Genomic DNA, 70283 nt, shown 5'->3' with positions numbered 1-70283 from the left:
CCATCACTAATAATTTTACTACAACTTACGTTTGTTCCTCGGCTAATCATTGATTTCTGAATTGAGACTATTTAGTACTTCGAATTTTCTGAGGAAGCGACTCTTGTTGGGAGTAGGAAAGTCATCAAAAAGTAGAAATAGAACTATTTTATGACTGAAAGTGAGAGCAGAAGCGGGCACTCATTGTACAAGAGTATGGCTACTCTGCTTCAAATTTCAAAGATTTTTATTAACATGGTCTGCAAACAACTCCATAAAGAATATGTCTGCTAAAATGTTTGAAAAGATCACCCTTCATTCTCTTGGGAGTGTTTGGTAACTTGGCTTGAGAGATGATTGAAGAAAAAATAAAACTGAAAGTACACCACAACCCATAACTTATATTTCGAGCGATATCATCAAAAAACAATCAAATTGATGGATAACATAAGCTTTTTAATTAAATTCAAAATTAACTTTTACATCGAAGTCTATGTATTAGGGGTTCCACACTCTCCTTCAACACTTGTTTCGTCAACACTTGGTCCTAGTAGGGAAATAATCTTCTTGTCACATTTTCACCATCTTTGAGCATAGCTTTCCAGTTAGTAACCCATGATTGACGCCAAATTGAAGAAGCAAAAATCAACAATTTGCTTTGGGGGGGTCACTAAATAACCCAAAATTCCTACTTGTTATTTTCATTTAGTTTCCATTATGGGTCCACTCGTTTGCATTCCAGAACCAGAAGTCAAAGGATGCCCCCTAATTTTTGGGTAATAACTTAAGAATTCAATTCATAACTTTTTTTAAAAGACCTGAACCCTTAATTTATGAAAAAATGTAAACCATCCAAAGTACCCTTTTTATTAAGCATCCCCAATTAATTTCGCTGTTTCCTCAAAAACACGAAAATGTTATTAATTTGTTACAAAGAAGCAATGTTTTCGTTGCTTCCATCATTACAAAGCGACAAATTCGTTGTTTTTATTAATTGTTTCAAAAAGGAAAAAATCATGTTTCGAAGCACCTAATTCACTACTTTTTCCGAAATGACAAATTTTCTTCTTATTTTCTGTAATGCTAGGGGCATTCAGTTGGAAAAAAAAAATTAGTGACTAAATTATTAAATTTTCAACCAAAATATTGGGGTATGGAGTACAAGTAGTCTATGTTGGTGGGTTTGTTAAGTAATTTTTCTTTACATAATCATTTTTTGGTTGAAAAATACCATTGAAAAAAAAAATTGTATTTCTTATGATTTATTTGATTGTAAGTGTGGGTACAAGAAACAGAGCTAGAACAGAGCAGAAAAAGATTAGATTTAGAAGTATATATTCATATACTTGAGCATGGAACAACTATAATTCACATAAATGTGTGGAGTCTATATGGCCAACCACGTCGCACTCGAGCTCATAGAGACATATCGAACTCAATCTTACACCTACCCATTGTTTAAGATATTCAAACTAATAGTTCTAATTTAAGAACGGAATCAAATTTTCGAGTTCTTTGCAAATCCCAGTGAGATATGTGACAGAGGTAATGTCTTTTGATGAGGAGTTAGTAGTGTTAGGACCTAGAAACCTTGCAGAGTGATCTTTTAGTGAAGCTGTTTGAGCTTTCAAATCTAATTCTTTAATGGGATAAACTTGAGAAGTAAGAAATCAAATAATTTTGATTTTGAGGACACTATACATCGAAAAATCTGCGGTAACATTAATACACTAAACCATTTTACAGAACACATATTTTAGTTTCTTACCCAACCTATACAAGTACTAAGTAACAGATTGATCAAAGATGATATACAAATTAACCAAAATTAGAATTCAAATTGTCGACGAGATGTATTAATGTGCCGAAATTAAGGTAAAGCTTTCTGAATTTGTGTCAACTCCTCTAGATTTTACATCTTTGTGGAAGACTCATATCTACAACTGCAATTTTTATCAGGAAATCTGCTAAATTTAGTGAGGAAAATTTATAATAGATATATGAAGAAACATAAGTTTAGAACAAATCCTCTATGAACAAATGAAACAAAATCTGAAATGGAACAAAAAAATCAGAACACTTCGCTTACAGAATGGAAGTATTTGTGGCTACTCTGAGATCTCGACTCAACTTGATCTTCTTAATTACTCGACCGTCTTAAATCCACAGAAAATTATCTGGGATTGAATTCGATTGGGTTCTTGAAGAAGTCAAGAATTCCTGGAAATCCCATATCGCAAGAATACGAAATTCACCTGAATATTTCCTCAAAAATTAAAGAATTTCATCTAAGTTATAAATTCTAACACTCAACCATGAAACTTAATTTCTTCATTGGGATCTCTTCCTCGCGTGGTGTGAAACTGTGTGCCCTTCGAAGAAATCCAAGACAGCGATCTCAAGATCCTCAACCGAATACTTGATGTACATCTCTGGGTGCTTCCCACTCTCTATATGTCCCCTAAATCGGCCGAGAAAAGATCGATAAGCAGGAATCAACTTCTCCGACATAGATATCCGAAGTTCCTCTCGAAGTTGAGGATCGGGTACTAACCATGTCGCTTGAATCCGATGAACTTCTTCAAACATCGAATTAAAGGTCTTAAACCTATCCTTTAACGCCGATTTCGAGACCCCAGATGAGAAATTCCCTCTGACATGTAGTCCTTCATCTCTTAAGCAGTATAGAATCCTAATCAAAGTCGATCTTTCATAACTCTGCGCTTCTTGCCTGAATTTCCATGTTAGCTTCCTCAAGTAATCATCTCCAATCATCTCAAGAAGCTCAGGAGATCCTTTAACTTTTTGAACAATATAGTGTATATTGTTCATGAGGAAGATATGAGACAGAGAAGCATCTTTGTAGCAAGATTTTCCCTCCAAATTGAATTGTAAGATTGCAATTATCCAAATTAGATGAAGTGCTAAAGGGGATCGATTCCCGGGTTCTGGAAAATCGATTTCGGGGGCTGTTTGATCACCAGAGATTCGTGAACCCGTCGATGGGTTCGACACAATCAACTCCATCATGGTTTGCTTGTAATCAGAAATCAAATTTAGGTAATTCATCACATACCTTGTCAAGGGATGAAGTGTCCCTCCAGGTACCGGAATCCTCGAAGGCTCGCGTTGTACCGCGTTCTCGAATTCCGATAGTATCCCTCTTGCAGCCTCGGCAAGCCTCGAGAGGATCTCGGCAGCTTGAACTCGAACTGATTCAGATGATTTCGATCCGAATATTACATCGATATCGGGGAGAAGACACGATAGCGCGTCATGGAGATCTAGTATCTTGAAGAGTTTCTCGGGTGATCGCCGACTAATACTAATCGCTTCGGCAAAATTGAAGAGCTGTATTGCCGGACCTTTAACAGTTTCCATAAAACAAGCATCATCGGCATCGGCGGAGGCGCCAAGACCTTCAAATATTTGCTGACAAAGCCGCTTCTCACTTGCAAATAGAATTCGAAAGCAAACTTTTGCCGCTCGTATCCATCTTCTGATCTTCACTTCTAATCTATCCCATTCTAGTCTTTGAACATCACCTATGCTAAGCTTCTCGATCCCAAGTTGTCGAAAGCTAGAATCGATGATAGATTTACGAACACTCCCGTAAACTTGTATACATTCACGTAGATATCCACATGTGATCATTCTCTCAGCGATACTACGAAGATCGTAAATCGCTTCCGATGGAATTAGATCAATCTCATGAATACTATTCGTCGATCGATAACAAGTACTACTACTCCCTTCTACGTCTCGTTCTTCGACTTCTTCTCTTCTACTACGTGAAACTTCGTCTTCGAAGTAGCCTTCTTCGTTGAACTCTCCTGTAGTTTCGGTTACAGAAGATGAGTGATGATGATGGTGATGATGATGATGATGATGAGTAGTCGAAGAATTTGGATCGATAAGAGCTTCGGTTTCGATTGGATTTGTGTGATTGATTAGTATATTACGGAATTCATCTTCGAGACGAGCCATGGCGATCTGTAACGTACCATTTATCTTACTAGAATCATCGTTGGATAAAGTAACGGTATCCATGGATCGTTGGATCTCGTCGACAGCTAGTAAGAATTGATCGGCTTCTTGTGGATGATCGCCATCGAATATCATATGTTCTCTTGCTTCTTCTGATGATGTTGAGTCCCATCTTAAGATTAGCTTCTCTGCTTCTTCAAAATCCATGATGGATGTATGGCTAGAAATCTTTTGGAGAAGCTGTATTTGTTGATGTGGTGGTTTTGGTGGTGTTGGTGGTGGTGGTAGTAGTGGTGGTGGTGGTGGAGGAAAGTGAGATTCTGTGATTGCTTGTTAGAAATTTAGAATACAAATAACACAGATTATTATTTTTATTTGTATTAATTAAATATATTATTTATAATAATGAACACTAATTCTATTATTATTTATTTATTTATTAGAAATTGTGGTCTTGGAAGGCAACTGTGATCATTTGTTTTGTCTGAATTAGAATTGTGGGAGTCTTATTGGAACACTTTTTGCAAGAAGAGATTATTGACTTTTGACCTTTTCTTAGTTCTAGATATTTAAGAGTTGGAAGTATGGTTGGTTTTGGTTTTGGTTTTGGTTTCGGTATCCATTTTCTAATAACTATAGTAGGGGTGCCAATGGTAACCATTTAACCGAATCGAACCAAATCAAAATTAGAATCGAAAAGATGATTATGTATCCATTTTATTGGAATCGATTAGCGTCAGGTCTCTCAAAACAAAATTGATTAATAACAGAAATCGTGAATAGAGATTTTTTTTATTTTTATTATTATTATTTTTTTTTTTGACAATACCGATTATGATTCCATTTATTTGAGAATCAAAACCGATAGTAATTGAAACCAAGAAAAATTAACAGTTCTTATAGGAATTGGATCCGACCCATTGATACCCCTAGCTTATAGTCCATGGTTTTTGAGTTGACTCTAAATTGGACCAAGTCAAGTATATCATTCAAGGTACATCGAACCCAATTGATTCTCCGATTCATCTCAAGATATCAGTGAGTCAATTCATTAAATTGGTTGTGACACATAAAACTATGCAATGAATCAGGTCAACAACTCAACTGAATTTTGCTGCTCTATTTCATATTTTAGTGATAAAGAATAAATATTAATATATAATTCAAATTATTAAAATTAAATTTTAAATGTAATATATTTTTATTTGACTCATCTGAATCAATTTGTGAGTTATCGACTTGACTCAACTCGGTCAGCAGTCTAGCCTAGTCAGTTTTGAAACTATGGTTTATACTTTATGCGTCAAATTTGGGTCGTATCTCTTGTTCTAGTGTGAAAACAAGTGGGCCCATATGGGAAAATGATAACAGGTATTTTGGGTTATTTAGAGATACCCCTCTACGTTTTAATAAATATGTTGAGATACCCATCCTTTCAAATTGATGACATAGACCCTTACGTTTCCTATGAAAGTCTAATGAAAATGACTTAAATGCCATCATCTTCCATCTTTTGAAATATAAAAAATAAAAACCTTTGTTTTTATTTTCAAAACCAGTCTTCCTCGATCTCTTCAACTTCTATAGCATATTATATTTAATACTTGTGATAATATGAAAACCCCCTCCCCCTATGCCCCTATCATAGAATCGTAAATTATTTGTCTCGAGATACATAAAAAAAGATTTATGATTATACGTATCCTGAGGCAAATGATCTATGGTTCTGTGATAGGGGTGTCAGGGTGTCAAAAATTATTAGTCTATATTTAGTCTATTCGACTTTATCTTCAATTCATCATCTTAAGTAGTATTAACCTTTTGCAAACAATTCTAATTTTATACTGAAAATTCAATAGTTTTTTAGTTTCCTCACAGTCTTCATTGATTTTTTTTTCCCACCAAATGTCCAAATCAATCTTCTTCAAGATCTTGACCTTTATTACAATTTATATTTAATTTGTTCAGTCTTATATTTAATCCATTATTTTTAATCTTACGCTAACTATTTGTATAAAAAAATCATATATTTTCTTTTACCCAAAATTCTCATTTTCTATTTTCTCAAAATTTCTACTTTGCCTTAAAGTCTAGAGGTCGACTTAGACAGAATCTTGGTTAGAGGTTGACGAGTGATTTTTTGCTCACAGTCCAGCACTCATTTAACATATGACACAGATGATGTAAGTAATAGGAGATAAAGTTTCTCTCTTGCCCATGGTGAAAATGAAATTTTCTTTTTAGATCATTTTGTAATATTCAAAAGCATGATCCAATACCATAATGTTGTAGACGATGAAATTTCATGAATTTCAAAACGAAACAAAACAAAAAGATTATTTTTCACCGTTGATTTTTTATTTTTAAATTTGAATGTTCTGTAGTCATCCATTCTCAACATCTTAGATCAAAGCTTGAACGATTTTTTTTTTTTGAATTTTTTTTTGTTTTTACCATGAATTTTTTAATGAAATCTAGAAGGTTGTGGTGTTCGATTGCCCATATGATAATCCATGTGAGTCTCATGATCATTTTTTAAATATAAAATCTTAAAATTAAAATTTGAACTGAGAATGCGTGGGTAGGAGAGAGAAATTTTCTCTCTTTTTCTTACATCATCTATGTCATATGTCAATCAATTGTTGGCTTGTGGGCAAAAGATACCCAAGATTGACAATATGGGCATTTGGGTCATTTTCATTAATCTATTATAGAAAAGTGAGGTCAAGGGGGCATGTTATCAGTTTAGAAACACACAAGGGTATCTCAAATATTCACCAAAATATGGAGGGGATGTCTAAATCACCCAACAATAAATATAAGACGTCCACGTGATTCTCTTTTTTCTGCCCTTTTTTTTGGCTTCAAGCCGTAGACAGCTTAGAGAAATGTGTAAAAAATTTCTTGGACACTGTTTTTGAACAGCTTGCTTTTGCAGTGGAATCAGGGAATCCAAGACTGGAATTTTGTACTTATGATAGATTCCATTGTCACACCAACTTTTTACTAAGAGCATCCCAAGATGTATGTTTAATTCATTGGTGGTGTCATACGAATTGGGATGTTCTTAGTAAAAATATGGTGTGGTAATAGAATCTCTCATATTTGTTTGCTTGACTCAATGAGTCATGACGCGGCTTATGTACACTTCAAGCTATTGACTTATATCGCAACCTGATGATCAGGTACATTGACACTATATGAGTCACTGATTGTGGGACCAGACAAAGAGTTTGATTGGATCGTGAGCTTAAGACACGGTATTAAGTTACTACTGGGTGGTAGATGGATCGGATTGCAAGCATAAGATAGGGTATTTAGTAATTATTGGGTGATAGATGGTGATTGATCAATTATGTGGCCCGCACTTCTTTTTTTTTTTCTTTTAACTTTGGAAAGGGACCGGCTATTTGTACACATTGAAATGACTCATTTCACTCACTTTCTTAGGATACCCACCTTAAACTCACCGAATCATTCGTCTTCTTCTTCTTCCTCTTCTTGTCTTTTTCCTCTTTCTCTCTCACTTATTCTTCTTCCTCATAGCATCTAGAAAGATTTCAATGAGAGTTTTTAATTTTGATTTTACTTTTTTTTTTTATTATCTATAACACTTCCAATTGAATCGAAGTAATTCATATGAGAAAGTTCTGTTTGATATATACTTATTGAATTGATTTTGCAATATTCGATAGGTATCTATCAAATTTGTCTAGTAATATTCGGTACCTACTTACCAAATTTGTTAAAACAAGTTCGGTCCAAATCTATCGAATAAAACTATCAAAAAATCTTCGTGTTGTTCAATTCAAAATCGTTGCAAATTTTAATAGTGGTTTTGCATCTTCCTTAATGATTAAAAGCAAAAAAAGTAAAAGAAATGAGAAATTAAAAAAAAAAAAAAAAAAACGTAAAAACTAATCTCAATTTATTCAACATCTCATAAAACTCAAAAGGAAGTGAATATGAAGAAGAAGAAATAAGGAGGAAGGAAGAAAAAGAAGAAGAAAGTAGATTTTGGATTTTCGTTCGGTAGGTGGTACTGGGTACAATAAATCAAAAAGAAATGGTGAAATGATAATTTGATTTTTTTTTATAACAAAAGTCACTTAAGTAAGTGCATTGAGCCATTGCGATGTGTGCAAATAGCTGCCCCCTTTCGGAAAACCAAATGTTCGTGATTATTTAAAACTAACCCAAATAATTAAGCAAATTATATAGCAATAATTCTCACAATTAATTAAGGAGTGAGAATACTAGCACCCACTTTTTGATCTTCTATAGTCAGGTTGAGTTCGGGTTATCCTGAGTTAGGTAATTTTCGACGGTTTGGGTTTATTGAAAAACCCTAATTTCCTTTTTTATTCATAAATAAATTTTATATTTAAAAAAATAAAATTACTAATAAATAAAATTGCATACAACCTTTAAATCCATCATTGAGAGAATATTTAGAAAAATCATAGTCAACAAAAGTTCACATTAACATTAACTAATTCTCCACAAGTCATAAAAATGAGATGTAATAAGAAAGTTAAATAAAAAATCTATAATTAATATAAAAATATTTATATATTAGTATATATCATCAGGTTGAGGTTGAGTTGGGTTGCTTGGGTTGAGATTTTATAAGTTAAGCTCAACTCATCTTCTACATGATTCTGCCCATGTTCGCCCATCAATTGAGTTGAGTTCAAGCCAATCTACCTAGTTTGTAGTCCTATATAGCAACAATTCTCAATTAATTAAAGAGTGAGAATATTGTACTTTCTGACACATCTACACCCAATTAGTAGTTGCACCCCCGACACCCCTTCATTCGCACATAAAAATAAATAAATAAATAAAAGACACGTATTAAATTAATTTGAAAATCATATATATGATAAATAAAATAAGCAAAAGAATTCATTATATTTAGCATAACCTTTTTAAAAGGAGTTGAATAATATTTAAATTTTTCGTATTTTCATGTATTCAAACTTAAGATTTGCCCTTTTAGACATAATTCCAATCGATATTTAAAATTTTCATGAAATTATTTATTCGAACTTAAGAATTGTCCTTTTGCACATAATAACAAATTCAAATTTCAGTAATTATTTGGTGGGTTTTAATTCAAGGAGGTTTTGAAAAAAAAAATAAATAAATAAAATTCAAAGAATATATAAATGATGTTTTTTTTTTTGTTTCTTATAAAAATCCTATTTTTGGTAAAAAAATATATATAAAAGATATGAACTTTATATTAAATTTATGCAATTAGATATGATTCTAAAATATTTACAAATGCTTAAAATTTATCCAATTTTTATAAATTTTTTTTTTTTTTTGTTTGTTGTATAAATGATTTTTCTTATAAAGGTACAATGGTAATATTATTTTGTAGTCAAATAAAATTTCTAGGGATTCACAAAAATAATTTATCAAAATCGTATTTGATTACATAAGTTTTGAGATTTTTATTATTATCTTTCGTGTCTATGGAGTTGTGGGGGTCTTATTTGTCATCATTTAGCCGAACTTTTTGACCATAAATAATTCTATATTACAATCATGCCATTGGATTTATTTACGGCCGATATGGTTGACTTCTTAAGCCATGGAGAGACAATTCCATTGCCCGTGCACCCCATGTGAGCTCTCTGTCGAAGACAAAAATGTATCAAAAGTTTGATACAAAACATCTTACATAATGCCACGTGGCATATTATTTTATTTTTCTTTTTTAAAAAGCTCATGTTCTTCTTGGTGGACCCCGTACATAGAAGAAGTATGTCTTTCTAGTAATTTCTATCCATTAACTTGATCATTTTTTTTCATCACGTTTATGAAGGCTATGATGGAAATGCTCAAATCAAATGGATCATAGTTAATATATATCAAACTTTTGATATGTAGTTAGTAACAAAATAATTCTGAATTTCCCTCTAAATTTAAATTTTTTTTTTTTTTATTGGATCAAGAATGGGAATTATATAATTTATTGGTAACCAAAACAGCTGGTTGATGTGCTGGCTTTGTTTTTTTGCTCCTTTAAATTACTGATTGGTGATTAATTAGCTTATAATTTTGTTTGTTTTGGCCGCCTCGGCTACCTAAAACAAATTAAACAAATCAAAGATGAAATGAGGTCAACTGATCAACGATCCAAAGAGACTGCCATTCACGTGTCTGTTCACTTTCTTTCCTGTTTAATATTAATTTAAAAAATAGTAATTTTAAAAAAAATGCGAATAGTTTCTTAAATTAAAATAAGGAAAGTAAAAATAGATCTTTAGGAAGTCTAAGTGTTGTCATGAAAAAATAATATCTAAATGTTCTTTTGAAGCCCCCTCCAACATAAACCTCCTCTTGCAATATGTGTAGTTGTGCATCCCAAGAAAAAAAAATCTAAGATTCTATCACATGCCACGTCTGGGAGCATATATGTCAGGGGAGACGTTAGAAAATCATTATTATGAAAAATAAGTCAAATTGATGAGAACATTTGGAGAAAAAAAAATGAGTGCACGTCACTACTATCATAATGAGAGAAATGACAAGATTATTGACCAAAATTTACATAATATAAAATTTAAATTATAAAAATACTTTTAAAACAATTTTTTTTACATATTATCATAACATAATTGATTAAGACCTCATTCGATAAGACAAGATAATAGATTGGGTCCTTATCGAATCACAAACCCTTGGTCCAGACCCCATAAAATCATATCGAAACAAAATTTTAACTGTAATCCTGTCCATTAACGATCATAGAAAATTGCACCGAAGTCTATTTTCTCATATAAGGTATAAAAAAAAAAAAAACTTTTGTGTGATGTATAAGACTTGTAGTCTTGCACAAGAACGCAAGTTAATAAAAAATAAATTATAAGGAATTAAAAATAAAATAAATATATAAGTAAATTTAAATAAGGAGGTGCACGAGTGGAGCATAGCGGGTTAAAAGAGGGAACAAGTGAGGATGTCCGCTTGGTTTGAGTGATGGAAATATTTGAATTTTAATATATATATATATATATATATATATTATAAATGCTTTAAATGTAAATAATTGGAGTTGTTAGGTTAGGGTTTGGAGTTTTATAGGAATTTGAGAGTAGTGGGTGTCTGTTGTGCGCCAGGTTAGTCTCTCTTTAATGTGGTCCTTTTCTATTCACTTACAGCTGTCAAGGCCCGGTGACAGAGACAAAGGTTGACAAAGAAATGATGAACTCTCAGTTGAGGACACGTGTTTATTTTTATTTTTATTTTTTAAAATTTAATTGTTTAATGGACTTAAAGGCGTAGAGCAATTCAATCGTAAATAGGCATATCTGGTAGGTATTTTATTATAAAGAGTGATTTTGTTTATTCAAAAGATATTTACTCAAAATGTATTAGTCAAAATGATTTTTCACAAATTTAGTCACGGTAGCATGTTTCACAACTATCATCATTTTTTTTCATCAACAGGTAGAGAGGGAGAGAAATTCTCTCTCTCTCTCTCTTTTTTTTTTTTTTTTTTTTTCTTTTCTCACTTTCTTTCTCTCTCCAAAATATTTCAAATTAGAAAATCAGAGGGACGTTGGAGTTTTTTCGGAGGTCTTTAGCTTTGTAAAATGATATTTAGGAGAAGATATAAAGCTCGAGCTCTAACACGTTGGAGTTGCACTTAGAGGTGGTAATTCTTAATACAACCCAAAAATATGACAGGAAGTTAGTAGGTTTGGATTGGATTTAAATGTGTTCGGATTGTAATCTTGTCGACCCATCTAATATGGTAATTATGTAGGTTGTGTTGTGTCTGGGTTAGGACCATTAATCAATTTAACTCATTTTGACATGTTTAACTATCATGTCATTGACATGTGCTGACTCATACAATCTCATCAGTGTTTTAAAATACTTAAGGCGTACTTGAGATATTTTGGGTTCTTGAGACAAGGCATAAGCATCAATTAATATTTTTAAAATTTTTTTTCTAAAAAATGATAATAAATTTAGAAAAAATATAAAAACAAGTAAACATCCTTTAAGGATCAAATAAAAATTAAACATTAAAAATATAGGGAAGTAGCAACATGATATAGTAGCAAAATAGTAATGTATCATTACTAATAGAGTATCAAACATCAAATAACGATCACTCTAAGCCTAGGAATGAAGTTTTAGACCCTACAATAAAAATAAAAAATAAAAAAATTATTAAACTAAACCTTATGATTCGAAGTATAAATCAAACAAGAACACAAGAATCTCACACGACACAAGATATATGTGGTTTGGTCAAAGTATCGACTTACGTTCACGGGCGAAAAACGACGATTTCACTATATTAACCAAAAAAGAACAATGTTACAATTTCTCTTTGTCTTTCGTATATCTCTCACACCCCTTTAAGATTTCATCTCTTACCTTTTATATACTTAGGGTTATAAAGAGGTTAAACGGATCGGATTCAAAATCAAACCAAATTGGCTTAATATTTTGCCTGGGGAAACCCCACACATTACCAATTAAACGGGTCATGCGGGTCATTAACGGATCATCAAAAGATCTGAGTTAAATTCATGACAACTCTCCATATACAAGAATAGAAGACATAACCCAACAATAATCAAACACAAAAATAAGAGAAAAATATGAGTTATTGAAAAAAAAAGATAAAAAGTTCAAGAATGTAAATAGAAAAATCATATACTTCAAAACCTTAGAAATTTTTTAATTTCTTGGTTCTATTTGATCATAATCTTTGTAAGAAAGTTATATGAATCAACGAATTCAAATTCAGATGAGTATTAGATCCTCTAGGAAGAAATCTTGATGGAGGAAGATTTTAAGGTTTTAAAGAGAGATTTTGAGACATCTCTTGATAATCTAAGTTTAGAAGACAAAAAACACTTTTATTTACTAGAGTTAAGTAAATAAGAGACATGGGAGGAGAGGGTATTTATGTAAAATAAAGCATGAATAAAAAATCAATTTTTTTAACCCACGAAATTGGGTAATGCCAAACCAATTGGAACGTAAGTCTTAGTGTATATTGAGGCGTAAGGCAAACATAAGGCGTATGCCTCACCTCTCTTAGGTATACACCTTACACCTCCGAGGCGTAAGTCTCCCTAAATTTTGCTGAGACTTAAGCCTCAAGGCATGAAGCATATGGCTCACCTTGAGGCGTACGATTTTTAATACACAGATCCCAGTAAGATATAAAAAATTTAATTCACGAAAACTTATGAAGTATCTCAGGTATTAATAATAATTTAGGAATTTTTTAAACTCATTGTGTTGATGGGTTATACATGTCAATCTAAACAAGAGACGACCTGTGTAACCTATTTAACATTCTTAGCACCCAATCTAACCTATTTAACATTCTTAGTACCCGATCAACCAAAATCGAACTGGATTTAGATCAAGAAATGGATCAAGAATATCCCAATTCTAGATCTCTTTTCCGATAACAAATGAAAACCAAACTAATAAGAATTAGTATCAATTTAGTTTCCAACGAGTGTCTAGAATTGATGTATTTTGTCATTTCTTTTTATATTGCAGATGATCAAGTCTTCTGTTTCTTTTTGAAGTTGTAATAGGTATTACATAAAATGTAATGATTTTCTGACAACCCCATCACAGAATCGTATACATAAATCTTTTTCTTGTGTATCCCAAGGCAAATAATCTATGATTTTATGAGGGTGTGTCTCAGAGGGGGAGCGTCATATTATCACGACTCATTACATGAATTTCTTCAAGTTTCCATATAAATTATATATCCAAACATAAAGTGAGACATCTTTTCTAGAAGCATATTACTGCAAAAAAAATTAATTTGTATCTTTAGTAGAATGAATTGTAATTATGTAGTTTATCTTTTTGTAGATAAAGTATTGTGTTTTCAGAAAAGAAAAAAAACTTGGGAATGATTCTTTACATGGTTTACTCATATCTATCATATTGTGGGCCAAGACTACCATGAGGTTTAATCTTTTTATTTTATTTTATTGAACAAATCAAAGTTTTTACCTTAAAATTGACTAACAATTTCAACCAACACAAAGCCAGATACCTGACCTTCAATGCTGACCAAATCAACGGATCACAATTCATTCGTCGTCAAAGCCTTGCCCCCAAAGACAACAACTTGGCCTAAATTTTCAACTCATCATCATCATCAAAGACGTAATCAAAATCGATGACGATTTGGGATCGACTAAACCAAACCCGTTCCTCCATAAAAATAGCAGCTTTATCTACAACAATCAAATAAAGCATTTCTATGGTCTAATCTAAACCTTTATTAGAAGTAAAAGAAGGAACAAACACAGTTAAAGATAAGCTACTTCACGAGCCATTTTGTCTCAGATGAGGAACAGGAGCGATGCCTAAGCGCTAAGCATCTGGAACACATCAACGCACTTTCTCATCATCGAGATACTCCCCTCAGGATTCCCTGTAATGTGCTCCCTATGCCTGAACCAACAGCTTCTGCCAGATGCTTCACCTACACACACACACACATATATATATATATATATATATATATTCGGCTCACGTATTGGTATTGAAAATTAAAAAATACTACAAAATTCATAACAGCAATAAAGGCAGAATGATAAATATGATTGAAGGTATGTCATCAAGTTCATGTGAGATTACCTCTTGAACAGTCTTCTCGAAATCAAATGCATCTTTGACTCGATGATCCAAGAACTTCCATGTATCACGAAAATCTGTCAATGAATTTCAACATGTCAATCTTGGGTAGTAGATAATGTGAGACTATGCAGAATCAGAGGTTGTGCCCAACAATTGGCTCTATAGGTTCAAGGTTGGGGCCAGGATTTTGTCAATGTGGGAGCAATAGCGGCAAATCCTTTTTTCTGTTGCTGTTCCAAGTCACAATAAGTGCTCCCACTGTATAGGTTGAAACACCCCTTGAGCCAAAAAATTTGCACCAACCTGACAATCCTAACCAATCTAAACGTTTCTTTTGGATGGAAAATGTCTAAATCTTCGCAGTATAGACCAATAACCAGATGGTTTAATCATTAAATACCAGGATCTAGTTTACTTTAAGAAACCTGATTCATGTTAAGAGGCAGTGCCCCACCATCCATGGTCCGGTGTCACCCTGATTGTGTTCCCTCCATTCCCCAAAACAAACATAATAACAATAAGAGCCGTTCTAGAGTGACTTCCTACAACACTACACTCTAACACTGTGCTGATGTGGCAGTGTGCAGATAACCATATATTTTTTTTGAGTGATGCTAAGTGGACCCTGTTTTTTGCCAATGCCCCAGACACCCCTCTCTCCTGCCCATAGTTTAAAAAAAAAAAAAAAAAAAAAGAAAAACACAAACTTTCTGATTTGATCACCTTGTGACATTCAAAAACATGATCCGATGCAATGGAGTTGTAATGGACAAAATTATATGAACTTAAAAAACAAAGAACAAAAATTTTAAATAGTTATTTTTACCGTTGAATTCTCTTTTTAAATTTGGGTGCTTGCTGTCCATTTTTGACACTTTGGATCAAGCTCGAAAAACAATATTTTTTTGATTTTTTTTTTTTTTTAATATGAATATTTTCATGAAATCTAAAAGGCTGTGTTGTTGGATTGTCAATGTGATAATCAATGTGGGCCCAACGATCCTTTCTAAGATTTGAAATCTAAAAAAATAAATATGAGGGCAGCGGGCAAGAGAGAGAAGCTCTCTCTATTGCTGATGTCATTGCACCACTTGTCAAACGTTTGTTGGGCTGTGAACCAACACGTCATACAGTGCTGGACAAAAACGGCATCCATTTAGCATTTCTCATTTTTTTTCCTCAAGAGACCAGGAAAAAATCTATGATTATGTGCACAATGCCACATCAGCACAGTGTAGTAGGAAGTCACTTCAGAATTTTCCTAACAAAAATCATAAATGTCTTTTTGCATGTTAACCAACACATGCATCCAAGAAAAAAAAAGTATAATGATAAACTGACTCAAAAAAAGACACTCGAATTTCACTCACTGAGTTGGATGTGTGTATGGAACCATAGATCTTTTCCTTGTGTATCCCGAGAAAAAAGATCTATGGTTCTGTGCACATGCCACGTCAGTGAGTGCTATTTTCAAGTCAGTTTATGATGACTCAAAAAAAAAAAAAAAAACCAATCACATGGAAAGTGAACATAAGAATGAACCTGGTGAATTATCAGTCAGCATGTAAACCTCGGTTGCAGAATATATTCCTCCGAGGATGGTCCGCTTCACATACCAGTCGATATCAGACGCCTGATCACCCGAAGCATGCCAGATTTCGTCAATCAGCATTGCCCGCTGTTTAAAGCTCACTGGAATGTTCATGGGTAGGGACTGTTAACAAGCAAGCACACACAAAGAAGCTATTATAGGAGATGGTCAGTTGTTTCAGCTTATCCCTAAAAGAAAACAAGAGTGGATAGGAGTGTCACACCTGGATACTAAGTGCTTGAGGCCACTTTGATATATAGGGTGCCTGCATTTCTAGGCGAATCCGGACGAGCTTTACAATACGATCACTATGAATTAGGTTTCTCAAATCCTTTCCTGAGTCGATTATATCCACCAGTCTTTGTAGGCAATCATCCATGAAAAACTGAATACAAGGAAATAAAAGACCCGTCATCGAACTTGGTTACTTTAGGACAGACACACCAAAGAAAACAGACTGCAGAACTAAACTTTTAACAACCAGTCACAAAAATCTTCTTTATTAATTTTTATTTTTATTTTTTATGATTAAAGATCATTTCATTAAAAGCGATTGAGGTGACCAACCAAAAAGAAATAATACAGACACAACTGACACTAAGAAGACAAAATACAACAAATCTGATCCCAGCTAACCAAGAAAATTTCAAAGATCCCTTTGAACTCCCTAAAAACCTTACACCAAAAGAATATGACCAACCCCACAAATCACATCCTTGATTGACTCAATCCTTCATTCAAACAATTCGACGATTACGCTCCTTCCATATACCCCGACAAACGGCAAGGGGCTTAACACTCCACAACAATCTCTTGGAGTGCATAAACAAGTTGCTGCACACAGACCATGCTTGAAAAACACTTTGCACAGACCACGGCAAGCACCCCACCAAACCAAATAAGCCAATGAAATGCTCCCAAATCCGGCTTGCAAAGGGACAATGAGTCAACAGATGGTTTGCCAATTCCTCACTCCGCATACACATAAGACAGCAATTAGGCCCCACAATTCCCCGTCCCATAATAAGATCCATCATAAGAATCCTTCCCTAGGCTGGACACCAAAAAAATGAAGCAACCCTCGAAAGAACATTTGATCCCCACACTGACACAGCTGGGAAAGTCATGTTGCTCCACCAAAGACAAATAGAAAGAGTTCACCGAGAACACCCCATCTGTACCCCCCCAACATAAGCACAAAAAAATCATTTTTTATAAAGTCTCATTTACGATGCATTATGTAACTCAACAATTGAAATAATAAAAAGAAACATGATTAAAATAACGTGTTTTTACGTTTTAAACATGTTTTTTGGAAACACATTTTTTTATAATAATAATCCATTTGTGTAGGCCTAGGATTAGGCCCAGCAATGATCCGCTTTTTTTACTCGGTATCCTATCTGAAAAAGTCAGATTTGGATATACAATTTGAGCTTTCAGATCGAAATATAAAAAACCAATAAAATCTCGAATTGATTTTAGATTAACCTCAATCTGAACTGAGTTCGGATAAGAATTACTACAATTTAATTTCGCTAGTGGCAATTTCCAGTCGAGGAAAATTAATGGGGACATCAAATCTTCAAGATTAGATTTTAGTTTTTATTTAGATTTATGGTTTAGGACTTTAATTTTATGGTTTTTGGGCTTATTTTGATGTTTTATTGGCCCATGATCTTAGTATAATATTTAGGGGCAGCTTAGTAACTTTAGTTTGTCTTTTATTTAAATTTATTAGAGGGTTGAAAAAATAGGAGAAAGAAAGTTACAAAAATTAGGTTTATTTATTTGGTATTTTAGTTTGACTAGGATTCTTGATTTATTTTCTTTATATAGATTGTATTAGAATTTTTTTTAATAATGAAGAACGAAGATAATGATGAATAAAATTGAGATTGAAGCTTTAATATTCTCATTAACAGTGTGGTGTGGGGTCCTTTTGGAGTGAGTCCAAGGTAACATTTGTTTTTTATATCGATTTCTCAATCGAAGTGGGAATTTTTTTTTCTTAACATCTTCTTTCTCACTTTCTCTATTAAATTTTTGTTTTGAACCTCTAAAACATCCATAAACCCTACCCAGTCCATTATATAAATCAAAACCCCATCGACATGCTCTTCTCCATTAAAACCTAACTCTAACCCTTCCCTATCTAAACCACATCATTCCTTACGACTCAAAACACTAATCACCTTCCGCTTTTTTTAGCTTACAATTTTTCCAAACATTGTTGACTTGCTGCCCCCATAAATCAGCACCACTTATTTAACTATTTTTGCATTAAAATTAAACCTAGAAATCTATTTTAAACATCTAACCAAAACCCAAGGCTAGAGGAAGACTTGTCTTCTATTGGAACCTATTGTTAGTACTTGAATAGTTATTACTGTGGGATTGTGACAAACCTTAGAGCTATTTTGATTATTGCTTTGATTTCTTACATATTAATGATTGTATGAGTTAATGGTTTATAATTACAATGCTTATGTTAATTCAGTCAGATCTCAGATTTATCATCCTAAGGTAACATTCAAGGTCCTGTGCCAACTTTGGTATCACAGCCTACATTCAAGCAATACAAATTAGCAGATCACATTGGTGGGAGATGGACTCAACAAGGATGTTCTCAGAGGAGTTGAAATATATGTTGTCAGAATTACGTCAAACATGCTACTCTCAAGTATATTTTCGGATTGTTCGTGATCGTATTATAAAGGAAAATAAAGAGCACAGGCAATTACGTGATACATAGTATGAAGAATTCAGACAACAAAACTTGTGCTTCAAGTGCAATCATTTTGTATACTTTAAATCAAAATGCTCAAATAGGGATAATGAAGCAAATGTGACGAAAATCCATCCTTCTAAACTCAAGGCACATAATAAAGAAATCTATGAGCTTGATCTAAGCGATAGTGAGATTGAGGAGTGTAAGGGATCATTATTGGATCTTGAAAAAGATCATTAAGTAGAAATTACGTCAAAAGAGCCTAAAAAGATCTTTTAGAGACAACACCTACACTTTTTATTCATAATGCAATCGTTCCATCACTACCTCAAACCGACTTAATTATCTAAAACAGGTACAATGAAAACTTTGCCAAGATAGAAGATCGTAATTTGAAGTTAATAGTTCAACATAGGATAAAGACACGAGGACGAATCTTCGCAAAAAGAGATGAACCACAAAATGTCATGATCATTCTCAAGCACTTTAAAACTCGATGACGAGTTTTCTCCAACCAGAGAATAATAATGTGAAATGCAACCGATGATGAGAATTACTACAATTTTATTTCGCCAGTGGCGAAATCTTCCCAACCGAGGAGAATTGATGGAGACATCAAATCTTAAAGAGTACATTTTAGTTTTTATTTATATTTATGTTTTAAGGCCTTAATTTTATGTTTCTTGAACTTATTTTGATGTTTTACTAGCCCATAGTCTTAGTATAATATTTAGAGGCAGTTTAGTAACTTTAGTTTGTCTTTTATTTATGTTGATTAGGATTGAAAAATTAGGAGAGAAAGTTATGAAAATTATGTTTATTTATTTGGTATTTTAGTTTGACTAGGATTCTTGATTTATTTTCTTTATATAGATTGTACTAGGAATTTTATTAACAATGAAGAACGAAGATTTTGATGTATAAAGAATGAATTTCTTTCATGGAGTGAAGTGAGTTCTCCACCATTCTTGGTGTGATTCCAAAGTTCTATCTTTCTACCCCTTCTTTTTTTTCTTCTAATATTTATTTATTTTTTCTATTATTTTGTTTTTCTTGATTTTCTTGATTCTTGATTCTTGATTCTTGAAATCCCTTTCTTGATTTTTGATTATTGAAACCTACAAACTTCAATCCATAATCTTTTATCCTTACTCTTAACTTTTAACCATTCTTTAATCCTTTTCATCTATCCTACTAAAATTGTCGTAATGGGAAGAAAAAAAAATATATTTTACTTTTGAATTTACCTATCCTAACCCAAATCTCAAATCATTAATACCCAAAATCCTAAACCAAATTCTCTAAAACCCCCATATTTTCTTATCTCCCCTCACCATCCTGCATCAAAACAGTCATTGACTTAATTTAAGCAAAATTCACACCCAGAGCCAACTCACTCGCCCTAAGCTTGAGTCCCCATGCCTTGTTTTCAAGACCTTACCCACCACATATATCAACTAAAAAAATATGGGATTATAATATGTAATATAATCCTGCTATGTTGAAGAATTATAGCATTGACAACATCTTAATTCAATCAAATTTCTAATTCAAAACACATTATAATACAAATTCATGGATCAAACATAATAGTGGCATTAAAGACAAAGAAAATTTTCATACCTCAACGAGTGCTGCTTCCTTCCTAGGGAAAGATCCAATAATAGATGGAGACACCCCAACCTCTTTCGCACCTGAAATCATGGCCGCTTCACTCCATCCCAACCTTATCTGCAACACAACTCAATTCACAAATCCCAAATCAATAACATAATAACTAAATCCTTAAACCTGATTAATCGAACAAATACGCACCAAATTGAACTATTTCACATTAAATTCCACCAAAATATATAATGATTCTCAAACCAACCATCAAAAATAAAATCAAAAGAATTGAAACTAACCACGTGACGAAGCGCCGCTTGAAGAACACGGACTTGCTCCTCTTGATACTCAATTCTTTCTCGACGATGTTCTCCTTTCGAGCTTTGATTATCATGGCGAGAAGATTCTTTTTCTTCTGCTGTTGTTGCAGAATCTAGGGTTTCTGGTTGTGGTTGTGGAGATGGTATTGGTGTTGGTGGTGGCGGTTGTAAAGGAGAAGGGTTTTGGTGAGATAATGGTGGTGGTGAGGACTCTGTGGAGAAGAAACGAGAAGAAATGGTGGTGGTGGTGATTGTTGGGAGAAACAACTGCCGATGTACGTTATTACCGTACGACGAGTGGAGAATCAGACGCTTAATAGCCGTTCGATACATTTTTTGATGTTCTGCAACAAAACAACTGAGAAAGAAGGGAGAGAGGTTCTGTGAAGAAGAAGAGATCTCGTGTAATGGCAAGTAGTTTAGCTTCCACGTTTCCTCTTTTAAATTCTTCCAAGTGTCACCTGTATTTGTCCAGTAGAGAAATATTTTCCTCACTAACTTAGTAAAGATTTAAGCCTCACCATGGGTCGTTTTACTCAAATGAATTACAACCTCAGCAATCCAACACACAGCCCTCAAAGTTGCTTGGAAAAACTCAGATAAAAAAAAAATCGAATTTTTTTTAAATATTATCCAAGATTTTGAAAATGGACGACTATTGAATTTTCACATGACTTCCAAACTTAAAATTAAAATTCGACCGTTAAAAATATTTGGTATTTATTTTTTTAAATAAATACATAAAATTTTATCCTTTGCAACCCTCAAGGTTAGTAAGGGGGGAAATCGTTGCTAAGTTAGTAAGGCTAGTGAGACTCTTGCACTACGACCTGGTGCGGGGCGCGACGATTTTGATGCGAGTTTCTCTCGGAGAAAAATAAGTTATTTTACCAAAGAGAGTTACTATTGCCCACCAACTTTTGTTAATACCACACCAATACCTATGTAATTCACAAAAAATTGCACGGTTGGTGTAGCGTTAACAAAAGTTAGTGTGGTAATAGCAACTCTCTTCACCAAAATGTCCGAATCTTTTGCTGAAATTACTAGGCTGTCAATGGGTAGGTTTAACCCGGCCCTAAAGAGGTGGGATCTACCTAAACCAACCCTATAGCCCTATCGGGCCACAGTCGACTAAGCCCTAGCCTGGACCAAATGGACTCGGACTTGATTTGGGCCAAATAAAATGTTTAAAATTCAAATTTTTAATGAAACAAATGTATTTTTTATAATAATTTTTTTGTGTGTTTGAAGATTATATTATCTAATTTTCAATTGATGTTTTATTAACTTGTACTTTTTTTTTTAAATGAGAATTAAATTCTAATTATACAACATATTTTATTTTTATTAGAAAAATATTTATCTAATAAATATTTTAAGAATGTTTCTAAAATATATAATAGCAGACTTGGGTCAAGCTGAGCTAGGCACTAGTAGGCTCTAGCCCAACCCAGATTTGATGGTCTGAAATAATTGAGCTCGATCCTACCCTTGCGGGTTCAATATGAAAGCCCTAACCGTTGTTTTATCTAGCAGGATGGGGTGGGATAGCAAACCAACGAACTCAATTGGCACTCCTAGAAATTATTGGGCGAGCCATGTGTTTCGGATAAGTTATCAAAAGAGTTATATATCCGTTGTGATAATTGTTTATTTTACATACACCTAAATGTCTTATTATACCCACTTACTCATTATATTCAGTAGGGGTGTAACTTGGTTCGGTTCAAACTGAGAACCAAATCAAATCGATTGCTTTGGAGTGGTTTGGTTCGATTTTAAACAAGTTGCAGTTTGATTCCAAGTTAAGAAAGTGGAGAATCAATCAAGCTTGCATGGAACCGAATGCAAGAAATAAATAAATATATGTGTATATTAATGTATTATGCATTATTTTAGGAGTTACGAAATGGATTAAAGAATTTATTATGGATAAACTTGTAGACACCTAAATTTGAGTGAGCCCTCAACACAAAGTGCCCAAAAATATGTGAAAATTGGAATGGACCCAAGACCCAAATCTTGAGCCAAAAAACTTGTCTATTTTTCAAATAAATGGCCTATAGGCCCTTGCTTGGCCTATGGGCTAAGAACTCCTCCCCTTTTTGTGCCATCACCACATCACATCTTAACCCAACCCAATCATACATACCTTAACCTAACCAAATACAACCTAACTCTTAAGTCCATTAACCTTAAACCATCTCACCTTTAAACTCAACCCAAAACCTAAGTCCAAATCTCAATACAAGCCCAATGATCACAACCAATCACCAATGATCATCACAATGAGACACATGTCATCACCTTAACCCACATCTTTAATTCATCTACCAACATCATCACTTTTCTCTAAAAAAAACCAACCTACCCACATCTCAACCCACACCCATGTCATAACCTACCCCCATCATTCTCTCTAAACCCCTCATCACACCTCTTTTTCTTAATTAACTCACCTAGTACACCCTCCCCCCCCTTTTTGACATATGTCATCATTTTCTTTACTCTCCCCAAAAAGAAAAAAAGTCAACAGCCACCCTCTTACGCCTCCATTCTTCTAACCAAAATCCCACTTCATTCAACTCACATAATACTTAATCAAAATGAATTGTAAGATCCAACTCATATAGATCATAATAACCCATTTACACCCCTTTCCATAATACCCTTCCATCACTCTTAAGTTACACACACTCCATTAACAAATCTCACACCATTCTATCTCTTTTTCACACTATTTTACTCTTAAAAGTCATTTCCAAAGTCTTATAAAATTACTACATTCTCACCACAATTCTTCACAGGACTTGAACTTTCCTATCAAGCTCCAACTCCTCCAACTCTCTCTACTCTAAAAATTTATCTCACCTCCAACTCTCTTTCAATTCCCTTACATCCCTACTCAACCTTGAAAGGTCAAGCTCATTTACAACTTCAATCCATACACCAAAAATCCCTCCATATTTTCACTTTCAAAGTTAAAAATACAAGGTCAAATAAGACTCATCTCTTGAAGGAAAAAAAGAAACTTAAGTAAAAAACAAGGTAGGGTGAGGACTATAAAAAAAAAAAAAATGATTCATTCCCTATTTCTCTCCCTTTCATAATTTTCCTTCTTCTACTTCTCTCTTCTCTTTTATTTTTATTGTCATTTTAGATCATCCTTAAGATGTAATGTGTACTCTCCCTTGTTTCTGGTAGATTGAGCTTTGGCTCGGTCCAAAGGGTAGAGATTGAAAATCCTCTTCAAAAAATTCTTTAAAATTCTTTACACAAGTGCACACACCACAAAAGTGCTTTGAGACTAAGGCCTTGAGCCATTTCCTTATGAAAATGGGTTCATTTACCAAAAAGTTTATATTTGTTTAGATGTCCAAAGGTAGGGACCATGATAAGGCCCATTTATCAATAAGGAAGTCCTTTTTATTTTAAACCGAAATCAAAGTTCTTTGCACTCGAGGGTACAAATCAAATTTTTTCAACTTTTTTTTATTCATTTTTCAAATTGACCGAATTTGAAGTTATCACCAATGGTGAAGGGAATATGGTGCCTAACACCTTCCTTATTTCATAACATGGACCTCCTTACCTAAATCTTAGGTGGACCAATAATCGTTATTAGTACAAAGAGTCACTACAAACAAAACAATTTTTCAAAACTACTTTTCGAGTGTCCACTCACACCATTTTCTAAAAAAGAATTATGGCGATTCCAAATCCAAATAGTAGAAAGTTTTGGATTCAAAAATCTCATGTCTACAAAACTAATGAATTTTTATGCATAGATTAATTATTTATTACATGAAATCTTATGTTTATTATATGTTTGATTTTTTTTTTTTCATTAAAAATATGTTACTTCTAATTTATAATTTATAGAATATTGGCAATAGATACAATTGAACCGAACCAAACCGACCTTAGTTCGGTTTTGGTTGGTTCTGTTCTGGTTCTAATTTAATGAAACCATTCTATGTTGGTTTGGTTCCAATTTGGCTTCAAACTGAACCACGTTGTACCCCTAGTCACTACCTCAAAAAAGTCAGGTATCAATTTTATGTCTTTTTGGGAACTGAATACTGATCAGTTCATAATTCCAGCATTTCTTTTACTTCATTGTTTTTATATTACTTCATCTTTGGCTTTGAAGCTTATTTAATAATTTTGGTTTGAAGTCGAATGTTGCCAAGTTTGATGGGCATATTGGGCCAATAACTACTATATCTTTCTCAGAAAATGGTTACTTCCTCGTGGTACATGTATCTAAATCCTAAAAACTGTAGAGAAGAGCATGTCATGCCACGTTCTAATGTTCTGTATCTCAATTGAACAGACTGCAGCTCATGATGGTGTTAAGCCGTGGAATCTATGTAAATTGAGGAACTTCCAGACCCCTACTCCCTATGATTCAAACACACCAACTAATTCTAGTATCTAAATTTTCTTCATCAACTGATTTTTTTCATGGCCATGAGTAAATCTTTATTTGTGTTCTTTTCCTCAATGTATGGTATTAGGCTAGTTCAACAAAAACAATACATAATGCATGATCTTGTTTCTGGATTTGCAGTGGACTTTGATCATAGTAGAAGTTATCTAGCAACTGCAGGCTCAGACATAAGGTTGGTAGTCCAATAGATCCCAAAGAATCGGAATTCAATTTAGAATTGTAGTACACACCAATCTTTGACTACACTTGATGTATAAATGCTCACAAATGCAGTTATTTTAACACACTATTTTGTAGAATACTTGGAATCTCGCAGTCTCATTAAAGTAATTTAATTACTGCAGAATTTACCAAGTTGCCAATGTCAAAGCAGGATGGAAATGTATCAAAACTTTCCCCGATTTGTCAGGCACAAGTATTGTACAGGAAACATTCTTTCCTTATATGCTTAAATGTATCATTAGTGCTGTGAAATTATTAATGATCTTAGATTGGTGCAGTTTCTGAGATTTGGGTATTGTACTTTGTGCCAAATGTAGGCAAAGCAATGTGTGTGAAATTTGGCGCAGATGCAAAATATATGGCAGTAAGGTCAATGGACCAAAACCTCCGCATATTTGGCCTACTCGGGGATGGTCCAGAAGAATCTTAGAAAAACTACAACTACTACACCCTTGTTCATGAAATGCCCGTGACACCCTATTTGCTATGCGATTGGTGTATTTTTGGGAAAAAATGTGAGAACATAGCTTGAATTTTAATGCTGGTTTAGTTTTTAATGTTAGGTATTCTTTTTCTAGTTTCAAGTGAAGCGATGGAGAAGAGAGCAGTGCTGTTGGATATTAATGCTGGTTTAGTTTTTAATGTTAGGTATTCTTTTTGACACCACTTTCTTGTGTCAAATTAATTAATTGTTTTTCCTTTTTCAATAGCCCTTTACTTTGCACACACAAAGTAAATTCATTTGCGTGCAAAGGTTTGTATTTCTTTCAATGCTTAGTAACAGTGGAATTATAAATAAAAGAAAACAATGTATTCTAATAGAAAGTCCTCGACTGATAACCTTCGACTGATTTATGCTCCTCGGATCTTGCCTGCCTTTTTGTACAGTTTGGATTTTGAAAATGACGAATTTGCTAATTAGTCTAGAATGTTCCATGAACTTATGGAACGAGGCTTGAAGGTGCGAAGGTGGGTGAAAACAGGCGTAATCAACGAGGTAGATCAGCCGAAGCTGGTTCATGATATAGACAATGGACTCGATAAACAGAAAAGTGAAGCAGATCATAAAGAAATAGCCTCTTTGCAGTAATTCAACGGCTTTAAGCTGTCGAATTTTTTGTTCAATACAAGATTCGACGGCTATAAACCGTCGAATATATTTTTTTCAACAGTCCAAAAGCCGTCGAATTTATTTTTTCGACGGTTTTTAAGACTGACGAAAATATTTTCTATGGCTTCTAACCGTCGAATTCTTTTTTCGACATGGTCCATTTCGACGAACAATTTCGATGGAGCCTCGTATTATGAAAAATTCAACAGTTGTGGACTGTCGAATTAAGAGTATTTTCACATAAAATTAAAGTTTTCAAGGCATACACTAATTCACTTAATTTTAATCGATTCTCATTGCACCCACTCAATAGCCTAAGGAGCTCATTACTTCTTTTTCCTCTGTCTCTTCTTCCTCCTCCTCCCCCCTTCTGTTTATTTTTTTCTTGGTATTTTCCCAAAATACAATAAAATTATATTTTCCACTCTAATCATTTTCCACTTCAATTTTTTCATGGATTTCAATCGATGAAAAATGACTTTCCATGCAATCAAATACACCCTAAATGTTGATAATGTATTGCTCTGATTTCCTTGATCTTCCATTAGAGGAACTCTTTGATCATTAAAAAATTGATTTAATTGGCTAATACTGTTTCATCATTTTTTGGTGTTAATTTCCAACATCTTTATTGCCCACTCAACTTGTTTTGGTCTTATCTGGCAAATTTGTTCAATTAAAGATATATTGAGAGAAAAAAAAAAAAAAAAAAAACCCTCCCAAAAGAAAAAAAAGAAGAAAATAATAACAAAAAAAGAAAATACCCTCCCAAAAGAAGAAGAAGAAGAAAATAATGTATGTGTATGTGTAGGGTCATCTTTTGCCGAGTTTCAATAAAATAGTTCATCTATTAATAGAAAGTAATCAATTTTGTTCATCAAGACAACTCTCATTGAATTTCTACATTGATCATTTACTATTTAATTCTCTCTTTCTAGGGGTGGAGTCAAGATTTTGCCCATGTGAGGAACTAAGAGTAGAAAATATTATGTGGGGGTAACTAATAGTGAATTATTTTTTGTAGGGGTATTAGTGACGAATTTTTTTTTTTATATATGTTTCTAATAGATGTCTCAATAACTCATTAATCTAGAGACTTTGAAAATTCTTTTGGAGGCGAGTGCCTCAACTGTTAATCCGTCTGTGTCTCTTTTAAGATAATAAGAAAAATTAGCAAAAAGTAATTATGAAGAGGATCATAGCTACGATCTACACAATAACAGCTCCATCATTTTGCCGAGTATAATAAGGTAAAAAAGAACATTGCTCCTACATGTTCTTCAAGAGGAAGGCAACGTGATCATCAAATTTGGGATTGATTCTTTGTTAAATTAAAAGCAATTATAGCTATGTATATTAGGATTTGGTCATTTTTCATGCTTTAAATACTTGATCATAAAGTCATTTCTATCATTTAAATTATGAACATGTGGGAAATCATCCCAAAAACAAGAGAGAGAAAAAGAAGGAAAGAACAACAAATCCTAGTAGGAATTGAACCAACATAGGTTGGTTCCACTAAATAATAGCTAGAACCAAACTAAGGTCGGTTGGTTCGTTTTTGATCTATGGGTTGCCAATATGCTATAAACTTGCTTGGAAGCAATATATTTTTAATGAAAACAATAAATAAATAATAAAAATAAAATTTCATAATTCATATAATAAGTCACTAATCTTTCCATAAAAAAAAGTCATTAATCTATCCTTAAAAGAATTCATTAATCTATCTCCAAACTCCTAAAATAAATTCATAATAAATCAATACATATTTATTTATTATATAGAGATTTTGTTCGGTTTTATATAAACCTTGAATCGAAAATCAAACCAAATTGATTGGTTCTCTATTTTCTTAACTCAAAACCAAACGGCAACTTGTTCCAAACCAAATCAATCCAATGCTATTGGTTTGGATTGGTTCGATTCTTAGTTTGAACCAGCTAAAGTTGCACCCCTACTTATTATTGTAAAACTCCAATAAGTTTCTCACTAAACGCAAGTGAAATTTTGTTCAATAGAAATGTGTACTTGATACCTAACCAATCACAAGTGTAAATTTTCATTTAACACTACATTAATAACAAGAGAAGAAGAAAAATTACATAGACAATCCAAATATAATTTTACAATTATAATCTACACTTGTCAAAATTACAGGAACATCCCCCAAAGAATGCTAATTAAGTTCTCACCCTTCATCAAGTTAACCAGTATCCCCTTCATCTAACATTCACGTCTATGGTAAATGACCAAAATGCCCAGACAAATTTTGTCAACTAATTATACCATTTTCTTTCTTCTTTTCTGAAATTGCCTTAACAATTTTAAGTAGGGTCGAGTCCATTTCCTCATGTTACATTGGTTTGGATCATAACACCCACATATAGATCTCAAGGGTATTTTTGTCATTTGATACATAATTTGAGAATTCCCTTTTTTTTTTTAGGGTAATTATAGATATAACCTCAGACATTTTGATTTTTGTTTTCAGACTTATGACATGCCTCCTTGACCTTAGTGTTCTCTTTTTAAAAAAAAAAATTAAAAAGAAACTGACCTAAATGCCCTTATCTTCAACAACTTGATAAAAATCAAGATATTTCTCCCAAAAAATCTGTGAGTTTCAACCTCACCTTGTTCCCTTAATTTTTCTACTCAAATTTCTCCATCTTTTACTTCACCAAAAAATTCTATTCTCAATACTTAAAAGGTTGAAATAGATAAAGTATTATGATCAAATTAAGATGACCGATTTTGAGAGAAAAGTCAAGGGTTTTTCAGTGAAAAATTGATGTGAAGGCCATTTAGATCATTTCTAATTAGTCTAAAAGAAGACCTAGGCCAAGGCTGAAGTGTCATAAGTTTAAAAACACAAGTATCTCAAATATTCTACAAAACGTTAAGGTCCCATATCTAAATCACCCCCCCAAAAAAAAGGATGTGTGCTATAATGGGTTAAGAAATGTCGAAGGCGAAGCTATCTCCTTTTCGTCGATCTCCTAAGCTTTCTCGCCCAGATCTTCGTGACGAGAGCTCCCCATACCCTTCACATACACTCAATGTGTGCGACCGAGATGACGAAGTTGATAGCTCCGCATAACCATCTCTTAAAGATGGAGCTAATTGGATTCCCTTTACTTGTATTTCCTCTATCCTCCCAATCGCTTCTTCCATGTTGAGCCGCTTCTCAGGATCACTTTCAACACAAGCGACACTAACATGAAGAAGCCGTTCCATCTCACTAACTGAATTTCCAGATTCCATGATTTCTGGATCAAATAACTCATTTTCTCTTCTCTCAGAAATTGCTGACATGACCCATTTAACGATATCGGTACCACCTTTGCCATTGTTGAGATATTGTGAAGGAAACTTTCCTGTGAGGATCTCGAGGATGACGATTCCTAGGCAATAAACATCGCTTTTTGATGAAATTTGGTGATTTTGTCGTAGGGATTCAGGGGATCTGTAGGCAAGTAAGGCTTGGGGTGCATGTGTGGGGTTCACAAATGTGGAAAAACCATATTCAGAAAGTAATGGTTCATATTCAGATCCGATAAAAATATTACTTGATTTGAGATCTCCATGTGGAACGTCATAGGAAGAAAGTTCAGAGTGGAGAAAGCCCATTCCACGAGCGATTCCTTTAACGATCTTTAGTCGGTTAGGCCAATCAAGTTCAGCACGGAATAGTCCTCGTTCACCTAAAAAAAAAAAAATTAATTACGCACACAACTAGACAACTAGTTAATATTGACCTATTTTACTACAAACCTGATTGGTAGGGATAGGAAGTATAATTTGTTTATCTCGAAACACGTTGGATTCTAATAATAATAATGACACTATATGAAGAAAAAAAAGGGGTAAAATTCGACGTCAAGGTTCATTGAATTTGCTTGGATTTAGCTAAATTAACGGGTTTAATGTCGAATTTACCCTTTTTTTTTCACGTAGTGCATGATGATGATCTTCACATACCATGCAAGAGATATAACAAGCTGCCCTTGGGAATGTACTCATAGACAATCAACTTCTCCTCTCTACGATAATGGTAAGCTAGTGGTCTCAATATGTTCTTATGTCTTAGGTTTCCGAGCCGCCTCATCTCTTCTTCAAAGCCATCTTTCCCAACCCTATTCATCTCTCTCATCCTCTTTACCACCACTGCCACCCCACTGGACATCACTGCCTTATACGCCGACCCCAACCCTCCATTCCCCAACACCTCGGCCGAGGCCTTCATCAAATCTTGCAACCCAAACACACCCTTCTCATCATTCACCATCACCAAATCTCCCGCTCCACCACCCTTATGGCCGTTTTGGGACCCTCTACAATGGTTCGAGCCTCCCTTATTGTGGTATGAACCCTTACCATGGTGTGAGCCCTTTCGGCTTGAGTCCATCCCTTTCCATTGAGATTCCTCCATTGCCTTTCGGTTCGAACCGAATGACACATACACCTCAATGGGTTCACAACAATTATCCTTTCCGAGCACGTCGAACTCCTCCTCCCTTTGTTTCATCACCACAATTGCCACCGTTATCAGTGCAAAAACTATGAAAATGAATACAAATGATGTTATGGCCAGCTTGTTAGATTTTGAATTAGATCCTTTTACCAACAATTCCTCATTCATTGAACTGCAATCCTTACTCAATGGTAGCCCACATAATCCAACATTACCCATGAAAGAACTTTTATCGAATTGCGATAAATTAGTTGGAATTTCTCCTTCTAAATTGTTGTTTGACACATTGATGGAACTCAACAATGTTGTTCGATCAATCAACGGAATACTACCAGAGAATTGGTTATTCTCAACATGTAGTTCAAGGAGATGAGGCAATCTCCACAAAGATATTGGAATTTCTCCCGTAAATCCATTACTAGCTAACCAAACCTTCTTTAAAGATCCCATTTTTGCAAAGAAATCTGAGGGGATGTCGCCCGTAAACTTATTTCCAGATAGGTAAATGGACTTCAAAGAACCAAGACGACTGAATTCAGGTATTGGGCCTGAGAATTCATTCTCCACAAAGCTAATGGAGCGAAGAGCGGGGATTTCTTGGAGGGCATCGACGTCAATCTTTCCAGAGAGACCCATTTGCCCAAGATGGAGACCCGTGAGGATGTTATTGTAGCATATGACCCCAGCCCACGATTCATTTCCAGCGCAAGGCACCGAGTTCGGGGACCAAGAATCAAGTGCCTTAGTATTAGTGAAGGATTTCTTGAGTTGGAGAAGAGCATCGGTGTCCGACATTGATAATGCCAAGGTAGAGAGAAGAAAGAAGAGAAGGAAGAGAAGGGGTGATCGGAGATGACGAACAGCGGCCATTGTTTAGCTGGAAATCTAACACGTCCGGAGAAGGAACTGGCCGCCGTTCGGAGTAATTGATTTTTTTTTTTTTTTTTTTGTTTGGCTACTTTCTTCTATGTTGTTTTGTTCTCCTCATGATTGTAGTTCGAGAGGTTAGGGATGAGCAGAGAAAGGTGGTCTAAGAATAGGAGGGATTTGTGGTGAGAAAGAAATGGGTATTTTGTTTGACCAGGTCAACTGTAGCAAAACGGTTTTTATGGTTGATGATATGGAGGAATTAGTGATACTCATGAATCCTCCTCATTTAGGTAGAGTTCCATATGTCATCTCTCATTTTAAGAAAAACAGTTGGAATAACATGGAATGACCAATGACCAAGGAGCCCTTGCAAAAGTGATTTTTAAAAGAATCGTGATAATCTGACTTGGGCACGTGACATACTCAATCGACATCTCTGACGTGAAAGGCTTGGGGACCATAGATATGCATTCCTCGGGATACAAATCCGTACTTTTTTATGGGGAAGTGTGGTTCTGAATCCCAAGGAATGCACATCTATGGTCCCCTAGCCTATCACGTCAGGGGTGTCGATTGACTATGTCACATGCCTAATTCAAATTATCACGATTCTTTTTAAAAGTAACCTAATGCTAGTAAATAGGTTGCATTATTTACAACTTCAGAGGCAAATTTGGAAACTAAAGAAAAATTCAGGAAACCTATCTTTGCTTACCATGAAAGATGAACCCCATTTTAGATTTGAAGGTTCTTTTATCTACCAATTCTGTTTGATTTTTAGATAGACCACATAACAGAGGAGACCCATTGATCAAATCATCTAGACCGTGGATTTTGTAGGATTGTCTATGGTATGATGGACAAGCTTCATAGAGAAATGGTACATTTTTATAGAGAATCCCTAGGAATATCTTGCTCTCTCAACCCTATATTTGCTCGTTATTTGTAGTCTCGCTTGTGGGGTCTAAATGGATAACATTTTGGACAATCTAACAAGACATTTAGTCATTCTTAAAATGATTGTCGTTCCAAAGAGAAAAATTAATACATTATAGTATTTTATTAATTATATTTAAAATTTATCTTAAAGTAATTATTTAAAAGAATAATTCTTCAAATTCAAATCAATTTCTAACATCGTAAAATGAGTCAGAATGGATTGAAATTTTGTGAGGATATGTTCTTCAAAGTATGAACAATTCAATATATAGTTGGATAGGCCCCATTAGGCTTAAGATGTAATTTCTTACCCAGAGTAAGTGAATCGCTCTCATATCATTCGTGGATGTAGACACATTGTGAAACCACATAAAGCTTCTTTTACAACCTTCAGCGTGATGTAAAAGCCTGCACATATGAACAAACAAAGGTAATTTATAAGGTTGTTAATGAAATTTATGAACTTATAATAAGAAAACACTACAGCTTTAAACAATGGCTGAGATATGAAGATGATTCCTAGGGATGCACAAATAGAATGGATCCTAGGCCATCTTAGTCGGAGAAACGTTAATAGAGTATTTTAATTAGATTATAGGGATTATCATATCAGATGGAGTGATTAGGATTTCTTTTTTATTTTATATATAAACCCTATTAGGATTACCGAGAAAATGTTGCAGTGCCCGGGATCAGCAATGTGAGCCATCAAATTTTCGATTGGACCTTCCCCTGTATAAATTGCTTGAAACCAAAACCCGACAAAAGCTAGCATTGCAAGACGACCATTTTTTATCTCTTTCGTCCTCAAAACCATCACTGGCTCGGGGGATCCTCGGCCCCACATAAAAGGATCAAACCACAACCCTCCAGGGTACCCCACATCAGGCTTCGGGTTCTTCTTGTTAGGCAATTTGGGTTCGATGTCAACGGAACCAGGGTTGATTAGATCAGCCCATCTTCTACCCTCAACCCAGCCCATCAAGATCAATTGAACGATGAATAGGGTTGTGGTGTCTGCAAAGTATTCTTGGGTGCCAGCGTCGTACCATGAGAATTTCTCGATGAAGCCTATGCTTTCTAGCCATTCGGGAATTATAATTCCCGCAACGGCAAGCATTGCCCATCTTCCATGCATTAGCTCAGCTTGTGCAAACCATTGGAGTAGCTCGGGATCAGACCCTACAATTTCGAAATTGATTTTAGCTCATCAAGCTTTAAAAAAAAAAAAAAAAACCATTAGAAAGTTGAGATAAAAGGTGCTAATTGAGCCATCTAGTAGCAATAGATATGAAACAAAAATTATTCAAATTTAAGCCTTCAAATTCAAAGTAATGTTATCCTGGAACAATAATATTCCAATAATGGATTACCTAATCCAAGTGGGTCGAAGCCGAAATCACCAGGCAGACTACAAAATTATGAAGAAAAAAAAAGCAGTTAGTTTGAAGGCTTATTAGGCCTTTCTCCAATGCCTTTCTTATTTCAAACAGAGAACTTTAGAAGTTTTTATTTTAAGTGAAAAATTCCTTAATATCCATGTTTTCCAAGCGATTCGGGGTGCTTGTGCTACCAAATTGACCAAAATCATGAGTTTGACTATGGCTCAGAACGAACGCTAGCTATATACTTAATACATGCAAAGAGAGAGATTATATTGCCGCACCAACTTTTTTAACAACACATACCCAATCAATGAAACTAAACATGGTGTCTGCATCCGCGTAACATCTCTATTTCTAAATGGTCATAATCCCTGTCCATTTCTCATTCTTCTTCTTTAAAGAATCTCTTTGATTTGGGTTTACTCGGATTAGAAAAGCTTTATATAAATTCTAAATTGAAAAGGAGATGTTAATGAAATTGAGTGATCAAGGAAGAAATAGAAGGTTGGATGTTGTCATGTGTTTCATACTTGTCTTTTTCATTTCACAAGTCAATTTTTGGTGCATCTATATGTAGAAATCTGAATTTTATTGAGAATTCTTGGATGATTATTAGATGAACCCTACTAAGATATTTATAAAGGTTACATCAACCAAGATATAAAAAGTAGTCTAATATAGAGATACCAATTATCTATAATTCATAATGTTTGTATCATTATCAATATATGTCATTACAAAAAGAAGTTAGTGATGGAGAATAAAATATATGGCAATATCTTTTAAACTATTCTATATTAGGAATTATAGATAGTTGGCATCTCCATATTAGGCTACTTTCTATATTTTAGTAGATGTAACCTTCGTAAATATCCTAGTAGGGTTCATGAAATAGTCATCCAAGAATTCTCAATAAAATTCAGGTGTTTACATGGTATTAGAGTGGGTCATTCTCTCCTCCATGTCACCCAGTTCATATCTCCACGTGCTTTGGCCTAGTCCGGCGCACACGTGAGGGGGCGTGTTGAGTTTAGTCCCACATCAGACACTCATTGCCTTGTCTCTCTCTTTATAAGCTCCTAAGTCTCTCCACTCATTACTAATTGGTTTTCAGTTGGACCCCCAAATCTATCACTATATTCCTATTTGGTGTGTCATATATAATTTCATTGAGTAATTTATGATAAAAATAGTTTGTGTGATTATATAAATTTACAAAATAAATAAATAGAAAATTACCTGCCATCAAGCCACTCAGGAGGTGTGCTACCAGGGAACCACAAGGGTCTATCTGGAGGAAGAGGTTCACAAACACTAGACACCCCTTTCGTTGCACCGATGATAGTTCTTCTTAGTTTCACACATGTTTTGATGCTTCTCGGAAAATATTGACGATGAATTTCTCTGTTTTTTTTTCAAACATAACCCAAGGAGGTATAAAAACTATCAACTAAATAAAATAAAATAAAAATCAACATTTAGGAGTAAAAGAAAATAATTATTGAAATTAGAGCATTCCATAATGCAATTTTTTTTTTTAATGTATTATAAATATGGAGACTTTCGTTTTAAATTAAAATGCAACTTTCAATATTTTTATTTTTGCTAACAATCACCAATTCACCATATTGTCATAAAAGATTATTTAAAGATCAAATTTCAAATTCCACTTTTTAAAATCTTGTTTTATAAGAAGAGAGAGAAACCAAAATTACCATGTCATCTTATTTCAAATACTTATCATATAGGGATATATATCCCCTGTTTGATAATAATTTTTTACCAAATAATGTAGCTATTGCAACCCAAAAGGGTTGTCCTAGTGGCAACCCGAGCCTTGATAAGCTCCTCAGGAAGGGTAGGTCAAGTGTTCGAAACCCCACGAAGCAATGAAATCCTTGGGGCACCCTCCAGGATCTAGTTGACCCTCAACTCAACCAATTGCACGTAGGACTTTCCGAGGGGGTGGTGTGTGTGAAAGTAGCAATTGCAGCCCTAAAGGGTTGGCGTAGTGGGAACCCGAGCCTTGATAAGCTCGTCAGGAAGGGAAGGTCAAGTGTTCGAAACCCCACGAAGCAATGAAATCCTTGGGGCACCCTCCAGGATCTGATTGACCTTCAACTCAACCAATTGCACGTAGGACTTTCTGAGGGGGCAATGTGTGTGAAAGTAGCTATTGCACTTGCATTTACTTAAATAAACTTTTAAAATCTTTGCATCAACATATACTTTCAAGTTGAAAAGGTTATATAAGAAAATTTAAATAAATTAATAATAATAGATATCATATGTGTTTTTTTTTTTTTTTTTTAAATTGAAATAACCCTTTATGTTATAAATATTTTAAAAATTCACTTTAATTTTGACTTCATATACCCACATTATTATGAACATTCCTCATTTTTGAAAATATGTTTGGCAAACATTAATTTTTACAAAATTCTGCCCTATATTTAGGAATATTCCTTGATTTAGATACAAATGAAGCAAACAAAGAGAAAAATAAAAAATGTTTTTTTTAAAGCTTCTATTGGAAATTTAAATAAATAAATAAAAACATTAAGAGGGAAAGTAGCTTTAACTTCTAAAGTTAGAAATTAAATGAAAACTATACCAACCTTGGAAGAAGTTTTGATAGTGCAGTTGAAGCGATAGACAACGCCATAGATGACTAACTTTCTTCTAAATTTAGCTGAAACTTGTACCTCACGAACGGCTTATCTACATGTACAAGGATGGGATGATGGGCTTACATTAGCCAATGAGAATTGGACATGTGTTTTTAATATAGCGGTGGTTACATTTTCTTCTTACTTAGTATGAGGTCATGGGAAAACGCGATCCAGTGCAATAGTAGTACAATTATAATCTGAGTGAGTTTGTCATTCGATTCGAAGAATCTAATAATAAATATGCAAAAAATATTTGATTTGACAAATCTAAATTTAATTCTTTTTATCCTTTTCAATGCATTTTAGTTCGATTAACAATAGTGAAGATATATTTGTTGATTTTAATTTGATTAATATGATATTTGAAATTGACATAGAATGGATTTTAGAGAGGGTGGCGTTCAGAGGCCCTAAAGAGAGCGAAACATTGTGCAAAACATTTTTATAATGTATAGGTTACAAGTTTAAGAATGGGCTGATTTTTTGTGAGAATGGTCTCTATGATCTTCTAAGCCCATCAAAAGTGATTTATAAAAATCTGACGATCCACGATTTTTCAACTTGCAAATTAGGGTTAAAAGTTTGGGAATGAACTGATTTTTGGTGAGGATGATATTTTCATCATATAGATCATCCTCACAAAAAATCAACCCATTCTGTAACGTCTAACCCTTATTTTAAAAAATATTTGACACAATGTTTGACTCTTTTTAGGGCCTCTGAACACTTCCCTTTTAGAGATGTGTAGCTTTTGTTTTCTTAATTTGGTATATGTATTTCTTAATATGATTTTATTATTTCAATATTTAATATATATTATATTTTTATAAGTATCATTTATAGTTTAGAATTTGGGACACTACATGTATGTATTTATTTTTAACTCTTAAAATTTTTAATATTGTAATTGTACTAATAACTTGTATGCTTGAATTCTCATAGGCACAAATGTCTATTTATTTATTTATTACCTTTCAAACAAAAATTAGACACATTTCTCACTTTTGTCCAATTTATTATTATTATTTTTTTTTTGACCTTTAGGGCGTGTTTGGAAATGGGAGTTGGAGAGAGCTGGAGTTACAACTCCTACCTTAGAATTCTAATTGGTTGTTTGGTTGAACAAATCCATGGAATTGCAACTCCTAGAAGGTCCTCAACTCCCATTTTTAAAGGAATTATAACTCCCACTTATTTGTTACAACCCTAGGCAAAAATCTTTAATCCCATAAATCAAGTTGTCTCACTTAAGTCATCTAGATATAATTTAAGGTTGTCAATGGATTGAGCTGGGCCGACTTTAAATGGGCTGGAGTTTTTTAGACAAAAAATTAGGTCCTAACCCAACCCATCTAAATATAGGGTTGGGTTAGGCTTATTAAATAAAACCGTAGTCCAAGCTCACTCCACTTCCACCAACATTCGAGCCATTTGCTAGTCAGCTAAACACATTTTCAAAGACACTACGAAGGTAAAGGGATCATTATTAATTTATAATAAAATTATTATATATTGTATTTAATATAATATAGCGGGCCAGGCTTACATTCAAAAACCAAACCTATTATTAAACAGCCTTAGACTGGCCCGACCCGATAATTAAATTGACTTGATAACTAAACCTAAATCCGGTCCATAGTGGGCTGGGCTGGCTGGATAAGGCTAAAACCCAGCTCATTGATAGCTTTAATATAAATCATTCAACTCACTTTACATTGATCTAGACACCTATTTGAATAATTATTATTTCTTAATAAAATAAGGTGATTAGAATAGATCATAAAATGGGTTAGTTTTTATCTGAAATTTGAGTGATCCAAACCCTTGGAGTAGATCAGAAGGAAAATATGGATCAAATATGGGTTGATATCCCTTAACTCAAGTCGGATCTAGGTCAATACGAATCCATCCCTATATCCACCTAAATCCCAATGATATATTGCTTTAAAAAAGGACGGCTACTGAAAGTCCTAAATTTAAATTAATAATTAAAGTTAATTATTTGTATAAAAAAATAAAATAAAACCAAATTGACTCGACTGAATCATAGTCGATCTTAGCAAAATATGAGGGTTGAATTTTTTTTTTACAACTCCTATATTGAATTCTTAGATAAATTACATTAGAGTTATTTTTTTAGAAGTTATAACTAACTCCACCGATTTCTACTCCAATTCCTAATCCAACTCCAATTAACTCTCACTTCCAAACACTTCCTTAATCTTAGGAGAGAAATAAAAAAGTCAAATTGTTATCAAACCCTAATTTCAAATTTAATGGAAGTGATTCCCTAAAGTGTTCTCAAACACTATGGTAGGAGTGGAGTCATTTTTGCTTATAGTTGTCACGGACTCCTCAATGCTTGCCACATCAAGCATACAAGGGTAGTTTTGTAACTAATAGAGGTATTTTTGTAAATTAGAAATGCCATTCAATACACATGGATACATGTGATTGGTATGCTTGAGCAATTTTTTTGTGTAATGATTTTGTAACTCAATTTGATAGGGTAACTCAAAAACTCAACTGACATTGTGTAAGAATTGTAAATTTTCCCCTTGGGATACACAACACATCCCCATAAAACATGTGCAATTGTGCATCCCAAGGGAAAAAAATCTATGATTTTTGTATTTGCCACATTAGTGAACTTTCGAGTTACCCTGTCTGGTTGAGTTACAAAACCAACACTCATTTCTTTTTTTGGGTAGGAGGGATTGTTTGCTCACAACACAATATATACCAACTTGACATATGTCTCAAATGATGTAGGTAATAAGAGATAATTTCTCTCTCCTGTCCTAAGAGGAAAAAAGGAAATTTCTTGATCTAATCACTTTGTGGCATTCAAAAACATAATCCGATGCCATTGGTTTGCAGATGACGAAATTATATGAATTATTTATTTTTTTTTTTAAAGTTAATTTTCATTTTTGAATTTTAATTTTAAATTTTGGTGTTTAGTAGTTAATCATTTCCAACATCTTGGGTCAAGCTTGAAAATAATTTTTGTTTTTGAATATGAGTTTTTTCATAAAATCTAGAAATCTGTTGTGTTACGTGTTAGATTGCCAAAGTTGTAATCCATGTGGCTCAAAGCCCTTATTTATAAATTGAAATCTAAAAAACAATAAAATTTCTAGGTAGAGAATGTGCTGGCAGGTGAGAGAATTTTTCTCTCAATGCTTACATCATTTGCGCCACTTGTCAAGCTGTTATTGTACTGTAAGCAAAAAAAAAAATTCACTATGGTAGTAATCTTGAGCTCTCCTAACTCACAGTCAAACTCAATAGTGCTTTTGGTGCACCATAACATGTAGTTGTTGGGTTGAAGAGTTCAACCCAAACTCATTTGGCTGGAGCATCACAGTCACAGTCACACAGCACCACAGATGGCTACGGGTCAACAACTTTTGTCCCTTCTCTCTTATCCAGTTGGTTGTAAGAGTCTAACCTCACCAACTTCAGAGTTGATTTTTTACTTAAAATTTAAGGCAGAAAAGAAAGGGACATAAAGTCCTAAACAAGTTTTTTATTTTTTATTTTTTTTCATATTAGTTGACTTTTGAGCTGTTTTAGTTGGATTTAGAAGGTTAAAGCTGCTGCACCAAAAAGAATTTAAGAGGTAAAAAAAGGAAAGAAAAGATGAATCTTTGATTTTCACAAGCTTGCAATATCATGTTTTCAGGATAGCCATTACAGAATCACCTTTTGTACAATAGCCCGAAGGGAGTCATCGAAAGAGAGGTCTAGTTTACGAAGACGCATGCCATGATATTTAGTTCATTAGTTGGTATCCAATCGTGAATCGCTTCTTAGTGAGACCTCTATTTGTAGAAAGAAGTGTGATGAGGTGATTAATAGATAAAGTTGCCCTTTGTTTAACATGTATGATTAGTCTCATTAGTGTTCTTGGTGACATGTGGTCAATATTCATTTACCTAATTGCCTAAAACCTATCTTATGATCAGTGAATTTGTATGAACACTTCCCCATCAATTGTAGAATGAGCACTCTAACATTATTGAAATATCCAAGAACAATATATAAAAAATTACACCAGAAAGAAAGAGATTTACGTGGTTTCTCGTGATTGCGGTATGTCCATGGATCCACACCGATTCCACTATCAAGAGAAAACTCTTTATTATATATTACACCTTTAATTTTCACCAAACAAAAAGAAAAATATAAAGTTTCAAAATTATGTTATTGACTAGCTTATATTTAAGAAAATTCTAGTGTCTAATGATGCATTAGTCTAATTTTCAAACACATATTCCTACATGTAGAAATTTCATTATCAATCAAATAGATGGCATTAAAAAAAGAAAAAAATCTAATTCAAACACTAAAATCTATCTAAACACAAATTTTATGTTTTCCTATAAAATTTGTGCTTGATAAAGATTCATATCCTAATTTTGTATTTCCTTAAATCAAAACTTCTTTATACCCAACATTTCAACTCCAACCCAAGAATTTTTCTTTTTTATATAAAAAGATTCATAGATTAAAAAAGCAAGATCGGCTGAGATGATCAACCACGCGGAGACGAATACAGTGGAAAACTACTTGATAGCAATACAACACACCCTATCCTAATTTCCTATAAAATCCTTAAAGAAAACACCCCCCCCCCCCCCTCTAAATTCCTTGAAGGCCTTGAAGGCCTTAGACCCTAAAAAAAAAAAAAATACAAAACTCAAGATCACCAATATTGTTTCTTTACAATCCTTCCTTTTACCATCCAATGTGCAATTATTTCGCTCTTTCCAAACCCCTAACAAATAGCAAACAGGGTGATGTTCTACAATAACCTCTTTCACCAATGAAAGAGTACTCAAGAGATTGCATCTAAGAACCATTTGTACCACACGATTGAAACTCTCAAATTGCCAACAAAAAATTGATCACTTACAACAAGTCTAAACAATCTTAGCATTCATTTTGGGGCACTTTTGGTGGCGATAAATTCAACTTGGAGCAATGCCTGTTATGCCTCATAGATCCATCATAACAACTGTAGTTTAAAATATTGTTCTCTTTTGGAATGTTCCGATTGGTATATATTGTTATTTGAATATTTTGATACGAAATATGCCTGAATCAAAGTTTCCAATTCATACGTCGGAATATTTTGACCAAAACATTTTGATATGAAACAGAGCACAATGAAACAAAATTAGAAATTAAAAAAAGATATGACTAGTTAGAAACAATGATTATTTCTAAAGGTGAACCATATAATGGTCCTCCTCCGCTTTTGATGAATATTTTAGATACTCCCTGTGTTTTTACAAATTGATGATATTACACCAATTTAAGTCTTCTTTAAAGTGACTAATCTACTGACCTAACTATCCTCTTCTTCAACCTAGGGCAGAAACGCATTTTTCTTCCCAATATCTGCCATCTACAGCTCTTTGTGCTAACTTTTTTTTCCCACTCATCTTTAATCTCGAGATTCTGTCTCCTCCAACCTTCAAACCTTAAGAGCAAGATATGATTTTGGGATAAACTGATATTCTTTGGACAGATACTATGGATTTATGGATGCAATCACATATCAAAGTGCATGAAAAAAGTGTTATGGGTCGGACTCTAATGACTCTCATCAAGAATGACTCGTGAGAAGACACATGACCCAACCTAAATATGAAAATCATCGGTAAGGATTCTTATGTATCCAAAAACACAAATCTCAAGGATACTTATTTCAAGAATAAATCTCAGCCATGAAATTTATGTTTACATGATTGGGTGTGTTTTTTCCACAAGTCAATGGATCCCATCCCTATATAAATACATTTATATATTTATATAGGATCGGGTTATTTTGACAAAATCCTAAATAATATTCTAAACAAAGGTTTGTCTTATATGGTTAAAAAGTTTTCGGAATGGACTGATTTTTTGTGAGGATGATCTTCTTACCATAAATATCTTCATCACAAAAAATCAGATCATTCCGAAACTTTTAACCCATATAGGACAAAACACTTTGTCTACTGAACCCGAGCCTATATATATTATTTTGTTTTATGTTATACATAAAATGCTGATTTTTGGAATGTTTAGTTTTTATTTCATTTTAATGTCCTGTTTTTTTAGGTGAAAAATTAGATGCAGTCCTTGATTGAGACATTCCTCCATAAAGAAATTTTAAACCTTGGTATAACCATGGGACCAATATAGCATTGGAATACAATAAAATGTTAAAAACTAAATGAATCTTTTCTATGACCCAACCCCACCGATTAATGACATGTTCTAATGTGATGCAATTACAACAATAGTACTTCTTGCCAATGATGAGAGATGAAATAGTCGAATAAGTTTAATGGTCTCAAAGTAAGAGAAAGTAATTCAACAAAATTACATTCATCTTATATGATAAGAAATGAAAGATTTGAATGGATTCATATGGGAGAAATGAAAGAGGGATTGGGAATTTACTATAACAGATTCAGAGAAAAATGGAGGAAGAGAAAGAGGTAGATTTTAAAAACGAATAATGATTTTCTGACGCCCCCCTCTAATGTAAGCCCCCATCACAAAACCATAGATCACTTGCATCGAGATACGTAGAAATCATAAATCTTTCTCTTGTATGGCCCAAGGTAAATGATCTACGATTATGTGATGGGGACATAGGGGGCGTATGTAAAACAAGGGTGTAAGATTATCATGACTCTTTGAAAAAAAAAAAAAAAAACTAAATGAGAAAGTGAGAGAATGATAATTTTCCCATCTCATTAAAAACAAAAACAAAAAAATGAAAAAAAGATACAAAGAGTATTTTATTATATTAAACTGTAAGTAAGGTCATTTTAGCTAAATATAGTATACATTAACGTGAGATGTAAGGTAAGATACATGATCACTTTTATAATTTTAAAAATTGGTTAATTTGAATTTCAATAAGAAATACCCATCCTTAATTATTGCTTTCAATGTACCAATCTTAGGAGCTCGGGCAGGCTAATTTTAAGGTTTGAGGCCCAGTCTAGCCAAGCCCATTGAGAGCTGCTATTGGCACTCCAACTTTCACTTATTACACCCCAATTAAAAATAAAAAAAATAAGTGCATGAATGAAAATAAGTAAAAGTTGGGGTGCCAATAAAAGCTCTCTCATTTTTATTTTTATTTGGATTTAGGATTTTATATGCGCCTAATCATAATTGTAAACAACTATTGAAATTATTTGAGCGAATGTTATAATGTATTGTAATGTTAAGATTATTGTTTTTTTTTGCATCTTTATAATGATCAAAGAGTGTCTTTTAATATTTAATTGGGGTGTGATAAATAATTTAAGAAATTGGAGTGTAATAAGTGAAAGTTGGGATGCTAATAACAGCTCTCAAATTTTAATTAAGTTAATAGAGCTACTATTGCCACACCAACTTTTACTAATGCCACACAAGTATTTATATCACAGTTGGTGTGGTAAACGTTAGTATGGCAATAGTAAATTATAAAGACAATTAAATTATAAAGACAATTATACCCTTTTAAAATATTTTGCATAAAAAAATATGTAAGGAATTTTACTTTTTGGTACAAATATAATAAGTTTTGATTTGTAATTACATATTTGTCCTGATTCCCATCCCAAATTCCCAATTGAGTAGCAATGAACCTCGAATTGGTCTAGTCAGACTGTTAAAATACACCATTTTTAGGGGGAGAAGAATCAAACATATCTGTAATTTACGAAAACATTGAGGGTATACTCGTAACACTATCCATCTCTCTCTCCCTTAGTTTGTTCAACTTAAACCAACTCTGCGTTTCAGTTGAAGTAAAACACTTCAAACTTCAAACCCATGTTTGGGATTAAAAATCTTCCCTTCGAAAACACTCTAGATTGGGACGCAACTCCTTACCTTTTAATAAACCCTAACAATGACTGAATCCCTGACATCTGAAACCCTATTTTCTTCTCCAATTATCAAAGCTTCTCTCCACTGTTCACATCTCGTCTTCTTCGTCAATCCCGCTTCGATTCCCTCATCGAGATCTTTCGATTTCTGTAAAAATCTTGCGTTAATTTGAAAAAAAATCCAGTTTTTTAATCTCTTTGTTTTCTAGTTCGATCGATTTTTAGTAGTTTCTGACTTTCTGAATCTGATCATGGTGGAAACCTTTACATTTGGGCGATTTTATCACCACAGACTTGAATTCAAGCGATGGATTCCTGCTTTTTTATCGTCTCACAGAGTATTATTTACTGTTTTATGGATCGTTGGATTCGCTTCGTTGTTCGTATGGCAGAGCAACCTCGTTGATGGGTTTTGGAAATTTAAGGCAACACCATCGAAACCCTTTCCAATGCTGAGACCAATTTCATTCAATTTGATGGATTTTGGTGGTAAAGGTGATGGAAGAACACTCAACACTAAGGCCTTTGAGAAAGCGATTGTTGCGATATCAAAGTTGAGGATGAAAGGGGGTGGGCAGCTTAATGTGCCCGATGGGTATTGGTTAACGGCTCCATTTAATCTTACGAGCCACATGACCCTGTTTCTCGATGAAGATGCTGTTATACTTGCAATTCAGGTGAAATAAATTTGTTGGTTTATTTATTTATTTTGTTTTTTGGAGATATAGGTGATAATTATTAAGTAGTGGCATTACTTTTCCATTTGCAGTGATTATGTTTCATTATTTTGTTAGTTCTATTTAAAATTTACTGTTTTTCTTGTAAGACTGCTAATGGAATCTAAAGATCTTTCCTTTTAACCAGAAAGAGTGTAGAATTAATGACTTTCAAATGGGTTTTCAGTTTTGGTTCAATTGGGTTGAGGATCAAAATATTTCAGAAGTTCTCTAATTTGATGAGAATTATCAAAGTTGGTTCTATTAGATGTATTAATTGGATTTGCAGTTTAAAAGCATTAGTGATGTTAGATATTGAAGCAAAGATTTAGCATCAATGATATCTAAAAGGGATTTAAGTGGACACTAGTGGATTGGTTGGACTAACTATGATTGAAAGTTGAGGAATTTTGCGGTTGTACGCTACTTGTGAAGTTACAATTTTACTCATGAAATCAAAGTGGTTGCATCCTCTGATTGTTTAATGGCGTTGGTTAGAGATTATGATGGTTCAAGGAAACTAGATGAAGAGATCTGTTACATATCTTCTTTTTGTCGGTTTGTGATCTGTTTTAGGTCAAAAAGAAGAGTACATAAGTGATCTGTTATTATGCATGGGAAGACAAGTAAGCCAAGATGATATGTGGGTTTTAGAAACCTTGAATATTCTATAGATGATGTAGCTTCTATGATACCCGATGTGAATGGAGTTACTTGGAAGTACTGATACCAGCATCTTTATTATCCTTCGATCTTTAATTAGAAATTAGGTTTACACTTTGAAACTGGATTTGATTGAATAATGTTAATGGATCAATTTACTACTAGCTTTCGATTATTTTGGTGTTAGTTGCTTGTACTGGATAGCATGCTATGAGGGCTTTCATTATGTTTTACAAGGGTAAGGTACTGGTGTTTTGAATAGGGTTGCTGGAGTCTTGATATATGTTCTGATTTCCAAATGCGTTGTGAGTATTTTCAGGGTTAGCCATGTGTTTAAGCTCCATTGTTATTTGAAAGCATAGTGGCTATATTGAGTATGGTAAAGCTTTTAGAGAATTTATACATTTTGAGGTTTTGGGCTTTAAAGGTCTTCAAGGACCAACTGAATGGACTGAGATGGGGGAATTTTGATTTTCAGCCTCAGCCATCTGAGGACCTAAAGATCCATCTAAAGTGACCTTTTTTTTTCATTATTAAAATTTGGTTGGCTTCCATAAATAAAATTTTATCAGTTGATCATATCGTATCTCTCAGTATTATTTGCATAAATTTATGTTCCTTATGCAAAGAGGAATGCGATATAATCTCTTTTTCAAAGATGGCAATCCTCAGTTTTTTTCAGGAAAAAAAAAAGGGATTTTGTTTAGTATTAACCTCTTTGTGGAAGAGGTGGAACTATTGTGTCTTTGAGGGAGGAGTATTCTGTTTCTAAAGTCATCAGTAGCATCTTAGGTCTTATTTTCTTTTGGCCAAATTATTTAGGGTATGTTTGATTGCATGGAAAGTGACTTTCCATGGAAAAATAGTGGTGGAAAATAGGTAGGGTTGGAAAATCAAATTCTATTGTTTGATTATACTTGGATAAAATCATGGAAAAATTAAATGGGGAAAAAAAAGAAAGGAGGAGGAGGAGAAAAAAAATGAGAGGAAGGTAAGAGGAAAAAGAAGATGAGGAGGAAGAGGGAGGGAGAAGGATGTGGTGGTGGTGGTGGCGGTGACGACGGTGGCGGTGGAGGTAAGTGAGGAAGAAGATGATGAGAAAGATGAGGGGAAAGCGTGGTGGTGGTGGTGATGGCAGAGGAGATGAGAGAGAGAGAGAGAGAGAGTGGTCGGAGATGGTGATGACAGTAACGGCAACGACGATGGTGACGACGACGAGGTTATTATGATGGTGGTGGTGGTAGGGAAGAAGAAGATATGAGTGAAATAATTGAGAATGGAAAATTTGGATGGATTTCACTTTCCCACCCATATGGGTGGGAAAGTGAAATCCATGTTTTTGTGGACTTTTTGGTTGAGGTGGAAAATGAATTTCCATTTCCATGTGCAATCAAACACTTGAAAATGTCATTTTCTATGGAAATTGATTTTCCACCCTATTTTCCATGTGCAATCAAACATACCCTTAGTGAATTCAAAGGTATCTTTTTTGAGGATTTCACGTTAGGTGGGAGCTTGTGTGTAACGAAAGCATGCAACTCTTTGGTGCTCTCCTATTTGGTTGTGTGTTTTTAGTTTCTTTTCTCTTGCATCAGGTAGGTCTTCTAAACTAAGGTTTCTTTTTCGAGAATTTCACATTTAGGTGGCAGCTTGTGTGTAAGGAAAGCATGCAAGATTTTGATGCTCTCCTACTAGATTTTGTGTTTTTTTAAGTTTCTTTTCTCTTGTATTATGTAAGTCTTCTGAACCTCCTTAGTTTATGTTCTTTTGTTTTTAATGAATACTTTACTTATCAAAAAAAGAAAATAAAAAGAGAGGAATGAACAAAAAAAAATCAGAAGAAATAGAAGAATATGAAGTAGAATCCCTCGAAATTTATAGAAGGTCTATTACATCAATAAAACATTACAAAACTCTAAAGTTTTATTGATTGATTATGCATGAAGTAATTACGATGGGGACATCAAATCTTAAAGAGTAGATTTTAGTTTTTATTTAGATTTCTGTTTTGGGGTTTTAATTTTATGTTTTATTAGCCTATGGTCTTAGTATAAAATTTAAGAGCAGTTTAGTAACTTTACTTTGTCTTTTATTTAAGTTTATTAGGATTTGAAAATTAGGAGAGAGAAAGTTACGAAAATTAGGTTTATTTATTTTATATTTTAGTTTGATCAAGATTCTTGATTTATTTTCTTTATATAGATTGTATTAGGGTTTATTTACAGAGAGAATTGATGGGATAAACAAGAAGTTTCTATTTTCTTTTGAATGTTGGTGCATTCAATGGTTGATGGTATGAAAATCATTGAGGTGATTCCAAGATAAATATCATTTTTTTTCTTCTTTTCTTTAATCTTCTTCTTATCCTCTATCTTCTTTTGTTTATTTGTGAGAGAGTAAGAAACCTCTAATCCTTTTAAGAACTTAACTCATAAATTTTGTTTTCTTGATTTTTTTCAAGAATTTTGAATTCTTGATTTCTTGAAGTCTTGGATTCTTGAAATCCCTTTATTGATTCTTGTAACCTACAAATGCCATTTTATTTTACCCTTAATCCTTCCCCACTTTCTTTAACCCTTACTTCATTAATCTCTTTTCCAAATCTTTAAACCTTAATCCTTTCTTTACCGTACAAACCTTTAACCATTTTCATTGGGATTGTAGTCATACTTGTACAAAATCATAATTAAATTACCCTATCCTACCCAAATCCTTACCCAATCCCCAACTAGATTTCCCTAAAACCTCCATCATTTTCTTATCTACCCTCATTGTCCTGCATCAAATTATCTATTAGAAGATATGGTTCTAGATAGGATGAAGTAGCATAACATGATTCAAGAAGTGGGGATAAGACTTTGTTGATTGATTATGCATGAAGTAACCACATGGAGGGAGAGGAACATTCTTTTACTAATGATAATAAAACATTTTCTACTTTTAAAGAAAAAGTATCAAAACCTTTCCAGGATTGAACTTGGTCTAGCCTAGATGAGGTTTATAAAAGAGTGCTTTCATTGAACAATTGCCTTGTCTGTCTTGTCATGAAACACTTAGATTCCTTCTTGAACTGTACATGAGTTGCATGTTTCAAAATATCTTGTGATAATCAAGTACGTTCCGTCACTCTTAGGAACATACATCCCTCAAAAAAGACATCGAATAATGTTCATGAGATGGCGGTTCTTACGTTCCGTCACCCCGTTCTGCTCAAGAGTATAAGGACAAGTCAACTGATGAAGCATACCATTCTCATGAATATGAAAGCGAATCCCATCAGATATATATTCCTTTTCATTATCAGACCTAAGAGATTTAACAGTAATATTGTACTGAGCTTGAATCATTTTAAGAAAATTTAAAAGATAGGGAGCACCTCAAAGTGAGAATGCATCAAATAAACCTAAGTGCAACGAGAATAGTCATCAATAAATGTAACATAATATCTATAATCATTAAAAGCAGTAATGGGGGGAAGGCTCTCAAACATCAAAATGAACTAAATCAAACACTGCATTAAATATATGTATACGAGGAATATAAGAAGTATGTGTATGTTTAGAAAATTCACACATAGAACACTAAATTTTATGGTCATTACAAGTAATTTTTAAAGCAGAAAACAAATAACATAAGTGTTGAAAATTGGCATGACTTAAGCAAGCATGCCATAAGTCTAGAGTTTGAGATGAAAATGTGTGATTCCCAGAGGAAGGAAGCACAGAAGCCGGAGCAACAGTAGGTTGAGATCCAAACAAGTATAACACATCCCTCTCATACCCCTTGTCAAAAATCCTCATAGAAGTCTGATCCTGAAAAATACATTGAATAGGAAAAAAGTAGCTGAGCAATTTATAGATTTAGTAATACTACTCACAGACAAAATATTAAGAGATAGATGAGGAACATGAAGCACAAAATCTAGTGAAATCTCAGAGGATAAGGGGATGATAGCCTTACTGTGGATAAGTGTAAGGGATCTATCAGCAAGGCAAACCTCCATATGAGCAAAAGGAAAAATAGAATAAGTAAAATGACTAGACTCACTGATCATGTGATTAGAGGCACCAAAATCAATAACTCATGTCAGAGGAGCAAAGCCAGACATAATGACATAGAAAACAGAGGATGTACCTGGAAGCGTAGTAACAAAGGCCACAGTCGAAAAGGGGTGAGTGGGAGCATGAAGCTGATTCCGGACAATAGTGGCAATCAGAGTCTGTAATTGTTGCAAGTCCATTGTGCCAAGTAAAAGAGGATCAGTTAGAGGAATAGATGATCTCCACTGTAATGGCATGAGGAGCAGTCTGTCCCAAAGACAAAGAGGAGGAAGATTGTGGTATCAGATGAGGATAGAGCTGAAAGCAGCAGGCCTTCTCTTGGCCAGTCTTCCCATAATGATTGCAAGTAAGGCCACTTCCTTTACCACTACCACGGCCACGATTCCCTGATCCAAGGGTACGAGAGTCGGAGAAACTTGAGTTGGTAGCTAAGGTCATCTGATCTATAGCTGGAGCAAAAATAATGCCAGGGACCTAAGTCTGAGGAGGAGCAATATGGCGATGGTACTCATCACTGTCAATGGTGGCAAATATCTCAAATAAAGAAGGTAAGGAGTGGTGTTAAGGAGTTTTATCCGAAGTGCCTTAAACTCTGGATGTTAACCTATAAGAAATTGGTAGTTCTGATGTTGAGCAATCCTCTTAACCACATAACCGGTTGCATTTGAAGACAACTTAGCCATAGATTTATAATGAGAAAGTTCCTCCCAACGTGACTGAAAGAATCCAAAGTAATCAGCGACACTCTAAGTCTCTTGGATAGCCAGGGCAATGTCTCGATAAAGTTCATAAATCCTCGAGTTATTCCTAGTATGTGCGTATGTCTGAGTAAGTGCTGACCATAAAGATAGAATTGTCTCGTGATACATGAACATGGTATAAATGCGTTGATACATGGAGTTAAATAGCCACCCAAGGATAATGCAACTGCTGATTTCCCATGATTCAAATTTAGGATTAGTAAATGGTGGTTTAGTAATAGTCCCAGAGAGCCATCCAGATTTCCCTCTACTACCTAGATAGAGTCACACAGATCGGGATCATTACTGAAAGTTTCGACCATCAAGAAGAGCAGTGGTGATACGTTGGGCTGAATAGTTAAACCCAAGAGCTGTAGCGGAAGTCGTAATTCCTTGTTTCGAAGACATTGCTTTGCTTTGAAGGGAGATCTAAAGAAAGAAGTTGGAGGGTCAAAAAAGAAAAACTTTACGGGCACCCTAGGTGCAATAGCAAGCCTCCCAGTGCTGTGAAGATGTTGCCACAGGTCTTCCAACACTTAAAAGAACTAGAGCAGGCTGAAAAAATTGACTAATAAGGAGTGTCGCAGGGTTGTTGATCCTTCCAACAACACTCCAAGTGCTGCCGCAAGACAGCGGACTGCTAGAAGTTGGTGTTGCAGGGTTGTAAAGCTCCCAACGACACTCCCAGTGCTGCCGCTTCTAGTGGGGATTGTAAGTCTCCCCAACAACATTCCTAATGCTTTCGCAAGGTAGGATGGAAGGAAAAGGGCTGTCGCAGGGCTGTTGAACCTCTCAGTAGTACTCCCAGTGCTGTCGCACACCTCAAAAACAACAAAAATAGAACAACAACTGTTGTGGCAGGGCTGTCGCAAGGTAGGATTGAAGGAGAGTGGCTATCGTAGGGCTGTGGATCCTCTCAACAGCACTCCCAGTGTTGCCGCACACCCCAAAAACAGCAAAACAGAACAACAACTGCTTTTATTATCCAAAAAAAAGAAAAATTTAAGTCGAAGGAACAAACCCTAACATAGGGTATAAGCACAACGCAAAAAAGTTAATGCAACATGTGATAAAAGAAAAGAAGATTAAAAGACCCCCAAAGGGGAGAAGATTGAGTAAGGCTGCTCTAGGTTAGGTTTAGTGAATAAAGAGAAGAAGAAGGAGAGGAGAGGAGAGGAGAGGAGAGGAGAGGGGGGGGGGGGGTGAATTTCTTGGCTCTGATACCAAGAAGAATTTGAAAAGAATCAAGTCAAGTCTCATTCTGAGATCTTGGCAGGAATTTATGTTAATAATAAAAAGAGTAAAAAGACATAATTGCCCTTACATCAAAATAAATAAAAAAGCTATTACTAGAAAACAACTAGAATTAAAATTACAACTAGACAACTAGATTATTTCCAATATTATCAACTTAGCTAAGTTGGTACTTTTTACCAATGTTTTCAGAAGCTAAAACGTGAGGCAAGGCGCTCAGTTGGAAAACGCCTCGAGGCGTATGCCTCTAGGCATAAAGCGTAAGCCTCACATGCATGATGTTTTTAAAAAACAATATGATATAAAATCTCAAGCTTAGGATAGCTATTGCATATTTATATATTTCAAATCCACTCAATCAAATTTCAATTTTTAATCCATAATAATATAAAATATTATTACTTTATATTTTAGCTAAATAGAAATATTTGTATTAGAATAGTTGAAAGTCTTTATAATAACTAATTAATTGATATTCATCATAAAAATACAATTAAATATTATTTTTGTCACAAACTTCATTTGTATAATACTAAATACTACAAAAATTATTTGTAAAACACCTTAACTCAACGATTTTCTTTACATATTACTATTTTGTATTCGATTTCATTTCTAAGTGTTCAAATTTGTGTACTAGAAGTAACATAGAAATAGTAGTAAAAAAAAAAGAAGAGAAACTTACAATGTCTTACTTAGATAATAAAAAATAAGTAAACTAACAAGAAAATAATAAGAAGAATGAGGAAGAACTCTGTTTTTTTTATTAAAAAAAATTAAAATAATGTGAGGCGTATGCCTCACATTGAGGTGTATGCCTTTTAGGTGTATCATGGTTTGAGGCATAAGCCTTAGCTGCTTTAAGGTTTCAACCTTATGCCTTAGGGCGTTTTTAATGAACCTCATCTTGAGGCACGCCTCAAGGCGTAAGCCTCACATGCCTCTAAAAGCACTGCTTTTTACCAATAGTTATTGAATCCACAACCTATGATTACACGAAACCTCATGTCTAACACTATTTGATGTTTCTCTTGTATGTCAACAAGAATCATTTGATGCATCTCACGTGTTCTCAAAACAGTGATACTAAAAATAGGTGGAAATCCCGACATATTATGATGCCCAAAACTCCATACACATCTTAATTGTAAAAAAAATTTCTTACTCTGAAATATTTCTAAAAGCATGCCTTGTAACAGGATGAGAAGTACTGGCCACTGATGCCACCATTGCCGTCGTATGGATATGGAAGAGAGCATCCTGGTCCTCGATATGGAAGTCTGATCCATGGTCAGCATCTCAAGGACGTTGTTATTACAGGTTAGATGCATTTCTTCTACTTTCTTCACTAATCAAGTGTAGTTCTAAAACAGATAGATTTCCTTTGAGAGCGAAAACCTTGGCTAGGGATGCGAACTAAATAAGTTACACCTTGTCTCTTAGTTGTCAAACATGAATTTCGGATACACTAATATATGTAATAACTTTGATTCATCTTCACTGATCTGCAGGACACAATGGTACCATTAACGGACAAGGTCAATCATGGTGGGAGAAGCATCGCCAGAAGCGTCTCAACTATACTAGGGGTCCACTTGTGCAGATATTATGGTCAAGTGACATCCAAATCTCTAACATAACTCTACGTGATTCTCCTTTCTGGAATATCCATCCTTATGACTGCAAGAACATAAGCATCACGAATGTCACCATCTTGGCTCCCATATCTGGTGCTCCAAACACTGATGGAATAGATCCTGGTATGCAGGCTTTCATCGATTGCTCTTCTCAAATCATCTCTTTTGCTCTGCTTAATCAATGGTTCTCTACATTATGAACCTTTTGGTTCATCATCAATGACGAAACCTTATTTTGTTTCCTAGATTTGCATGTACTTATAGCAAATCATGGCAATCACCCTTTTAGAACCTCTAGGGCATATAAGAATTTTTTTCTTGTTTTTATGTTTTTAGAAACTTTGGAATAAGATTAGTCTTCCTATGCAGATTCATGCGAGAACATGGTTATAGAGGACTGTTACATAAGTGTCGGGGATGACGGAATCGCAATAAAGAGTGGTTGGGATCAGTATGGAATTGCTTATGGCCAGCCGTCTACTAATATTCTCATTCGAAACCTTGTCGTTCAATCTATGGTGAGGTGAGCAGCGTTCTACACAACAAGAGCACTCCTTTTTCTAGGGATTTGCCACATCGGACACCATATTTTCATGTGTTAGACACATGCCAACACTTTTACAAAAGAAAACTTCAATTTATTCAAATACTATAGTCACACATGCACTCATGCATGCCACCTACCACCTAACTGGAGTAGTGCTCTGGCACTCAAAACACAATTTCATAATTTGAATACACATCCACCCAAGGTTTGTGTTCCCACTGTTTTGAAGATACACATATTTTTTTCTGGGAGAATATGAAGATCAATGTCACCAAAAACTCTACTTTTTCAATGTTTGAAACTTTTCCTTATCTTTAACAATGAGAAGAGGGAGAAACCAAGGTGAGACTCAAAAGGATATTAAGATTTGGAAAACCAAGATTAAAATCCTCTAAAACAGTAGTCAAGTTATGGCACATAGTGAATCGGCAACTGAGTTTTTCAAATCTCCATTACTGAAACAACAGTACCCAACAACGGTTCCTTTCTGTCTCCCTCCATCAATCTTTGTCTTTCCTTTCAATATTTGTTTTACTCATAAAAGTTTTTTGGGCTTTCTGGAAGCTTATTTTTTAGTCTATATTTCCTCTCCAGCCACAACCTCTTCAAGAATGGTATCTATATTAGAGACATTTGTCCAGTACTTTTATACCTCATCCCTCTGTATTTCCTTTAACATTACAACTTTGCTTATAATCAGCTACAACCATAGAAAGTCATAGCTGGTTCTGTAGCACATTTAGAGGATAAGGAACATGAATATAAAAATAATAAATCAATTTAAAAGGGCATTATCATCCCTCAAGTTTAGGAGGGGTTGTGGGACCCCATGCAAATGCGGCAGGCACTCTTTCAGGCTGAGAAGCAATTCTTCCCTCCACTTGAGGGACATTCTGAGCTAAGCTTTTTCAGATGGCAGTCGACATTTCATATGGACGTATAGTTTTTTATGTGATTGTACCTCTCCCCTCTCTTCTCTCTCCTCTTCATAGTGTCAGATTGGCCTTCTGCACTATTTGGTCTGTATCTTTCTTCTTCTATCAATAAAATTCTTATATGTAGAGGGAGGGAGGGAATAAAATTGTATTGTTAGTGCTTGTGCTGTGTCTGACCTTTCATGTCATTATCCATATGCAAGTGCCCATCGAAGAGTGAGGATAATATTTTGGGATCTACAGTTGGAAAATCTATCATCTCGAGGTGACTTATATGTGTTTCATCCATGGTACTCATCAGTGTACAATGTCTGACACAGCTTGTATGCAACCCAATAGATTGTAGATTGGCACACCTTAAGATATAATATCTGAATCCTTATTTGTTAAAACTTTGCAACAGTGCGGGCATATCTATAGGCAGTGAGATGTCTGGTGGAGTCTCAAATGTCACGGTGGAGAATGTTCTTGTGTGGAACTCAAGACGGGCAATGCGGATCAAGACTAGTCCTGGTAGAGGGGGTTACGTTCGACATATCACATATCGGAATCTGACCTTCGACAATGTCAGGGTAGGGATCGTCATCAAGACCGACTACAATGAACATGCTGACGAGGGTTACGACCCCAAGGCCTTCCCAATCCTTGGAAACATAAGCTTCATAGGAATCCATGGTCAGGGAGTCCGTGTACCAGCCCGGCTCCATGGAAGTGAAGATATCCCCTTAAGGAACATCACATTCCAAGATATGTCAGTTGGGATAACATACAAGAAAAAACATATATTCCAGTGTGCCTTTGTTCAAGGTCGTGTTATCGGGACCATCTTTCCTGCCCCATGTGAGAATCTTGATCTATACAATGAGCAGGGACAGTTGGTCAAGCGTTCAATCTCTCAAAACATTACTGATATAGACTATGATTTTTGAGATGGGTTGCAAAGATTAGTCTCCAGCTGTTCGATGGCTTCATTTGTGGGGCATTTCAAGTAAGGTTCTTTACACGTATTCTATGAAGAAATACCTGCTATGTCCATCATCAGTAGATGTCGTTCAAGTTCGTAGATGGACTGCCATATGGCTTTATTTCATTCATTCAAGTCATTAAAGGATTTTGATAGAGGAACATTGTATCATATCTGTGGTACTTGGTAAGGGCCTAAGCTAGAATCATGTTAAATGTGTTTTTTTATCTCACTGTTTATATATAAAAAGTTTGGCTTAATTTTAGAAACTCTTGCAAGTTGCAGATACATTGCATTTGAATTGCAAGTTGCAGGAAGATGCATTGCATTTGAATTGCCTTCCAATTAACTTTTGGTCGAAAAATCTTCATTTGTGTGATCATTCCAATATCGTTTGAAAAATAGAAATGAAGGAATGTAGAGTGAACTTTGTTGTTGTCCACCATACGAGGACCTCTTCATTAGGTTTAAACCATTAGATGGGATTTCAACTTGCACAAAAGCATTCTTCTTTCTTTATGTCCAACAGTCCAAGTTATTTCAATTGGATTCCTCTTATTTCATTTCATATGGAGTTATTTTTGGATTCTTTAGAATATGTGTTTCTAATTATTCTATTTTATAATATAATAATTCATCCATCTCAACCACCTGTATTTATTAATGCTTATCTTGTGTATATGTGTACACATCATTTTTGACCATTTTAATTTTGCATCAACACTTTAACGCTTAAAAACCAAAGACCAAGAATCGTATAGCAGACCCACTATTTGTTTATGTTTATGTTTATTTTTTTGTATTTTGTATTTTTCAATTTTATTGTACAATAAAGTCAAAGTAATAAGAGTTTTTATAGACATCTTTAAATATTATAATTAGGGTCAGTATTTGTTCATGAAAAAGTGTTTTGTCATATATGGGCTAAAAGTTTCAGAATGATCAGATTTAGTGTGAATGATTTCTATAGTCTATTCTGAATTTCTAACCTTAGTTTACAAGTTGAAGAATCGTTGATCATCATTTTTTACCGTTAGTTTGTAAATCACTTTTCATGGGGTGAGGAGTTTCTAAATGGGCTGATTTTTTTGTGATGATGATCTCTATGGTCCGAAACGTTTTAGTCATGTAAAACAAAATTTTATGTATCGAACGTTGTCCCCTTATATTTAAATCTTTTTTAAATAGATATAGAAATCTCTCTCTCTTTCTCTTCTCATGTAAGGGCTGTTCTAAAATTTACATGACTTTCCCATTCTCTCCCTATAGTACTTTGTTGGTACACACAGTTCACATCACATAGTCACAAAATCTGTTTCGTTAAAAAATTGCAGAGCATGGATTGTCCATCTTCAAAGCCTTCACCGGATTCAAAGATTTCTATTTTTATGAAAAAAATATATTCCAAATTTGATCTACACAATGATCCATACAAGGCTGAGTTGTCTGATTTTATTTTCAAGATTTCAATCTCTACTAAATAAAAATCACTACAGGGTACTATAGGGAAAACACATTATAGAGGATGCAGTCTCCTTTCTTTAATGTTTCTCTGTTAAATTTCTATTCACTCTCTTTTCTCTTATTTTAACTCCATTAAACCTATATAACTTCATATTAATTTCATCGAATCAAATTGTAACACCAATCGATAATGTTGGATTGATGAGAAATAATAAATTAGGAAGATTTTATTATTTTGTTGCTCTATTGATCATTTTTCTATGTGATACCGTAATGGGTCAACGCGACGTTATTATTGTCATTTTCATTTTAATAACGAGGACTTATCCTACGAAACTGACTAATGATGATCGATGATTTTATTATTAAGTCAAATTGTGCTTAAATTGAAAGACCATGACTATATATGGGTCCCATACATTGAATGGGTCTTGTCCCCCCTTATGCATGTTTCTGGGTTGAGTGCCTCGGTCAGCTTTCTCACATGGCAAAACCACATTTTTTTTTCCTTGATAGTTATAATTATGAGAATTATTTGATGTAGACAAGGTAGGACTTGGTCTATTTGATTGAACGGTCCCGATTGATAGAATAACCTATCAATTAATAATTTTTATTTTTTTAATATAAGACAATAATTTCCTTCCCATTTGTTTCTAGATTGGTCAAATTGTGGATTATGTCTCTTTGAATACTTAGCCCATCAATTGCAAAATTTGAAATGGCTTTTTTCTGTAGTCATTTTTTTTTGGGGGATGGATTTATATTAGACTTAACAGTTTCGAGAAGGAAAAGCGTTCGAAAGTCCTGAAGAGAGTCAACATTTTTTAATATATGGGTTGGAAGATTCGTAAAGAGCTGAATTTTTGTGAGGATGATCTATATGGTGAGGAGACCATCTTCACAAAAAATCAGCCCATTCTAATACTTCTAACCATCAAAAGTGGTTCACGATTCTTCAACTTGTAAATTGGGGTTAGAAGTTTCAAAATGGACTGAGTTTTTGTGAGGATGATCCTCATATATTGAAAAATGTTTGGCTCTCTTTATAGCCTTTGAATGCTTCCCTTCTGGAAGTGAGGAAAAGTATATACTCTAGAGTTTATTCTTGATGTCTTAACACTTTTTTTTTCTTTTTTTTTGAGGAAAGGGAGGGGGGGAAAGGTTTGTGAAAAGGGTTGATTTTGTAATTATTTATTTTTACTAGAAGGATTATATTGTATGGTCATATTTGCTATTTACTATCTTTCATCTAAACCAATATTCTAGGAGCGGCAATCTTAACACGACATGAAATTAATGAGTTTGGGACAAGTCTAATTAGGTTTGAGTCATAATAGTATTAACCCATCTAAGACGATTATTAAATGGGTCGGGTCCTGGTTAGTAGGGGTGCACATTGGATTGGGTAAATCCGAGATCCGAACCAATCCGAAGCTTTTGGATTGGATTGGTTCGGATTAAACACACACACGGTTCGGGTACGGATCGAAGAAAAAAAAATCCGATTAATTTGATTCGATTCCGGATTATGATATAATAGAATCGAACCAATCCGAAAACCGAACCAATTATATATATATATATATATATATATATATATATATATATATATATATATAAAATTATTTAAAAAATAAAATTTTCAGTTTTTTATTTCTTTCTTCTTCTTCCTTTAATTTTTTTATTATCCCAAAGTCCACATTTAAAAAAAGTCCTATTTGTTTTTAAGGTTTGAAGATTGGAGGAGATAGAATGCTTGGATTGAGGAAGAAGGTATTTATCGTCAATAAGTATGAGAACCGAGAACCGATCCGAACCAATCCGAACCAAGATTGGATTGGATTGGTTCGGTTCTATAGGGTAATTGGATTGGTTCGATTTCAAATTTGTAGAACCGATCTGTTTGGTTCGGTTCCAATTTTACCAAAATCCGAACCAATCCGAACCATGTGCACCCCTACTGGTTAGGGGCATCAACCGGTCTTAACACGTTTAGCTATTCTATCATTAATGTGTAATGTTAAATCTATCAATAATTATTTAATTTTTTTTAAATTACCCATTTGTGGTAATAAAACTTAGTTTATGTTTTAATACTTAATTTATGTTGGTGGATATTGGTTTCTGGTTATGTGACTTTATTTTTAGTTATGCTATTTTATTTTTGGTGGTGGAAAAAGAACATAGTTTTTCTAACAAAAATTAGAATTTTATTAAACATGATATATATGGATCACATCAGGTATACCTATTTATAGATGGGTTGAGTTTGGGTTTAAATTTTTGACATAATTATTAAATGGATCGGATTTGGGTTTGGTAAATTTTTTTAATACCTTTCTCTCAACACGACCTGACCCATTGCCACCCCTACTATAAACAACTCAAGGGCATAAAGATAAATACATTCGTCAAATTGTCTATAAAATGATCGCACAGAAATAAAATAATTATAACATCAAGTATATATAACCATTAATAAATAGTTAAAAACATGATTAGTAACTTCAGCAAAATATATATAGCTGTTTTATTAATTTCCTCAGTTTTTTTCTCCTAAAATTTTGCTATTAATATATTAGACTTTTTATTAGTCGACTTAGGGATGTTGATTTGGCCCTCTAAGCCAACTTGGCTCTCTCAGAGAAATAAAGTTTAGGGCCTTAATAAGGTAAAGCTGTTAAAAAAATTTCACTCCCTTAAACATCGGGAGCAGGGGCGGAGCCATGATTTTCTTGTAGTGGGAGCAAATTATAGTTAATTGTATAGTTGAAGAACTTGAAAATAAATGATTTTAAGGAGAAATTCAGAGGTTTTTGTTTAAAAGTTAAAGAAAAGGACATTTAGGTCATTTCCAATTAGTAGATGAGAAAGTCCAGTCAGGAGGCAATGTCATCAACAAAAAATTAAAAAGAGGGGGGGGGGGGGGTTTCAAAAATTGGAGGGAGGTGAGGGTGTAGGGGCAAATGGGGAGAGAGCTGAGGGAGTGGGGACAAATGGGGCATGTAATTAGTTGAAAATATAAGGGTGTCTCAAAGTTCTGTGGGGGCAATTGCCCCCACCAGCTCCTTACTAGCTCCGCCCCTGATCGGGAGAGAGTTTAACAATGCCCAGCCCAACCTTTCATTGTATTATTGTATGTTAGGTGTCAATGGGTACCCATTTAGCCGAAATCAAATTGGAATTGAAATCGAAAACCCCGATTCCAAATCTCTTTTTATTAGAATCGATTAGAACCGAGTCTAAAATGAAACCGAACCGATAGGAACCGAAACCATTAGGTTCTATCTAATGGGTACCCACGGTGCCCGTTATTGATTTGTTTAGTCATTTCTTTCCATATTATCAATTATAAAAGGTATTTTTTATTTCTAAAGAAATTTCAATTTTTCATATAAATTATCGATTGAAGCTTAAAATTTGTTACTCTTTTTAAATTTTATTACTTTTAATAGAGATAAAATTTTTTATTTTTGAAAAAAAAAAAGTTAGAAAGAAAAAAGATTTTATAATGATTTGAAATACTTTTTTTTCTCATTTGATTCTTGAGAATTGGAAACGATGGGTACCCGTGATTTTTGACAATTCTAGTTCCAATTCCAATTCCATTTATTTGGAACCGGACTTGGAACCAACAAGAATCAGAACCGAACTAAATATAATGGTTATCGTTCTAAATTCCTTAAGAACTGGTCCATTGACACCCTTGTTGTATATATGTGTTATGGGGTGGTTCATGGGGCATAAGTAAAAACATATGTGAAAACAATGATTTTTCAAATTATGGGTTAGAAGTTTTGGATTGAGCTGATTTTTTGTGAAGATGATCTCTATGACAAGAAGATCATCCTCACAAAAAATCAACTTAATTTGAAACTTCAAAATTCATCAAAAGTGGTTAAAAATTATTGGTAAAAAATTGATAGTCCACATTTTAAATAACTTTTGATGGAGTTAGAAGGTTCAGACTGGACTGATTTTTTGTGAGGATGATCTTCTCATCATAGAGATCATCTTCACCAAAAATCAGCCCAATCCAAAACTTCTAACTCATATTTTGAAAAACCATTATTTTTCATATGTTTTTTACGTATATCCCATGAACCGTCCCATGTATTATATATATAGTTATATGATTTGTAATAAAATAACAAATTTAATCTCATATCTAGTAATTTCTCAATTGAAATCTCATTTTCATGAAAAAATATCTTCAAATCGTTCAAAACAAGCCAATCCTGAATTTGCCCATTGGCAACCCTACTTAAACTACTATTGAGATTAGAGGAAAAACACAAGTGCATTAGGGATTATCGAAAGATTCATTTTTCTAGGGAATCCTTAGAAATAAATTTTCATCTTAGTTATAAATTTGATTTTCTTCCTCAAATGTTAAATTCATGTGAGGAAAATCGACTATATTTTCCATGAAACTGTTTTTCTTAATTTTTGTTATCAAATCATATTTTTCACACCAAATGACAAATACAAATTGATGAATTACCTTTTTTTTCCCAACAAACACCTTTCTATATAATGGAAAATTTTTCTTAGACCCCTCACGTGAAAGATATCTATATAATGAAACACAATTGTATGACTCATACTTGATATAATTTTGTAGGATATTTTCTTTTTGAAAGGTCAATAGGGTTAAGGTAGACCCAAACCATCTACACATTAAAGAACCGGGACATCACAGACATCATGATAAATAACAGAGAGAATGTCACTAGAGAATAACTCACAATCTAATTCAGTACAACCTAAATTATTTTGATAGGAAGCAAGCATACCAATAGTCTTGTTGACCTCTCTAAAGACGTGGGTAAAGGATACTTCGTTGAATCTATTAGGAAGTTTCTTATAGCAAGGACCATGTGAAGTACACTCCACGGGGGGGTTCCACCTACCCTTCAAGACTTGGATAGAAAGAAAGGAATCAGATTGGATCTGAATCTTAGAGCATCCTTTAGAGATTACTAACTTGATCTCATGGAGAATGCCTCGAAACTCATAGAAAATGATAGAAATTAGAGCTTCATATCTAGTAATAGCAATCAAAAACTCTCATTTACTGTTTATAATAATTGCTCCAAACCCTCCTCTACTCGTGGAGAAAAAACCATTGGAGTTAATGGCCCAAATTCCTTGATCTGGTTCGACTTTTGGATAAAACTAGCTTGAAGGCCACAAGCATAAGTGAAGACATGATTCAATTCAGTGTCTTTAATGTCTTCTAGCAATATCTCGAAGTTGATCCCAATATCTTCAACAATCTTGCGAATAATCAATTTCGAATCAAGGCATTTATTTTGATAAATTTTATTACAACGCTCCCTGCACAAACAGCCACTTGTTTCACCTTTTGAATAATCGACTTCCCTTTGAAGTCCTCCGCAACCCATTCAACTTCTTCAGCCCAAGTATCAGAGACTTTTTGCACGAGGCATTTTTTGAGAATATCAACTCAAACCCATCTCGAAAAAGGGCAGCCCCTAAAGATATGATTGGTATCCTCATTTTGCCACAAAGACTACAGTTAGCTTTATTGATGAGCCCCCACTCTTTTAGTTTGATCAAAGTCTTAAATCTTCCATTGATCGCTAACCATGCAATGAAGTTATGCCTAGGAATTTTGTTCTCGTTCCAAAAAAGGTAAACCCAAATAAGAGAAGGAAAATGAGAAGCTAGCATGGACTTTATCGCTAAACTCGCTGAGAAGGTACCATCTGATCTGTCTTTCTAAACAACCTTGTCTGAGGATCCCCCAAAATAAAGACTTGAGGAAAGAGCTGGTGAATATCGTGCATAAGAACTCTTCTACCACTTGATAACCTCTATCTACCTGGTGATGGTTGAAACCTTCGCACTCAGCCCAATCCTAAAGTTATTAATGGGCTCTTTGGGGAAGGAAGTATTAAAATCCCCAGGGAGTGCCACAAGTCATTCCAAGGAGAGGTAGACAAGTCATTGCCAATAAGATGGACCGTGTTACTCATGGCTAACTGACTAATCTTCAAGATTTTTCTCCAACTCCATTCTCATCAACCACAATTTTGTAGGATAAGTCTTTTATAATTTTGTGGGATTCATTTTATTTTCTTTACTCTTCACCCTTATAACTTTACTTGCTTTATTTGAAAAATGATACTCACGAAAAGTTTTCTTATTTCATGGATTATTAATTATCATTAAAGCCATGTATGTGTGTATCGTGATCGATGGATTCAATATTTAAATTTCAATTTCAATCCTGAATGAAAGTTAGAAGAAAAAAAAAATCTCCTTAAATTTTGCAATTAAAAGAAATTTATTAATAATAAAAAATAAAAAAAAATTTTCTTTTTGTACATGTGTTTAGTGTTAGTAGGTTGGTGCATAAGATAAGCGTGGCTCAGCTGTAATATTCTTGAAAATAGAGCCTGTTTCATTGTCGAGTATCAAAATCACCGAACGTGAATCTCGTGTTAGTTGCGCGTCGGCCACGAGTAGATAATATAGACTTTTAAAAAACAATTAAAAAAAAAAACACAAAAGCCGGTCGTCTATCTAAATCACGAGGAAAATGTTTCACACCTGACTACCAATCATTTTCTTCCACGTGTAAATATAGGTCCCACCTTTCCGCGTTAGAACGTGAATCTTCAAGAGTTTTTCAACGCGCATTGGTGTCTCACGTGACACTAATTCATTGGTTGTCGAAAACGTGCAGTTGCCGCTGCTTGTGGGCCCCACCTCAATTTCTTTTCATTAACTTTTTCTAGTCGACAAGTAAACAACACAAACTGTCCACCGTTATTATTAACTCCGTTAGTGCAAGTGGTGGAATTAGTGGAAAGAAACATAAAAATATTCTAATTAATATTATATATAAATATTAAATCATCCAATTGTGGGACAAATACCTTTCACCACACGATAAGATTTGAAAATCCTATGTGTTAATACTAAGTTACCTGATTCATTGATTGAATTTGTGATTTTTATTATTATTATTATTCGTTTTTTTTTTTGCTCACAGTGCTCATAGACTCGACGTGCCACATCAAGATGCAAGGGTAGTTTTATAATTAACAAAGATAATTTGATAAATTAGGATGCTATTCAATACACACGGGTTCATGCGATTGATAGATGTCGAATTTCTATTGAGCAAAAAAATTTTGATTTATAACTCAACATGACATAATAACTAAAAAATTTACTGACGTGACATGTGCAAGAATCGTAGATTTTTCTCTTGGGATACACAATTGTATATGTTTATGGGGATTTGTAGTTGTGTATCCTAAGAGAAGAAAACCTATGAATTTTGCACGTCATAAGTGAGTTTTTGAGTTAGTCTGTCAAAATTGGATTAGAAAACTATTACACAATTTAATAAGAAAATCATTGGAGTCATTAAGGATCATTAGTATGTACGATGTTGTCTCCTGATTCCTTTCTTGATTTGCTAATTATGATATTAAAAATATTCTAAGAATTAAATAAAAATAATAATTAAGAAATCTACTAATAAAATTCAACGAATCAAAATGGTTAGATTTGTAAATTAATTTAGGAATGATTATGTAATATAGGTTTAATGCATGGTTTTTAAACTCGTCCGAGACCGAGACGTATCGCCCGAGTTAACTTGGTATTTGATCTGAACGAGACCAACTCACAAAGTGATTTTTTTGACCGAGTTTTACATCTCATGTACAATTTTTCGAGTTATCTCACGAGACGTCTCAAACGTTTCGGAAAACTCGTCCAAGACGACTCGGTATCGGAGCTGAACGAGATGAGACGCGATACCGAGTTTAAAAACCATGGTCTAATGTACTAGGTTTGACTTGCAACATGAGATGCGATATGAAGATAGATTTTTTATTTTTTTTATTTTTATGTTTAATAGTAGAAATATATTGATCACAAAAATTTTACACTTTTATAGATGCATACCTCCATAAAGAAAGTTGTGATGGGTAAATGTTTCATATTCTAGTGGGGTTCTATGAGTTGTAAGGGCCAGTGTCCTTGTATGAAATCTCGTTTTCAGTAAGACACGTTTTCTTTGCTCCCATTTTATTAGAGATCTTTAAGACTGTAAAACTCACTAGTAAAAGTAATTGTTATTGATCTGATTTGTGGACATAGGCACATTGTCGAATCACATAAATCTTTATGTTTTAAGTGCGATTTTTGTCATCTTTGGTTTTTTTTTTTTTTTTTTCACAAGTTAAAAGAACTTGTTTGTATAATAAATCACCTTGAAATTCCATCAAATTGAATTGACTAATTTAGGTTTCAAGTTGACCCATCTAGTATTTGGTAAAATAGAAAATATTCAATCACTTGATGGAGTACTCTCGAGAAGAACCAGATTGAAAATTACGTTGTAGTTTCAAATTGGCTTGAATTTAATTAGATTAATTATGATATGGATTGATATGTGCTACCTCGATATTCAAATTAACATCAAGATATGTCATTAACCTGATCCCAAAATGCAAAGATCCCTCAAGTCAATATTTTTATTTTATTTTATATATACCGATTGTGTATTATTAAGATTTGATTATTAAAGAATCTTTTTTTATTATCTTTCCCAAAAATTTTATCTTGAAGATAGATGTAATTCAAAATCTTATTATTTTAAAAGGTGAGTTAGGCATAACTGATACATGTGTTCTCGAATGGATGACATACCCCCTTGACCTTGATCTAATTCGGAAGACTAATTGCAAATTACTTAAATACCTTCATATATGAACTTGAAGCCAAGACCTTGTTGATTTCAATGAAAAATTTGTCATCTTTAAGCTATTGGATTTCTAAGGTATATTAGTTTTAGTGTATTAATTCGACCTCGTCTCAATTCATCTTCTTATATAATCTCTTATACAAAATCCATCGTCTTCTACTTCCAAAAATCTTATCTCATACAATTGGTTTTGTGGAGATTGGCTAGCAGTTCAAGATTTGGGTGTTTATGTCATTTTATATTAGTCTTCTATGGTAGAACGAGGTCAAGGGGTGCTTATTAAATCACCTTATATTTAAATTGTTTCATGAAAAAGCAGTGATACTCTTGACGTTCCGGTTTTATTTGAACTTATTAAAAAACCGGTCGGACCACTGGTTCAGTCTGGTTTTTAAAATATTAGATTAAAATATACAAGTATACCCTGAGTCCGACTTTGAAGTGGGCAGCTCGCTTCAATATTTGAAGAAACCTTCCTCGTTTCAAGACACGTGGCGTTTAAATTTATTTAACGTCCCTACGTTCCTGTCAAAATTTGAAACACCTCTAAAAATGCCACGTGTAAATTGTATAGAGGGTTCTTCAAAATTTTGAAGTGGGCTGCCGACTTCTAGATGAGACGATGAGAGAAGAGTTACCTAAGAGTCAGAGGGTGAGACTGTAAACTTCACCAAAGCTTTTAAAAGAAGTTCGAAAAGGACAATTTGTTAGACTTCTTCTCACGTCCTCTTATTATTTGCTATTATTTATTTGTTTATTTTTCTAACGCAAAGAACACGTGATTGAAATCAGACAAATAAACAAGAGATTATAAAAGAGAGAAACAGACTCTCCTTCACACATCACACCACAAGCGAAAGATTTCTCACAGAGAGAGAAGATCTAGATTCGAGAGAGTTTTGTGTTCATTTGTTCTTATTAATCGATTAGTGAGATTCGAATTGAGTTTCTAAAGCCGGAAATCATGTCGATTTCGCCGGATTTCTCAGAAACCGGGAGGTTTCAGGGCCGGAAAATTGTGAGAGTGCCGGAAAAGTCAAATTTCTCGCAAACTTGTAATTTGTTGAGTCAGTATTTGAAGGAGAACGGAAGTTTTGGAGATCTGAATCTTGGAATCACTTGTAATCCAGAAAGTAAAGGTATTTTCTCGGTTTCTTTGCTTGTTTGTTTTTCTTATTATTTGGATGTAATTGATGCTTCTCTGTCTAAATTCAGCGAAATTTTTTTTTTTTTTCATAGATCCATAGAAATTTGTTATTTTTAGATAGATTGATGTGGATCTTTGGTTTCTAGGTTTTCTAAAACGAGATTTAAACCTTCTTTTAATGATTTATGATTGAATTTGTGGTTTTGTGTCTAAATCCTAAGTTTTCTCTCTCTTAATTTTGCTGTTTTGAGATGTATTTAATGTGAATTTGAACTTTTGAAATACAGAAATAGATCATTTCTTGCTAATAAGATTAAGAATGAAGCCTTTCTAATTTCTATTATAAATCTCTCTATTTTCACGAATCATTCCGAAAGTTTGGGGTTTTTTTTTAACATAATAGTTCATATAATTTGCAGATCTTTACTGTTTCCATAAATTTATGTTAAAAATAAAAAATTCCAAAAATATGGATCCGAAAAGTACTGCTTTTTTTTTATTATTATTATCGATTTTCGTTTAGATTTCTCTCTCTTTCAAGAAATAATTGTAGATCTCACTCTTTTGTACCAAAGAATTATCTAAAAAACTGCTATTAATCTCTTTGAAGCAGTTTATTGAAGAAAACTTTTGATCTAACTGTTATTGTTCTTCAATTTTCAGGAAAATCCGAAATGTTTCGTCAGACAGCAACAACGAAGAATCTGTTACCAAACATAGAAGTATCGGGAGATGTTTTGGGAAGAAACGTTAAGGCCTCGTCTCGTAACGTAAAATCCATGGATTTGTTTCCTCAAAATTCTGGTTTTGGCCCCTCTGTTTCTACCGAAGACGTCCCAAAGAAATCTGATTTCAGGTAAGATCAGGGCATTTTCGTAATTTAATAATTACACAAGAATACATGCACGTAGAAAACGTGAAAACTTGTCATAATTCCGTAAATAAAACTATTTTTTTTTTTGCTATGTTTGCGAAAAACAGATCAAACACAGATCCCGAAACTGCCCCAATGACAATATTTTATGGCGGGAAAGTTCTTGTGTTCGATAAATTTACAGTCGAAAAGGCGGAAGAAATCATGCTTTTAGCAAGCAAAGCAAATTCTCAGAACCAAAGCGGATTTGCCTCTAATAATTCTGAAAACGAGAAGAAAGTCTCTATTGGATTTGCTACTTCTGGATCAGATCTCCCTCCAAGTTCGCCTCTTCAAGCCAATGTTTCAGGTAATTTTTTTTTCCCCTTCAAAATTCAATTATTGAGAAATTTAAAAACTTAATTTGATTAACTTAACAAGAGCTTTCAAATTAACTTTTGTTTTAAATTTTTCTGTATTTCAGATCTACCAATTGCGAGAAAAGCTTCTCTTCATCGATTCTTGGAGAAGAGGAAAGATAGGTATGTAATTTAGATTTAAAATAAATAAATTTTTTTTTTTGTTTACAAACTCGGTAGAGCTACAGAGTTGACTCGGAAACTTTTTTTTCAGGATTACTGCAAGAGCACCTTATGAAGTAAACAACAGATCAGCTTCAGCTAACACCAAGCCTTCGGAAAGTAAGGCGCAATGGCTCGGCCTGGCTGCGAAGCCATTCGAGTTCCAAATATAATCATTTGAAGCAATTTCTTGATGAGCATTTCATTTGGATTTTGTTTTTTGTTTTTTTTTTTTTACAGTAACTATGTTGTCAGCATTAAGATCACGCTTTGAGCGTGCATACATGTTCTTATTTTTGTTGTGATTAACGAGTAATTTCATTAGTGATAGTTGTTAATTATTATTGTTAAATATTTGGATCACTTCATCTAACTATGATATTTGACTTTTGATTCTGCTATTTTTGTCTATATGATAACCAAGAACATGATGCGATATTTTTCGAGGCCTGATTTTTAAGACTAATGATAAGCAGACAAACTAAAACATACGTGATAATGATGGTTGATGTGGCAAGTGCACAATATCGTAGATCTTTTTTCTTTGTGTATCTCGAAGAAAAAGATCTATGCTTCTATGCACTTGTCATGTCAACTGTGTGTAGAACACATTCATTTTTTCGTATCAGTTGGCGGGCTAGAGTGATCTCAAGCGATATGAGTGAAAAAGCATCTATGATTCTTATCTACTTTCATCTCAAGAAGTGCAATCTAAGGTTTTCATCGCCTGAAGTCACTTTATCATTATTCTTTTAAATAATCACTCGAATTAGATTATGGTCATTTTGTAAATTTTGTAAAGGTATTTGGGTTGTGTTTTTAAGGGAATAGCTTCTTTGAATATTTCAATAATTATATTAAAAAAATTAGAAAATTAACAAAATAAAATTGATTTATGAATATTCTCTAAAAATTAATAATTTTTCAAAAATCCTATCCTAAATAATTTAAACACTAGATTTTCAAATAGTTTTTGTTCAACATCTTAACTTCAAATTTTACAATAGCCTTACACAAATAGTTGGACCATCCATCGGTTTATCGAGTTGAGAAACTAGAATGTTGGACCATAG

The 70283-nt window shown here is 33.9% G+C and overlaps 5 protein-coding genes across 7 annotated transcripts; 2 read left to right on the top strand and 3 right to left on the bottom strand.

The window, feature by feature from the left end:
- Positions 1-1951: 1951 nt before the first annotated feature.
- Positions 1952-4326, bottom strand: LOC147410321 (exocyst complex component EXO70B1-like). The gene has a single exon (XM_086433871.1). It carries the CDS (start codon positions 4171-4173, stop codon positions 2311-2313), a length of 1863 nt encoding a protein of 620 aa, XP_086289997.1. The 5' UTR covers positions 4174-4326; the 3' UTR covers positions 1952-2310.
- A 9720-nt stretch (positions 4327-14046) lies between these two features.
- Positions 14047-21290, bottom strand: LOC147410320 (ubiquinone biosynthesis COQ9-like protein). Its single transcript, XM_086433856.1, has 6 exons — positions 20852-21290; positions 20568-20675; positions 16437-16598; positions 16165-16336; positions 14623-14696; positions 14047-14467 (listed from the first exon to the last, which is right to left on the bottom strand). Exons 1-6 carry the CDS (start codon positions 21203-21205, stop codon positions 14390-14392), a joined length of 948 nt encoding a protein of 315 aa, XP_086289982.1. The 5' UTR covers positions 21206-21290; the 3' UTR covers positions 14047-14389.
- Positions 21291-28742: 7452 nt separating this feature from the next.
- On the bottom strand, positions 28743-37080 carry LHCA6 (PSI type II chlorophyll a/b-binding protein (Lhca2*1)). 3 transcript variants are annotated; one of them, XR_015176210.1, is made up of 6 exons: positions 36951-37080; positions 35572-35736; positions 34321-34358; positions 33615-34129; positions 33259-33355; positions 30228-30368 (listed from the first exon to the last, which is right to left on the bottom strand). XR_015176210.1 is itself a non-coding variant. In XM_086433839.1 (5 exons), the coding sequence occupies exons 1-5, from the start codon at positions 36995-36997 to the stop codon at positions 33338-33340; spliced, it is 783 nt and encodes a 260-aa protein (XP_086289965.1). In that variant the 5' UTR covers positions 36998-37080; the 3' UTR covers positions 33154-33337. The 3 variants fall into 3 exon arrangements, 2 of the variants coding, with proteins under 2 accessions (XP_086289957.1, XP_086289965.1); XM_086433839.1 differs by lacking the exon at positions 30228-30368 and having other exon boundaries at positions 33154-33355; XM_086433831.1 differs by lacking the exons at positions 33259-33355; positions 33615-34129; positions 34321-34358; positions 35572-35736; positions 36951-37080 and adding an exon at positions 30646-32268 and having other exon boundaries at positions 28743-30368.
- Positions 37081-44794: 7714 nt separating this feature from the next.
- Positions 44795-56516, top strand: LOC147410318 (Pectin lyase-like superfamily protein). Its single transcript, XM_086433826.1, has 5 exons — positions 44795-45570; positions 53527-53647; positions 53839-54087; positions 54334-54487; positions 55850-56516. Exons 1-5 carry the CDS (start codon positions 45145-45147, stop codon positions 56373-56375), a joined length of 1476 nt encoding a protein of 491 aa, XP_086289952.1. The 5' UTR covers positions 44795-45144; the 3' UTR covers positions 56376-56516.
- Positions 56517-67460: 10944 nt separating this feature from the next.
- Positions 67461-69611, top strand: JAZ1 (jasmonate-zim-domain protein 1). Its single transcript, XM_086433821.1, has 5 exons — positions 67461-67768; positions 68440-68632; positions 68758-68999; positions 69114-69171; positions 69263-69611. The coding sequence occupies exons 1-5, from the start codon at positions 67594-67596 to the stop codon at positions 69381-69383; spliced, it is 789 nt and encodes a 262-aa protein (XP_086289947.1). The 5' UTR covers positions 67461-67593; the 3' UTR covers positions 69384-69611.
- The last annotated feature ends 672 nt before the right edge of the window (positions 69612-70283 follow it).

Source organism: Akebia trifoliata, chromosome 1, assembly GCF_017979445.1.
Source record: "Akebia trifoliata isolate Shusen 1 chromosome 1, ASM1797944v1, whole genome shotgun sequence".
Lineage (NCBI taxonomy): Eukaryota > Viridiplantae > Streptophyta > Magnoliopsida > Ranunculales > Lardizabalaceae > Akebia > Akebia trifoliata.
Note: the sequence above shows the minus strand (reverse complement) of the source record. Positions and strands in the feature narration are given on the sequence as shown.

Bases quoted from the DNA above. Each gene is read 5' to 3' on its own strand.
- LOC147410321 (XM_086433871.1), bottom strand. From the start codon at position 4,173: ATGGATTTTGAAGAAGCAGAGAAGCTAATCTTAAGATGGGACTCAACA.
- LOC147410320 (XM_086433856.1), bottom strand. From the start codon at position 21,205: ATGTATCGAACGGCTATTAAGCGTCTGATTCTCCACTCGTCGTACGGT. The intron at 20,676-20,851 runs GTTAGTTTCAAT...GTTGTGTTGCAG, and splicing joins AAGCGGCGCTTCGTCACGTG to ATAAGGTTGGGATGGAGTGA. The intron at 16,337-16,436 runs GTGTGACACTCC...GCTTGTTAACAG, and splicing joins CTCAAGCACTTAGTATCCAG to TCCCTACCCATGAACATTCC.
- LHCA6 (XM_086433831.1), bottom strand. From the start codon at position 32,008: ATGGCCGCTGTTCGTCATCTCCGATCACCCCTTCTCTTCCTTCTCTTC. The intron at 30,369-30,645 runs GTATGTGAAGAT...TTTTTTTTTTAG, and splicing joins CTTGTTATATCTCTTGCATG to GTGAACGAGGACTATTCCGT.
- LOC147410318 (XM_086433826.1), top strand. From the start codon at position 45,145: ATGGTGGAAACCTTTACATTTGGGCGATTTTATCACCACAGACTTGAA. The intron at 54,088-54,333 runs GTATGCAGGCTT...CTTCCTATGCAG, and splicing joins CACTGATGGAATAGATCCTG to ATTCATGCGAGAACATGGTT. The intron at 54,488-55,849 runs GTGAGCAGCGTT...ACTTTGCAACAG, and splicing joins GTCGTTCAATCTATGGTGAG to TGCGGGCATATCTATAGGCA.
- JAZ1 (XM_086433821.1), top strand. From the start codon at position 67,594: ATGTCGATTTCGCCGGATTTCTCAGAAACCGGGAGGTTTCAGGGCCGG. The intron at 67,769-68,439 runs GTATTTTCTCGG...TTCAATTTTCAG, and splicing joins TTGTAATCCAGAAAGTAAAG to GAAAATCCGAAATGTTTCGT. The intron at 69,000-69,113 runs GTAATTTTTTTT...TCTGTATTTCAG, and splicing joins TCTTCAAGCCAATGTTTCAG to ATCTACCAATTGCGAGAAAA.